The sequence below is a fragment of the Mercenaria mercenaria genome, chromosome 3 (genome assembly GCF_021730395.1).
Source record: "Mercenaria mercenaria strain notata chromosome 3, MADL_Memer_1, whole genome shotgun sequence".
Lineage (NCBI taxonomy): Eukaryota > Metazoa > Mollusca > Bivalvia > Venerida > Veneridae > Mercenaria > Mercenaria mercenaria.
Window position 1 is genome coordinate 95,994,875 of NC_069363.1, and position 72,089 is coordinate 96,066,963.

The following is a 72,089-nucleotide window of genomic DNA, read 5'->3' on the forward strand; positions in this document are numbered from 1 at the left end:
AGTGTGGGCATCTGATTTTGATGACACTGTTAGATATGCTATTGTATCGTCAGCAAACAAACGGACTTTAGATGTTATGCCCTGGGGATGTCGTTTATATAGTATAAAAATAAGCTTGGTACCAGGACCGAGCCCTGAGGGATGCCAGATTCAACACTGATACTTTCGGATGTTACCCCTTCTACGACCACGGATTGTGACCTGCCACTAAGGAAACTTTGTATCCAACGATTAATCTTGCCATCAATACCATAATGTTCTAGTTTTTTAATCAGTAGGCTGTGGCTAACTTTGTCGAATGCCTTCGAAAAGTCCATAACTAGGACGTCAGTTTGTTTTTTGTTACGTCGTCAATAAATTCGATGAGTTGCATTTCACAAGAGCTCCCCCACCTAAAACCATGTTGCAAAGGATACAAGATGTTATTTATATCAGCATGCCCCATGATGTGACTTGTAACGCAGTGTTCTAAAAGTTTACAATACACGCACGTTAATGAGACAGGTCTATAGTTCTCGGCTTTATATTTTTGCCCTTTCTTAAAAATTGGTGTCTACATCTACATCTACATCTACATCTTTCACCCAACCGTCGATTTCCGACTATCACTGGGCGGCGCTGTCAGAGAAACAGTTGTTAAAGAACTGATATGTTACAATGTTAAAAGAATAAAAGCTAAAAAAGACAGTATGCTACAGTTAAAATGGGACAGAGGCAACAGAATTACATACTGACCACCGCCAGCCTCTCTCTAAAGATACTGAGACTGGGGCTAGATTTAACATGAGTTGGTAGGGAGTTCCAGAGTCGGATGGTCCTAGGGAAGTAGGAGTTAGAAAAGTACTGAGTGTGAGACATGGGGATTAAGTAATTTAGGTTTCTAGTTGGAATAAGATGAGATTGGTCGACTGCAACTGTCTGGGTCCTTATTTTATAAAACATTACTAATGAATTGTGTAACCTTCTATATTGGAGTGTCACATGGGCTTTCTTCCAGTCGGTAGGAATGTCTCCAGTTTCAAGGGAGAGATTGAAAATTAACACTAGGATAGGTGCAATTACACTAGAAAGTTCTTTTAGCAACCTTGGTTTAATATTGTCTGGGCCTGGTGCCTTAAATTCATTCAAGTCTTTGAGGAGTTTTTCAATTCCCTTCGTTGTTATTACAAGTTCATTAATTTTTGGGTGTGATCCAGTCATGTTACATCTTGCTTTAAATTCACTGTCTGTTAAGTGTTCGCTATTAGAAAAAGCCGATTTGAATTGGTTGTTCAGAATTGTAGCCTTATCCAGTGGATCTGGGTGTAAGATTCCATTACTTTTCAAAGGACTCACTCCACCGCTGTCTGAATTCTTATGTTTTATATAAGTCCAAAAACGTTTTTTCCCCGAATAATCATTGTCATTTTCTTGCGGAGTTACTACATCCTCAATGTATTCCCAGTATGCTCTCCTGAGCTGCCTCTGAACCGATCTCTTAAGATCTTTATACTTATTTTTGAATGATTGATCTGCACTTTTTTTCATTTTTTTTGAAATACCTGTCACGTTTTCTGATTAATTTTTTTAGCTCATAACTAATCCAAGGAAGATTTTCTTTCTGCTTTGCATTTTTATGGGGTATATGTTTGTCGGCACAACTTTCAAGTTTTCCAAAGATCCTCCACAGATAAAGGAAAGAAGCCAATTTGAGACAGCATTTAGATGCACTGGTCAACAAGGATTTGGAGAGCTATATGTATTGTCAATAAGGGGAAGAGTAGTTTTTTGTTTTTTTCCCCTTCCCCCAACCTTGAGATCGCTCCTACGCAAATGATAAAGAATAATGGCTCCGCGTTTCTGCTATCAACTCCGTGGTTCGAACATGCGCACAGCCTTTTGTTATGATAACAACTTCCGGTCTAGAAAAAACTTTTCAGCGCGCGATTCACAGAAAATTGTTTATAAAAATCAATATGCCACTTAAAGTGAAATAACATTGTTGTGGTAGGTGTAATAAAAAAGAGCATTTGAATAAGAACCTTAATAGATTCTGATTGACGGTTATTATGGAATGTTGTAATGGGGAAACGTAGCATGTTTACCAAGTTAGCATGTGAATATTTCTAAGCCCCTTTCGGGTAAACTAGCAGGTGCATATCAAGTGCAAGAATAAAACTAGTTTAAAAGCATTGAAAGAAAACATCAAAGATAAAAAAGTGAGAATGAAATAAAAGCATGATAGTGTTATTGTTACGCGCATATAGCCAATCTGCGCATTTGGTAAATCGCGCAGCGCAAATAACCAATTTGTTACCTGCGCAACGATTTGTAAATCGGGCAACCTTATATATTTCTTATATGCGCAGGGTAACTGTCTTGCGCGTTTGGTAAATGAGTCTGCGCTTTTAACATATGGATGATATCTCCCGATAAAAATGAATATCATTAGAGGGTTAGACTTGTAGGCCTACATAAAACTGTTTAATCTTAAAACTGACGATGATCAGGCACGCGTAAAGGTGTGAACTGACTGTGCTTAATTTGTAAAGAACAAGAAAAACATTTTTTTTTAAAGTAAATGAGCGTATTTATGCGGTAATTTCAATGAGATGCTCACGTCCCTGGTAGTTTATGGACTAAAAATTTCTGTTGACGACGGTATTAAGAGTCATTTGTCATAGGTGTTAAAAAACTTTAAAATGATACAAAATATCCAAAGTATATTTAATAACACAAGTTTTTTTTTTTTTGTAATTTATTTTTTTAACTTTTAAACGTCGTAGCCTGTGCGGGATGTCGATCCAGCGCTAATATCAAATCCTGAAATGACACCGATATTTCAAATATCCGGTATAAAATGACTGCGTGTGATCGAATGAAGTAAAAATACTTTAGTTATAAAAAGAATAGAGAGGACGATGTGGCTATTCGAAGGAAATCACACCTTCACGCATGTTTGAGTTTTATTGCATATTGTATCATACTACAGATATTGAAACCTGGTGACTGACTCCCATTAATTTACTGATGTTGAAATAAATCTATGACACATTTTTAAAACCGAGATTTGCAATATGAGTCTGTAATTGTTAAACAATGTAAAAGTTAGCATGGTTTATGGCAGTCATTCATATTATCAGAGTAATTTCCAGATTTTCTATTAGCGCAGGACACATCTTGCGCAGCAACTAAAATTTGTTCACGTTCTGGCGAAAATTACTCTATTGTAGTACATAACATTAAAAAATATCAATACGATCTGTAAGAAATGATCAATATATATTTGAAGTAAAAGTAAATATGATTTATAAAAGATATTCAAGTTATCCGAGTAATTTCCAGATTTATTATAAGCGCAGACACACATCTTGCGCAGATAAAAAATGTAATATTTCGTTCTCGATATGACAGAAATCACTGCTTTTCTAATCATTCTTTTACAGTATTCATTTGAAAGTTACATAAATAGTTTGTTTTATGAATGAAATATATTTGAAATACAGTGTAATTTCAAACTTTGCTATTAGCGCAGGACCGACCTCCCAAGCAAGTTACAGGTGTAACATTACAGATCAATTTAGATTTGTAAAAAAAACTATAGTTTTAGTCTGTAATCGAAAATCAAAGTAAAAGTTAACATGATTTATAAAAGATATTATTAGCGCAGACACACATCTTGCGCAGATAAAAAATGTAATATTTCGTTCTCGTTATGACAGAAATCACTCTTTTTTTTTTCTATTCATTTTTTACAGTATTCATTCGAAAGTTACATAAATAGCATGTTTTATGAATGAAATATATTTGAAATACAGTGTAATTTCAAACTTTGCTATTAGCGCAGGACCGACCTCCCATGCAAGTTACAGGTGTAACATTATAGATCCATTTATATTTGTAAAAAATCTATGGATTTAGTCTGTAATCGTAAATCAAAGTAAAAATTACTATGATTTATAAAAGATATTCAAGTTATCAGAGTAATTTCCAGATTTATTATTAGCGCAGATGCACATCTTGCGCAGATAAAAAATGTAACCGTTCATTCTCGTTATGACAGAAATCACTCTTTTTCTAATCATTTTTTTACAGTATTCATTGTAAAGTTACATAAATAGTATGATTTATGAATGAAATATATTTGAAATACAGTGTGATTTCAAACTTTGCTATTAGCGCAGGAACGACCTCCCACGCAAGTTACAGGTGTAACATTATAGATCCATTTAGATTTGTAAAAAACACCATAGTTTTAGTCTGTAATCGTAAATCTATTTAAAAGTTAATACGATTTATAAAAGATATTCAAGTTATCAGAGTAATTTCCAGATTTTCATTTAGCGCAGGGCACCGAACACATATCATGTGCAGCTACAAAATATAGTTTTGATGAAAATTAGGCCTACTCTTTATTCAATCGATTTTGTACTATAAAATAATAATAACAATAATATAGATAAGATATGTAAGAATTTGCTTTTAATTCTGTGACTTTTTTATTTCATCTTTTATCTTAGACATGTTGAGAGATATGCTCCCGTTGGTAAAAAGAATATTATTGTGAAATTTCAAGATATTTCAATATAATAAAAACGATATTTTGCTAAGTGTGTGCTCGGGTGAAGTAGAAAATTATAAAAATAGCCTAAAACAAACCAGAGGACGACGTGTGCAAGCTGGAGGAAATCACACCTTCACGCATGTTTGGGTTTTATTGCATCTTGTATAAAATCGGAGGTATTAAAACCTGGTGACCGACTGCCGTGAATTTACTGATGTAGAAACAAATTTATGACACATAATTTAAGTACCAAGATATTCAGCATTTGACATCTATATTTATTAATAAATTGACCAACTGCATGATTTATCAAACACGAAATGCAAATTTCTGATATATAAAGTTACATTTGTTATTTGCGCTGCGCATTTGGTAAATCGCGCAGGTTAAATTTATTCTGCGCAACGATTGGTAAATCGTTGCGCATATAACCAACGTACAAAAATTTGTTATATGCGCTGCGCGTTTGGTAAATAGCGCAGATTGGTTATTTGCGCTCAACATTATTACTTTTAATACGTGGTGGTACTGGTAGCTGGTGGTACTGGTACCTGCCAAAAAAAGCTGGTTAAAACAACTGTCTCCATAGCTAAAAATTTTTAACTCCGAGATGTTTAGATGCTGTTACGGATCTCTGAGATGAAACGAATCGCGTACTGAAACCTAACCAGGAATCGTCTGTTGCGCTATAATTTCATTAAAAGAATTGCAATGGACTCATCTTTTACTTTAAAATATTTCTAGGCAGTGGCACAACCGGAATCGGTTCCCTAGATAGCGAACTTATTCGTCCGGAACCGGTTCTCTAGCCAAAGTACCATTCATAAGCTAGGGAACTGGAATTTTATTTCTATGCATTAAACTGCCGAAATTCACTTTGTTTCTTTTGGTATGTTTCATGCATGTTCTTATCTTATTTAATTTTACCATATCACGAAGCCATGCTCTTTCATTTCTCTGTGTTTACTCTGTCTCCAAAAGTGTACTCGCCGCATACATGTCTGTCATATTGGAATGATAAAATAAACTAAAGTACGAATGAATGCGGAAATCGTCGGCATTGGAGCAAGCCGAAATAAACTTGAAAATTAAACAAAAAAGGTACAATAAAATAAAAGAAACAGTTATAACAAATTAAGTAATTTCTGTTAATTAGTATTGATCACATATCTTTTCAATTTGCTATAAATTACTTGCAGACTTTAATCCAAAAATTGTTGCACATGAAATGCCGAGGTGTTACAAATCAGGATTTTTAAGTGATCAAAGAATCCACATGAAGCTTTAACGGGAATTAAATTATTTTGTTTATTCATAAAGTTTACATGTAATGACGCAGATACAAATCAATATTAATTTATATTTAAATAATTTAAACATAGTACATGTTTAAAGCAAATAACATTTAAAAACGGCAAAGTAGTTTTCACGCCTTCATTTGTACTAGTTATATCATTCCAATATGGTGGACACAGTATGCGGCGTGTACACTTTTGGAGACAGTAAACGCAGATAAATGCAAGGGCATGGTAAAATAAATTAAGATAATAACATTCATGATACTAACCGAGTTCTAAACAAAACGGATTTCGGCAGCATTATGCATAGAAATAAAATTCCGGTTCCCTAGCCTATGCATGGTATTTTGGTTAAGAGAACCGGTTCCAGACGAATAAGTTCGCTGTCTAGGGAACCGATTCTGGTTCTCTAGCCACTGCCATATTTCTAATCCATTTTTCTTTTAATCTGGCATAAAATAATCCATGCAACATAATTTGAACACAAGTTATACACACAAGTTTCAAATTGGTACCCTGTCTTCAACATTTTGTCGACCATTGCAGTTGTCACCTGATAAGGGTGGTCTTTATTTTGAAAACCAATAGGCGGTATAGAATCGTTATTTATTGACCTTTTCTGAGAATTTAAACCTTTTAAGGTATATTTTTTATGAATTTTATCAAAACTAGTTGTGTTTATGATTAAATTTAATTCACAAATAGGTAAAACTTTGATCTTGATTTTCAAAAATAACCACATGCTCTGAACTGTTGCATGATGTATTAACCACTCTATAATATGTAATATGACAACGTAAGATCTTTGTCTTGTGATTTCATTATCACTTTTATACCATCATGTGACACAGTTTTGTTAAGAATCACTTAAGATCTAAATGTGACAGTATGGACCCCGTTGGAAATAAGTTTTTGCATGTAAATGCCGAAGCTTTACGGGCAAGCCAGTGCACTATATCATTATGCAGTTTGAAATTATATATACTGGAAAAAGTATTGAGGCCGCCCGCTTAGCTCAGTAGGTAAGAGCGTTGGTCTACGGGTCTCGGGGTCGCGAGTTCGATCCCCGGGTGGGGCGTATGTTCTCCGTGACTATTTGATATATGACATTGTGTCTGAAATCATTAGTCCTCCACCTCTGATTCACAGGGTTCGCACAGGCCTTGAAAAGTCCTTGAATTCGATGGTAGTCCTTGAAAACTCCTTGAAAATGACAAAACCCCTAAAAAACCTGGAAAAGTACTTGAATTTTGAAAAAAACTCCTTGAATTTGACCTTTCACTCCTTGAAAATATTCTTTCCGTAACTTTGCTTTGCAAAAAGAATTTAAGGCTTAAAATAAATCGGAGAAAATGAAAATAAATTCGTGAAATTGCAGGATCGGGTCACTCGTATGCTATTATAGTGGTCTACGGCCACACTTTATCGATATTTACAGAGTGCTATTTCTACTATATCACCGTTTGCATGTTTCCGTTTCCGTTTAAGATACAAGATACAAGATACAAGAAACTTTATTTAACGTCGGATACTATATATAACAAAAACATTAGCTTAAAGCTATTTCCCGACAAACATATGTAAAAATAATATAACTATTAAAAAAGGCTGTAAAAAAAAGTACATGGTTAAAGCATAGCATAAAAAAAAGATAAGCATATTATATTGGTACATGCAAGTAAAAATACAAGTCTATGGGCATAAAATAAGAAATTAGTAGTTGACAGTCGGGTGTGTGACAAGTGTGAGACAGAAAACCTAATTCCCCAAGTAAAGTACTTATCCCAACCTACCGAAAGAAAGATGTAGAGAGGGAAAAGGGGCCTGAGAGGGTCATACACAGTGCCACACCCGCCTCTGTCATCTACAAAGTTATCACAATAAAAACAGATTGGCATCATGCATGAAAGAGAGAGAAAAAAGATATATATAAAAAAATATATTAAGAATATACTAAATTATGACTTATATTACTATTTAAATGTAAGTACTTAGTTAAAATGAAAAACTATTGTTAAGATAATGAGTAAATGGATAGATGAAGTAGTGATAAAAAGTTTAAGATATGTTTCGCCTGGTTTTGCCAGCTGTATGGCCAGCTTAAAAAAGTACGGGGAATAATAACTCGCAATTTTTAGCTATTTGCGAGTGTTTCCAATGAATTAAAATGAGTAAGAAAAATAAACATGTTTACTCAAGTAAGCGGGAGACAAAAGACGAATATAAACAGTGGCTGAAGCCCTATAAAGCAGACAGAACGAAGTAGTTTGTACGTCGTGTGACAAAATTTTGAGGTATCATTAGTAGGAGTGCGCTAAAAAATCACAAGAATAGTGATAAACCTCAGCAAAATAGTGAATTACATCAATCAAATAATCGAATTACGTCATTTTCAAACGTGTGACAAGTGATTGTTGTTTTATTTTTGCATTACATAATAAAAGTTTTTCAGATTAGGTCGTGGTTTTGAAAAAAAAATAGTGCTTGAAAAATTGTAAAAAGTCCTTGAAAAGTCCTTGAAAAGTACTTGAATTTTGTCTCTGATATTCTGTATGAACCATGGATTCATGTGGGGAAGTTGGCAGTTACTTGCGGAGAACAGGTTTGTACTGGTACAGAATCCAGGAATACTGGTTAGGTTAACTGCCCGCCGTTACATGACTGATGTTGAAAAATGGCGTTAAACCCGAAACAAACAAACAAAAGGAACAAGTATTTAATACAACTATCTAGAGGTGGTATCGATATCATTTACATTTTGTTTCAGTCACTAGATTATCAAAACAAGATAAGTTCAATAACATCCTGTGGTAAATTATAATCATTATTATATGGTAGATCACATTAGTATTACAACTGTGATATCTGAGAAATACTGTGATTATTTATTATGCTATGTAATAAGTAGGGCTGTAACAAATACACTAAGGGGCGAATATGATACGTATCACAAATTCAGGCCAGGGTGACGAATACGAATATTTATTCATGAATATGAATTCTATACTAAAAGGTCATTGAACATTATGTGGCTTTTGCCAACAATATATTATAGTACTTACTGTGTACTCAAAACACTGTGATTGTGAAATAATACTGTTAAAAAGTAAAAAAAAAACCACACACACAGAGTCAACATATAAGTTTAAAGAGCTCTGGATTCAAATTACTTAAAAGTGTCAACTGCTTTGCAAAAAAAATGACTTGAGGCAACCAAAAACGGACGATGCATATTTGGCAGGAGCAGTGTACAAAATTCAGATTTGAATCCACTTGCCCGTTCTGGCTACCAGATAGGAAATTTTCGAAGCGCGACACCAATTTCACTAGCCTGAACTTTAACTCCATAAAATACTTAATTTTTGCACCATATAACATTTTGTTTTACAGATATCTATGCATGTTTGAAGTAATAAAAAAAGACATGTTTGCCATGTTTTCGAACAATTTTAACTCTGAATACTCCAGTCCAGATCAGCTTCGCCAGAGTCCCAAATCATCGGACATGTCACTCCTTGCCAAACAAAATCTAACCTCAAACGCACGATTTTTTAGGATCCGCACTCGCCAATTACTGCTACTCGGACTGTCGACAATTTGCAAGATGTCAAAACGAGTGCGGAATAAACGCACACACATACACACGCTGATTGCATAATTTAAGCTCCGCCTATTTCATGTACTTGCGAGATTTCTGTGAGAAGTGTGAAAGCTAATCAAATTATCCATTACACTAGAGGTAATTGTATTCAGCCAATTAGCGCTGCGGTTACGTCTTTGACACTTTGCGTTTCATTGTCAGCACATGTGAGTGCAAAGAAACAACAATAATTCAATAAGCGTTCCTCAGTCTGGATGGTGCATGATGCATTCTTGAACAATAAACCTTTATTAATGGAGATCATATGAAATCACGATGCTATACTTGTTTAATTAGCATGTTTTTTTAATCAAATCCAGTTGCCTGGTCGGGCTTGTACCTGCGAAAAATCGGTAGCCCGAGCTGAAATTCAGTAGCCACAATCACATTTCAAGCCCAGAAAATTACAAAAAGCATTTTATTAATGGTAAACCAACATCATATATCGGCCCTATAACTTATCAAATCAATGTTGTGAAAATATTTGTCTACTGCAACAGTTGTGGGTGGGATAATACGAAGAAAAAGAATGATTAATCCAAAATGCGCTATGAAACAGGAGCTTCTTCAGTAGATTTCTTGTGTTTTAGGTAAATTCAAGTAATTTTAGTTTGGTTCATGCAGTTTTTATTATATATTCATAAATATTTGGTTCGGAACATGGCGAATAACGAATACAATTCGGACAAAACTGTATATTTGACTAAATCGGATATTTAAATGTATCGTTACAGCCCTAGTAATTAGTAAAGTAGTGCCTACAAGAAACACATTGGTTTTATTTTTTTATTTCTTTAGGTTATCTGATGAGTATGCATACAAAAAAGGTATAAATTACTGGTTGTAGGTATGGACTGCAGTGTCCGGCACTCAGGTAATTGTTTGCATTAACTCTACAGAGCATCGTAACTATCTAAACAGTTACCCCCAAGCCGAATATTTCCATCTGCACCTACGATCAGTGAAATAGTCTTATAATCTGACACAGACTTCCGGAAAGTCATCGGTCAGTCGGACATGACTGGAAAATTTTGATGCAGTCCGCGGTTTCTTAATCCGGATGCGATCCGACTGACCGGCATTTATCGTACCCCGAGAACCGCAACATCTCGGACAACATACCAAAATGGCGTCACTAACATAATTATGGTCACAATAAGGTAAATAGTTTTCCCTAATATATATTCTGTATAAAACTGACCTTTTTTAAAGAGCTACCAAACATAGCTAGACCCATTTCAGAGAACAAATCCTTACCTCATTTTAAAGAGTTATGATAAAACTGATATAAAATGAAGAGAAAAGTAGGGGTCATGTATCTTCTAAGAGATATTTTTCTGGTCACATTTGCTAACTGTAAACTGACATCAAAATCACACTGCTGTGACCTGGAGATACTACTCATACTAAAATTGAGCTTGACTTCACCAAATACAACCTGCTCTCCCATTTTTCCTACCAAAATGTCAAAAATACATCCACAATGAAATTTAAACAGAAACTAGCTTCAATTTAGACCTCTGTTGCCATGCCAAGTGAAAAATTAGTGTTCAAATACCTGGCAGCCATTACGCGACTAGACCAGATGGCTCCCGTGCTGGTTCCTTTAGTTTAGTTACCCTTACAGAAGAAAAAGGCCTGCTGCGTACTCTTGCTGTGTACATACAGCGTATATGATGCGTACATGATGTGTACTGAAATTAAGGGCTTTAAATAGTATGCAGGATATACACCGCACATACACCGATAGTACGTTTGTAGTACACTTTTGACATGCAAATGAGCTCTGCCGCGTACTACTTGCTGCGTACATGCTGTGGACTACACAGTACATAGGATGTACGCTGGAGGAATTTAGTATGCGGGAAATAGTACGCAGCATGTACGCGGCACATACACTTTTCACATGCAAATAAGCCTGCTGTGTACTACCCCTGCGGCGTACATGCTGTGTACTCCTATGCTGTGTACTCCTGGCCCGAGTCCTGCGGCGTACATGCTGTGTACTCCTGCTGCATACATGCTGTGTACTCTTGTGGCGAAACTGCTGTGATAATGTAAATTCCTTACCCCACCAACTTTCGTATGCAAATGCTGATCATTTGGACAGAAAAAAACAGAAAAAAGATAAGTGACATGCATCAATAAGTATTTACCCTTACCAAAATAATGTAGATTGATGTTATCAAATAAATTAGTATGCTTTTCTTCATCCACTTTTCAATGAAATAAATCAATTTTTGTAGCATGTAATTTGGTAAACATTTGAAGAAAATGGCGTAACTGCATCAAGGGGAAACAACTTTAATGCAACTAAATATAAGTGTTATGATTTATTATAGACGATGTGTGCGTAATATGTATTTATTAGGGCTGTCATCGATAGAAATGGTATCGATGTATCAACGATTTTTTTTTGTCGATCGATTATCGATTCCCAAAAAGTTTTCAAAAATCGATATTTTACAGGGAGAAAAAACTACCCAAATAAACACTCAGACCCTAAAAAACAACTGAAGTTCACAAAGTTGTAAATTTGGATGAATGCAAAAAAGGAGTGAAGGCAAAATAAAAACAAGAGCTGTCCGTAAGACAGCCAAGCTCGACTATTCGAAATATTGTCCCAGAAGCAGGAAAATATTACCCAAAAAGGTTAAATATCAAAAGAGTTTTAAGTTCAAAAGGGGGCATAATTTGACCAAAATGCATATCAGTTATGGGACTTGCTGCTATCAACTAGTTTTATAACCCCGAAGGCACATGTGAAGCTTCAATTCAATATCTGCATTAGTTTTGGAGATAGAAACTCGCATGTAAAACTTTAACCAGGATTTTCAAAGTCCAAAAGGGGGCATAATTTGCCCAAAATACATGCCAGAGTTATGGGACTTGCCCAGTGAGGTTGGTAATTGATCTATAAAAAGAAAAAATAAGTTTCAAATCTATATGCCTTTTAGTAATTGCTGTATGTACTTTCACGCAAAACTTAACCAGGATTTTCTAAGTCCAAAAAGGGGAATAATTTGCTCAAAATACATGTAAGAGTTATGGGACTTGATCCAGTGAGGTTAGTAATTGATCTAGAAAAAGAAAAAATAAGTTTCAAATCTATATGCCTTTTAGTAATAGCTATATGTACTTGCACGCAAAACTTTAACCAGAATTTGCTAAGTCCAAAAGGGGGCATAATTTGGCAAAAATGAAAGTCAGAGTTATGGGACTTGATGCTATCAACTAGTTTTATAACCCTGAAGACACATGTGAAGTTTCAAATCAATATCTGCATTAGTTTTGGAGATAGTAACTTGCATGTAAAACTTTAACCAAAATTTTCTAAGTCTAAAAGGGGGCATAATTTGCTCAAATTACATGTAAGAGTTATGGGACTTGACCCAGTGAGGCTGGTAATTGATTTAGAAAAAGAAAAAATAAGTTTCAAATCTATATGCCTTTTAGAAATAGTTGTATGTACTTGCACGCAAAACTTTAACCAGAATTTTCTAAGTCCAAAAGGGGGCATAATTTGGTCAAAATGAAGGTCAGAGTTATAGGACTTGCTGCTATCAACTAGTTTTATAACCCCGAAGACACATGAAGTTTCAAATCAATATCTGCATTAGTTTTGGAGATAGTAACTTGCATGTAAAACTTTAACCAAAATTTTCTAAGTCCAAAAGGGGGCATAATTTGCTCAAAATATATGTCAGAGTTATGGGACTTGACCCAGAGAGGTTGGTAATTGACCTAGAAAAAGAAAAAATAAGTTTCAAAGCTATATGCCTTTAATTGATGGCTGTATGTACTTGCATGCAAAAACTTAACCAAGGTGTGACGCCGACGCCGACGCCAGGGTGAGTAGAATAGCTAGACTATTCTTCGAATAGTCGAGCTAATGAAAGATGTTATTAATTTTTATATATTTCTTTTATTTCATAAATACAAATACAACACAATCAAACAGAAATATGGAAAGTAGGCAATAAAACTTAAAATAGCATTTACAGGAAGGTATATAGTATTATATGAACAAATAGATCGTTAATCTAACTTAATAATCAATATATCGATGTATCGTCAATATTTGTCTTCTGATATATCGGTATTGTCGATATGCCTAAGACCCAATCAGTGACAGCCCTAGTATTTATTTTGATTAAAATCCATCTGAGAACAATCTAGGACTGGAATTATATAAGCATTTATACACTTTTACATCCGTAAAAAGTAGCGCACCAAAAAATTTTGGATTGATTTTTTCCAATGGGGCGAGCGCAATTAGCCAAAAACGTTCTGAAAATATACGAGCGGCAAATCCAATGAACAATGTTTTAATATGGTGAGGCCTTAATGAGTTAACATAATGAGCATTAAAGCCTTTATAAAACATGATAGAATGGTGTTTTGCTTAAGAGTATTCAAATAACAGTGAGAGCTATTAATTCTTCTGATTCCGGCGCTGTTGAGGCATTATCTTGGTAATTATTTCATGTCTTACAAAATGTAATGCAACGAAGTTCAAATAAGGCTTTTCAATTATCCAAGTTAGAAAGCTCCAGGATTAATTCAAAATGAAAAAGAATATATTTTTACACTGCATGCAAGGTGCAGCTCAGAAATCACTAAGATGTAAGCTTCAGAAATGAACATTGCAAATAGTTTGGCAAATTTTCATTGTTCAGAATACTGGTAATCTGAACTATTCTATGCTATTAAGATAAAAGTTACTCGGAAATCAAGTTTTTGCTTCCAAAAAAAAAAAAAAAATGTACAAATCCTTCCTGCATGAAGTGTACTTCAGACTTTTACCTAAAAACACCAAAAAGAAAATGAACAAGTCCCTCCCGCGTATATGAAGTTTACTTCAGACTTTAACTTATAAAAAATAAACTAAGTATAAATGCCAAAAGAAACTGTACAAGTCTTTCCCGCGTATATGAAGTGTACTGCACAAATTTCAAAGTATCTGCGGTGTACATGCAGTGTACTATTTTCTTGTACAAGTCCCTCCTGCGTACATGCAGTGTACTCCTTAAATTTTCAGAGTCTGTGCTGCGTACTTGAAGTGTACTAGTGACCTCCTGCGTACATGCTGTGTACTCATCGAAATAGTACGCGGCATGCGATGTATGTAAAATGTACTACTGTGTTGCGGCATATACACAGCAAATACGCAGCATGTACGCCACAGAGGCTTGCTTCTGTAAGGGTAGGCTTTATGCCAGGGCAGAACTGGGAAAGAAACGTAAATTAACGCCTTACAATCGTAGTGAAAGGAAACAAATGTACGAAAATAAGAGGGTTGACCGAACATTTAATGAGAAATGGACTAAAAATCACCCCTGGCTTGTATATGATGGAGAAAAGCAACGTATGCGGTACACTGACATTTTCTTCGGTCCGGCATATTTTTTTTCGGTCCGGCAGATTTTTAGGCATTGCTGGGCCAAATGTCCTGCCATTTTTTCCAACTTTCCTGAAGTCTGCTGACATCAAGGAGATGAATCATACCAAGGAAAATGAAAATGCGTTCGTTCATTTATAGCACTGGTTTTTTCTTTACTATCTTAAATCAACAATTATTGTGGGCACACGGAATATTAAAATGTTCCAGATAATGCCATACTAAATGCTAGTTGAAGGGAAGGCTTGATTTTAGAAGGAAAAACAACAGTACTAAGTACATTCATATGAAATAAAGCGTGCATTAATGGTAAATATGATGTTAACGTAGATCATGGACAGCATTTTATGAGAGATAAGGCCAAGCAAGTAAGACACAGAACGGTATCCATTTGATTGCATTGCATAGCGATCCACTTGAAACTGTGGTGTGTTAGGTTTAATAACAAACTAGAATAATTCTAGCATCCATTTTATTTAGTCACAACTAAACAATTTCTGCCAACTGGTTTCATTTTGAATTATACCAAAATTGATTACATGCAATATCAAAGTTTGTTTGATATATATACAAATATTTGAAACTGATATATTTCTGCTCAAAATAAAATGTGGTTTGCAAAAAAAAATGTCTTGCACGGAAATGAAAGTTTAATTTGACAGTTGGCGGTAAAATAAGCAGATTGTTTGAAACACTCTCCGTGACGACGTTCCGCGCCTATAATATCGATTTTGCCTCCGGGCATGATCAAAACAGGCAATTTTTACAGGTGATAAAATGTATGTACATGAAAATTTATATATTGAAATTTCATAGCCGGGCGCTTAGATGTTTAAGCAAGACGCTGCACCCGGCTGAAAGGGCCTGGTCAGGACTCTGACTTACAAGACTGGAAATTTATACAATCGGCCATAATTATGTCTCCCACCGTGACGCCTAACCTATACACTGGTTTTTCTAGCTGTTCGCTTATCAATTTGTTCACAAATAGTGTATCTATCATGTTTTGTTTGCCCAAGATTTAGCAATATTTTAATACCTGTTCATGCTAGGCTTAATTCAGACCAAGAACTTCGTATACATTTTTAACCCCCGCCGAAGTGGCGGGATATAGTTTTGGTGCCGTCCGTCTGGAGCCATATCTAGGAAGTGATTTGGAATATTTAAATAAAACTTCATGTACAAGTTCACCACTATAGGGAACAGTGGCCTGTCAAGTTTCAGTCACACAAATAACACCGGAATGATGGCCAGTAGTAGTTTCTAGTTTTAACTGTATAGGATCTTTGCCGGTGGTTACTTCATCATCCGATCCAATGAATACTTTTTCCGTACATTTCCGCTATCTTTGCTTTGTTACTATTGCTTATATCTTACTGTAACTTTACATAAACATTGTCCAGCATACAAACAAAGTATGTACAGGGGCTGGGCCCATTATACCCAAGGTCAAGGTCACCAAGGTGTTACACTTAGGTTATTTTTAATGTTAAACTTTTTCGGCAAGCTTTGTTTTTAGCTCACCTGAGCACAAACAATTTGACTGTTAACACTCTAGAGGTCACAATTTTGGTCCAATCTTAATGAAACTTGGTCAGAATGTTACTCTCAAAAAAATCTTAGACAAGTTCTATATTGGGTCATCTGGGGTTAAAAACTAGGTCAACGGGTCAGATCTAAGGAAAAGCTCGTTAACACTCTGGAGGCCACATTTATGACTGTATCTTCATGAAACTTGGTCAAAATGTTAATCTTGATGATCTTTAAGTCAAGTTCGAATCTGGGTCATGTGGGGTCTGTAAGTTGGTCACCAGGTCAAAATCAAAGGAAAAACCAGTTAACATTCTAGTCTTCTAGAGGCCACATTTATGACCTTATCTTGATGAAACTTAGTCAGAATGTTAATCTTGATGGTCTTAAGGTCAAGTTTTAATCTGGGTCAGGTGGGGTAAAAAACTAGGTCATTGGGTCAAATCAAAGAAAAAGCTACTTAACACTCTAGAGGCTACATTCATGGCCATAGCTTAATTAAACTTGGTCAGTATATTAATCTTGATGATCTTTAGGTCAAGTTTAAATCTGGGTCAGGTGGGGTTAAAAACTAGGTCACCAGGTCAAATCAAATATAAAGCTTGTTAACACTCCAGAGGCCACATTTATAACCATATCTTAATGAAACTTGGTCAGAATGTTAATCTTGATGATCTTTAGGTCAATAGGTCAGATGAGCAATACAGGGCCTTCATGGCGGTCTTGTTCTGTCATATCTTTGTTACTATCGCTTATATCTTACTGTAAGGAATTATTTTCATGTTAAATTTGTTCGAAAACTTCGTTTATAGATATATATTTGGTACTTTAAAAGATAATGACTTGAAATTAAAAGTATTTCTTTATAATCATCATCTGCATGTGTGGGTACAAACTCCATAACTCTAATTGTATTTTTGACAGAATTATGCCCCATTTGTACTTAAAAGTTTTTTTTGCAATCTTCGCTTTTGGATATAACTTTAATGCAATATAAGATAAAGACTTGAAATTTGTATCTTTATCATAACTTTGGTACTATATAAGATAATGACTTGAAACTCAAAATATACTCAGCGTCACTGAAAAGTTACCACCCTAATGGCCCTTATATTTTAAAAATCGCATTTGACTGTGTTAAAAGCATAACACGACTACATTTTTGACGCAACTGAGACGTCACTGGTGTAAAAATTTGTTAAATTCGATGAACTCCATTTGAGGCCTGGGCTGCACGTGCAAAATGACTTTTTCAAGAAATGTCGACATGTACGAACATTCTATCACAAATCATTCATCGCACTTGAAAGTTAGTCGGCAGACTAAAGGAAATACGTTAAAAAACATAATATCTTTGCTAAGAATGCCACGTTTAAGGCACGATCAACGCCATCGGGCCATTTGCATGGTTGACACCAAACTTTCATGTCATGAAATTGCACGTCGTATGTGCTGTTCTCACCTGACAGTCACGAATGGGTTAGGAGACATGATCAGACAGGGTCTATAAGTAATAGACCATGTACAGGCCATGAAAAAGTGACGTCGATATTGTATAAAAAATAAAGAGGTATATATTTATATTAAGTGGTAACTTTTCAATGACGCCCAGTATATATCTTTACCATCATCCCCTGCATGTGTGGTAACAATCCCAATAACTCTAATTTGTGTTCTTGGCGGAATTATGCCCCTTGGTGTATCTTCCTTTTAAAGTCTCTTATTGAGACATATTCATTTTACTGTCAAATCGCCGAATAGTGGAGCGTGCTGTCTTACGGACAGTTCTTGTTGACTTAGCAGTTTTTAGCTCGACTGTTCATAGAATAGTAGAGCTATTGGACTCATCCGTGCGTCAGCGTCCGCGTCCCGATTTGGTTAAGGTTTTGTATGTAAGCTGGTATCTCAGTAACCACTTGTGGGAATGGATTGAAACTTCAACACTTATTCACTGTGATAAACTGACTTACGGGGCCTCCGTGGCCGAGTGGTTAGAGTCGTTGACTTCAAACCATTTGCCCCTCATCGATGTGGGTTCGAAACCTCATTTGGGGCGTAGAATTCTTCACGTGAGGAAGCCATCCAGCTGGCTTACGGAAGGTCGGTGGTTCTACCCAGGTGCCCGCTCGTGATGAAATAGTGCACGGAGGGGCACCTGGGGTCTTCCTCCACCATTAAAGCTGGAAAGTCGCCATATGACCTAAAATTGTGTCGGTGCGACGTTAAACCCAACAAAATAAATAAATAAAATAAACTGACTTACATTGCACAGGTTCCATAACTCTGTTTTGCTTTTTTTACAAAATTATGCACCTTTTTTGACTGAACAGTTTTTGGTTAAGGTTTTGTATGTAAGCTGGTATCTCAGTAACCACTTGTGGGAATGAATTGAAACTTCAAACACTTATTAGCCCACCATCATCAGATGGTGGGCTATTAAAATCACTCTGCGTCCGTGGTCCGTCCGTCCGTCATTCCGTCCGTCCGTCCGTTAACAATTTCTCGTTATCGCATCTCCTCAGAAACTACTGGGGGGATTTTGACCAAACTTTGTCAGAATGATGTATTGGTACCCTAGTTGTGTCCCCCTGAAAATCAGACTGGTTCAACAATTTATGAGTGAGTTATGGCCCTTTGTTTATTTTTGTAATTTATATAGATTTATATAGGGAAAAACTTTGAAAACCTTCTTGTCCAAAACCACAGAGCCTAGGGCTTTGATATTTGGTATGAAGCATCATCTAGTGGTCCTCTACCAAAATGATTCAAATTATTTCTCTGGGGTCAAATATGGCCTCGCCCTGGGGGTCACATGGTTTATATAGACTTATATAGGGAAAAACTTTGAATAACCTCTTGTCCAAAACCACAGGGCCTAGGGCTTTGATATTTTGTATGTGACATCATCTAGTGGTCTTCAACTAAGATTGTTCAAATTATACCCCTAGGGTCAAATATGGCCCCGCCCTGGGGGTCATATGGTTTACATAGACTTATATAGGGAAAAACTTTGAAAATCTTCTTGTCCAAACCACAAAGCCTAGGGCTTTGATACTTGTAATGCAGCATCATCTAGTGGTTCTCTACCAAGTTTGTTCAAATTATCCTCCTAGGGTTAAATATGGCCCCGCCCCGGGGTCACATGGTTCATATAGACTTATATAGGGAAAAGCTTTTAAAATGTTCTTGTCAGTAACTACAACATTCAAACTTGGACCACATGTATATTTTTGAGTGGCAAGATGAACCTTGACATGAGTTGACCTTGATTTTGACCTAGTGACCTACTTTCACATTTCTGTAGCTACAGCCTTCAAATTTGGACCACATGCATAATTTTATGCACTGGAAAAAACTTTGACCTTTATTTTGACCTAGTGACCTACTTTCACATTTTTGAAGGTACAGGCATCAAATTTGGACCATATGCATAGTTTCGTGTTTCAAAATGAAATTTGACATTGATTTTGACCTAGTGACCTACTTTCACATTTCTCAAGCTACAGCCTTCAAATTTGGACTACATGCATAGTTTTGTGTACCGAAAAAAACTTTGACCTTGACATTGATCTAGTGACCTACTTTCACATTTTTGAAGGTACAGGCTTCAAATTTGGACCACTTGCATAGTTTTGTATTCTGAAATAAAATTTGACCTTGATTTTGACCTAGTGACCTACTTTTACATTTCTCAAGCTACAGCCTTCAAATTTGGACCACTTGCATAGTTTTGTGTACTGAAATGACCTTTGACCTTTACATTGACCTAGTGACCTACTTTCACATTTTTAAGGTACAGGCTTCAAATTTGGACCACATGCATAGTTTTGTATTCCGAAATAAAATTTGACCTTGATTTTGACCTAGTGACCTACTTTTACATTTCTCAAGCTACAGCCTTCAAATTTGGACCACATGCATAGTTTTGTGTACTGAACAAACTTTGACCTTTACATTGACCTAGTGACCTACTTTCACATTTTTGAAGGTACAGGCTTCAAATTTTGACCACATGCATAGTTTTGTATTCTGAAGTAAAATTTGACCTGGATTTTGACCTAGTGACCTACTTTTACATTTCTCAAACTACAGCCTTCAAATTTGGACCACTTGCATAGTTTTATGTACTGAAATGAACTTTGACCTTAAGATTGACCTAGTGACCTACTTTCACATTTCTGTAGCTACAGGCTTCAAATTTAGGACCACATGCATAGTTTTGTATACCGAAACAAACTTTGACCTTGACATTGACCTAGTGACCTACTTCCACATTTTTGAAGGTACAGGCTTCAAATTTGGACCACATGCATAGATTTGTGTTGTGTACGGAAATGAAATTTGACCTTGAGCTAGTCAATAAGTCTTGAAATTTGGAACACTCAAAAATGGCACATTGGTGGGCGCCAAGATCACTCTGTGATCTCTTGTTCACTGTGATAAACTGACTTACATTGCACAGGTTCCATAACTCTATTTTGCTTTTTTACAAAATAATGCCCCTTTTTCAACTTAGAAATTTTTGGTTAAGGTTTTGTATGTAAGCTGGTATCTCAGTACTCACTAATGGGAATGGATTGAAACCTCACACTTACTCATTGTCATGATCTGAAATGCACTAAACAGGTTCCATAACTCTACTTTGTTTTTTGTTGTTTTTTTTTTCAAAATTATTCCCCCTTTTTTTGATGTAGCAGTTTTTGGTTAAGTTTATGTATGTAAGCTGATACCTCAGAACCCACTTATGGGAATGGATTGAAACTTCACGCACTTGTTCACTGTAATGATACGACATGCATTGCAAAGGTTCAATTACTCTACTTTGCATTTTACAAAATTATGCACCTTTTTGCAACTTTTGTATTCATTCACTTGACAAGGTTGTTGAATAGTTGAGCGTTGCTGTCCTCCAACAGCTCTTGTTGGTTAAGTTTTCGACGTAAGCTGGTATCTCAGTAGTCAGTACACACTATTGTGAATGGATTTTAACTTCACGCAATTGTCCATTGTCATGAGCTGATATGTATGTACAGGTTCCATAACGCTATTTTGCAATTTTACAAAATTATGCCCCTTTTTAGCTCGACCTTTCAAAGAAAAAGTAGAGCTATTGCACTCGCCCTGGCGCCGGCGTCGCTGTTGGTTAAAGTTTTTAGCTCGACTATTCATAGAATAGTAGAGCTATTGGACTCGCCCATGCGTCGGCGTCTGCGTCCGCGTCCGCGTCCCGATTTGGTTAAGTTTTTGTATGTAAGCTGGTATCTCAGCAACCACTTGTGGGAATGGATTGAAACTTCACACACTTATTCACTGTGATAAACTGACTTACATTGCACAGGTTCCATAACTCTATTTTGCTTTTTTACAAAATTATGCCCCTTTTTTGACTGAACAGTTTTTGGTTAAGGTTTTGTATGTAAGCTGGTATCTCAGCAACCACTTGTGGGAATGGATTGAAACTTCACACACTTATTCACTGTGATAAACTGACTTACATTGCACAGGTTCCATAACTCTATTTTGCCTTTTTACAAAATTATGCCCCTTTTTCGACTTAGAATTTTTTGGTTAAGGTTTTGTATGTAAGCTGGTATCTCAGTACTCACTAATTGGAATGGATTGAAACTTCACATCCTTGTTCACTGTCATGATCTGACATACACAAAGCAGGTTCCATAACTCTGTTTTGCTTTTTTACAAAATTATGCCCCTTTTTCGACTTAGAATTTTTTGGTTAAGGTTTTGTATGTAAGCTGGTATCTCAGTATCCACTAATGGGAAAGGATTGAAACTTCACACGCTTGTTCACTGTCATGATATGACATGCAGTGCAAAGGGTCAATAACTCAACTTTGCATTTTACAAAATTATGCCCCTTTTTAAACTTAGGAGTTTTGGGTTAAATTCTTATATGTAAGCTGGTATCTCAGTACCCACTAATGGGAATGGATTGAAACTTCCCACACTTGTCCACTGTCATGAGCTGATAAGCACTATGCAGGTTCCATAACCTTATTTTGCTTTTTTTAAATTATGCCCCTTTTTCGACTTTCGTATTCATTCAGCCGACAAGGCTGTTGAATAGTCGAGCGTTGCTGTCCTCCGACAGCTCTTGTTGATAAAGTCAAATATCTCTGTTACTATCAAAGCTATTGACTTGAAACTTAAAATAGTTATCTATTATCAAAGTCTACACTAGGAGAAACAATCCCCATAACTCTGATTTGAATTTTGATTGAGTTATTCCCCTTTTTGGCATGGATTTTTAGCTCATCTGATTTTTTGAAAAAAAATGATGAGTTATTGTCATCACTTGAGCGGTTGTCGGCGTTGGCGTCGGTGTCGGCGTCGGCGTCGGCGTCTGCGTCGGCGTTGCCTGGTTAAGTTTTATGTTTAGGTCAGCTTTTCTCCTAAACTATCAAAGCTATTGCTTTGAAACTTGAAATACTTGTTCACCATCATAAGCTGACCCTGTATAGCAAGAAACATAACTGAGTCTCCATCTTGCTTTTTGCAAGATTTATGGCCCCTTTTGTACTTAGAAAATATCAGATTTCTTGGTTAAGTTTTATGTTTAGGTCAACTTTTCTCCTAAACTATCAAAGCTATTGCTTTGAAACTTGGAATACTTGTTCACCATCATAAGCAGACCCTGTACATCAAGAAACATAACTCCATCTTGCTTTTTGCAAGATTTATTGCCCCTTTTGGACTTAGAAAATCAGTTTTCTTGGTTAAGTTTTATGTTTAGGTCAGCTTTTATCCTAAACTATCAAAGCTATTGCTTTAAAACTTGCAACACTTGTTCACCATCATAAGTTGACCCTGTATAGCAAGAAACATAACTCCGTCCTGCTTTTTGCAAGATTTATGGCCCCTTTTGGACTTAGAAAATATCAGATTTCTTGGTTAAGTTTTATGTTTAGGTCAACTTTTTCTCTTAAACTATCAAAGCTATTGCTTTGAAACTTGCAACACTTGTTCACCATCATAAGCTGACCCTGTACAGCAAGCAACATAACTCCATCCTGCTTTTTGCAATAATCATTGCCCCTTTTGGACTTAGAAAATCATTTTCTTGGTTGAGTATTATGTTTAAGTCAACTTTTCTCATAAACTATCAAAGCTATTGCTTTAAAACTTGCAACAGTTTTTCACCATCATAAGTGGACACTGTACATCAAGAAACATAACTCTATCCTGCTTTTTGCGAGAATGATGGCCCTTTTTAGACTTAGAAAATCATGGGTAGGACAATATTTCTATTACACAAAAAAAATCAGATGAGCGTCAGCACCCGCAAGGCGGTGCTCTTGTTTTTTTTGAGTTTCTGATAAAGTCAAATATCTCTAATAATATCAAACCTATTGACTTGAAACTTAAAATAGTTATTAACTATCAAAGTGTACACTTGAAGAAACAATCCCCATAACTTTGTTTGAATGTTGTCAGAGTTATGCCCCTTTTTAACTTAGAATGTTTGTTTAAAGTTTTATAAAGTTCTTACTGGTCATGGGCTGGAATACCTTATCATTGATAGATCTTATGTTGGTCACTTGATTGGATGAAGGATATTATATTTTCATTATACCACATTTATATAGCGCTCTTTTCATGCACTTGTACATGTTCAAAAGTGCTTAAATATTTAGAGCATGCTTAATTTTTTAAAAATACAGACCCAGTTTTTGTCGAGCCTGCTTGCGGTGAGCTCGATGTAGTGGCCACTTTTGGCGGTTCGGTTGTATGTCATATTGTGCGTGTGTTCGTCCGTGTGTGCATCCATCCATCCGATTTTGTCCGACCATATCTTTGACATGCACAGACCAAGCTTAATTATATTTGGCATGAATATTTACCTTGATGAGAAGGCGTGTCATGCGCAAACCCATGTTCCTCAAAGGCCAAGGTCACAGTTGGATTAAAGGTCAAATTGAAGTTTGTCCGGAGCATTTTATTTTTCATGCATGGTGAGATTTTGATGTAACTTGGTATGAGTGTTCACCATTATGAGATGGAGTGTCATGCGCAGGAACCAGGTCCCTAGGTCTAAGGTCAAGGTCACACTTGACAGCTGGCGGGCTCGACATTCTGCCCGTGGACATACATGATTTCTGTGTATATTGTTTCTGGTACACAGTAGTCCCAATTTTCAATGTGTTTGTTTGCAAATTTCAAAACATATTTATGCAAATATGCAGCATACATGGAGCACAGATCAAAGGTCAAGAAGGCTGTATTTCATGTGGGCTCTGTATCTTTTTGTCCCTTGGAAGGATAATAAAATTATTTCAGTTACTGACATGTGTTTACATGTTTTTGAATTAAACGTCTGAATGTAAAAAAATAGTTATTTATTGTTTCATTTTTACACACTAGTGTATCATAATGTCCAGATTTTACTATAAGGCATTCCAGAACTGCGTTTGTTTTTAGGTTGAAGACTTAGAGTAATTTCAGTAAACTGTCAACAGTGGCATACATCGTAAAGGTTGAGAGATTGCAGCTGATAGACAGACTCGATAGCTTTCCCCTTAAAGAATGTTTTTAATCAGTTTTTAAGTTATCAACAGTTGTATCAGGATAAATTATGCATAATGATTATTGCAAAGTTTTCCGTCAGCCTCATTTTGAAGTTGATTATTGATTTTGACCTTGTATGGCAGCTGTTTATGGTGGTACTGCTGTATATACCAGGCTATAGAGCAGCGCAGAATGATGGAGTGGCAGTTTCATATTGATTTTAGATAAATGAAAATTAGGCAGCAAGAAGGCATTTTAATTATTATTTTATTGTGATATTGTTGTTATTTTTTGGTAAGGGTGTTTGATTCTGAAAAAAAATTGATGTGAAAGGCTCTGTAAGGTTAAAAACGGTGTTTACTGTCTATACTGGTAAGAGGAGAGTTATTTTAAGGTGGTTATTGTTGATTCAGTGAGCATCAATTTATGAAAACTTGCTGCAAACATTTACAAGTTTCTTTAAGAAAGTTTTAGGTGTGGTTTTGGAATAACTTTTTATTAAAGTGCAGCTGAGAATTACTTGAGAGAGTTTGGTAACATATTTGTTGTTTTACAGTATTACAGGGACAAGTTTTAAAGGAAATGAATGTAATCTATGCAACTTACATATTGATTTTTCTCCTTGTTTGTCTTTGAAAGTAGGAAAGTTCTGAACTTGACAGTTTTTCTTTGTTTCCTTTTTGTAGAGAATTTAAAAGTGGGATTTTAGCAAATATACTTTAATTTAGGCTTGCTAAAGTAGGAATAGAGCTTTAAAAAACATGGTGATTATTTTTTGTGAAAGAAAATTTCACATTTTCAAAAATATTGAATTGCTGGTATTTTTTAGCTCGACTATTCGAAGAATAGTCTAGCTATTCTACTCACCCTGGCGTCGGCGTCGGCGTCGGCGTCACACCTTGGTTAAGTTTTTGCATGCAAGTACATACAGTCATCAATGAAAGGCATATAGCTTTGAAACTTATTTCTTCTTTTTCTAGGTCAATTACCAACCTCTCTGGGTCAAGTCCCATAACTCTGACATGTATTTTGAGCAAATTATGCCCCCTTTTGGACTTAGAAAATTTTGGTTAAAGTTTTACATGCAAGTTACTATCTCCAAAACTAATGCAGATATTGATTTGAAACTTCACATGTGTCTTCGGGGTTATAAAACTAGTTGATAGCAGCAAGTCCCATAACTCTGACTTTCATTTTGGCCAAATTATGCCCCCTTTTGGACTTAGAAAATTCTGGTTAAAGTTTTGCGTGCAAGTACATACAACTATTTCTAAAAGGCATATAGATTTGAAACTTATTTTTTCTTTTTCTACATCAATTACCAACCTCACTGGGTCAAGTCCCATAACTCTGACATGTTTTTTGAGCAAATTATGCCCTCTTTTAGACTTAGAAAATTTTGGTTAAAGTTTTACATGCAAGTTATTATCTCCAAAACTAATACAGATATTGATTTGAAACTTCACATGTGTCTTCGGGGTTATAAAACTAGTTGATAGGATCAAGTCCCATAACTCTGACCTTCATTTTGGCCAAATTATGCCCCCTTTTGGACTTAGCAAATTCTGGTTAAAGTTTTGCGTGCAAGTACATACAGCTATTACTAAAATGCATATAGATTTGAAACTTATTTTTTCTTTTTCTAGATCAATTACTAACCTCACTGGATCAAGTCCCATAACTCTGGCATGTATTTTGGGCAAATTATGCCCCCTTTTGGACTTTGAAAATTCTGGTTAAAGTTTTACATGCAAGTTTCTATCTCCAAAACTAATGCAGATATTGAATTGAAACTTCTCATGTGCCTTCGGGGTTAAAAAACTAGTTGATAGCAGCAAGTCCCATAACTGATATGCATTTTGGTCAAATTATTCCCACTTTTGAACTTAAAACTCTTTTGATATTTAACTTTTTTGGGTAATATTTTCCTGCTTCTGGGTCAATATTTCGAATAGTCGAGCTTGGCTGTCTTACGGACAGCTCTTGTTATATTTTATATTCAATACAAGTAAGAATGGATTGTCCAGTAAATTTTGCATTTTGTTTTAATTTCCGCATGGGACATAAATAAAATATTTTTGTTTGGATTTGATTTACACAGTAAATAGATTCTTTAAGAACTTTTCAGTGAATTAATCTAAATTTTGTTATTGGGCAATAATGTAGTTATGCATTAAACATTTACTATTAATATTTACAGTAGAAAAAATGTTTGCTTCGAATAGAAAAGTTGTGCATAACTTTTCCAACTGTTGTCAGTGAATGTACCGCCATGTATTGATTTTCACCCTCAGCTAAGAGAAGCAATGGAGTCTCATATTGATTTTCACAACAAATCACAAAGTTTTGTATAGGAATTGTGTGTCGTTTTTGTTGCCATAGAAACAGTTGACATTGGCAAGTTTTAAACTTTTCCAATTATAGTAATTGTTGTTACATTGCTTTGTTTGTTTTTGTTTTTTTTCATAGGAATTGCTGTCAATACTGAACATTTATAAAAATGCTAAAAGACCTTTTTGATAAAATACGTAAGTCGATCATTTCCAGGGCGAAGTAATTAAAATGATACACACGGTAAAACTGATGTTAATAAAAAGAAAGTGTAATTTTATTGTACATCATTTTTATTGCTGTTGCAAAACTCCCATCATTACTGGTAATAAATGTTATATATTCTTAAATTACTATAAATTTATCAAAGTTCTATAATTGATACTGTAAAATCATTTAATTTCATGGGCATGAAATTTCGTGGTTTTGGTCAAAATGGCAATTTCATGGGGTTAATAATTAATGGGTTTTAACCCTTAGCCTGCTGGCGGCTAGTGATTATGCCTTTGCGACCAGTGCAGACCAAGATCAGCCTGCACATCCGTGCAGTCTGATCATGGTCTGCACTGTCCGCTATTCAGTCAGTAAATTTTCAGTGAACACCCCTTCAAATAATAAATGGTATTTCCCAAATAGAACGATGGACCAGTCCATTTTAGAAATTCAGCAGGCTAAGGGTTAAATTTTGAACATTAAATTAATGGGAATTTTACTTGTTCGTTGGGATTAAATTCCATGGATTTTCTCAACCACGAAATCCACGAAAATTAGTCCCCCAGGAATATTAATGATTTCACTGTCAATTTCGTGTGGATATGAATTCATGGATTTCAAATTTTGAACATTAAATTAATGGGAATTTTACTTGTTCATTCGGATTAAATTTCGACTCAACCACAAAATCCACGAAAATTAGTGCCCGATGAATATTAATGATTTCACTGTGTTTCGTGGGATTTAAGTAAATAACTACTGTTGATTTGACAGGTTTTACTGTCAGAGATACCAGTTTGCAAGCTTTGCTTAATTCAGACATTAACAATGACTATTTCTTACCTAGACTGGGACTTGTTGATATTTTTCTTAAACAGTTTGGCAGTTAGACCACAACAAATTGGAATTTCGTTTACTGTCCTTACTGTCTTTAGTATTAAAAATGCCAGTTTTGACATATGAGCCGCACCATAAGAAAAGCAACAAAAGCCTTTCAAAGCCTATTGGAATTAGAGAAACTGTTAGCGAACAGCATGGATCCTGACCAGACTGCGCAGATGAGCAGGCTGGTCTGGATCCATGCTGGTCGCAAACACACTATGTTGGTTTTCTCATGGCACGGCTCATAAAATTTAATCATAATGGCAATTTCTATTCATTATAGAATTACAACTTCAGTTTTAAGAGTAATATCAGCTTACTAACAATTGCTTAAGATACAAATGAATGTATTGCTATTAAAACTAGTGTAATATCTGTCAGGAAGTAACAATAGTTTTTGGGGTGTTTTTTTTTTTTTATCTTTTTTTTTTCTTCTAAAAATTAAAAAATAATGCAGAATGATGCTAAACATACATCCAATTTGGTGTGGCCTTTGTGAAACCCTTTGTATTCTGATTGAGTCAACCTTAAATTTATTTCAAATGGTAATTCCAGACTTGGAGAAAATGAAAGTTTAACCTGATTGAAAATTGATGTATGAACTATATGAATATCTTGGTGTAGTGGTAACACACATGACTCAAGTTGACTGTCATTTCAGAGGTCCAGGGTTCGAATCGCCGTCCAGGCACTGGGAATTTCTGTGATGCTCTTGAGTGACTCCCACCCATCTAGAAGGCTTGTACTGGTCTTCCCAGGAAAGATGGCTTCATGTGTATATGTGCGATACACCGGGCACGTTAAAAGAACAAAGCTGTCTGTTTGAAAAAGCAAGGCTAAGTTAGCCAGACATGTTACTGTCCTAAGAAATTTGCTGTCTGTGGTTTTGGGGGCGTTCTCTTGCTCTGTCCCTCTGGTCAGATTGTTCTTTGTTTATACGCGTTTATACCAGTTTTGGATGAATTTGGCACCCAGATTGGCTGCCTTTGTATGTAAAGCATCTTTGAATTTGTTTATCATGAAAAATGGTTCTATTTAGGTCTGGTATAATATAATAATATATCACAGTCATCATCTGCTGACTAATGTTATTGCACGGAATCGTGTGATGTAGTGAGATCACATGACAACATAGTGGAGGTAACTGGAGTGTACACTGCTTTTGTCACATGACCTTACATTGTCTCCAAACTTCCAACAATAATAAATTCAAATGTTGTCTCAGAGTGTTACAAAAAATAAATGTTCCTCAGATGCACTCTAGGAACTCATTTACTGGAGGCATAGCCATTGTCTTAGAAAAATACTTGAAATATATATTATACAAATTTTATATAATTGTTTCTCTCTCTTTTCAGGTGATTTATCTACTCTGAAGTGTAAGGGTTTGAAAGATGAGCACTAGGGTAAGTCCAGGGGCAAAAATTGTCCCAATTTTTTTTTCAGGGGAAAATACTGTCCCCAAAATTTTTTTTCAGGGGCAAATACTGTCCCAAAAATTTTTTTTAAGGGGCAAATACTGTCACAAAAAGTTTTTAAGTGAGAAAAGGTGGGGCAAACAGTGAACTTAATGTATAGTTATTTATTACTGCAAGTTATATAACTGGTGACTAGGCCTGTAACATGACGTACTGTATCATTGCTAAATGTTATACCAAACTTGGTTAGCTTTAGCCCACGTGAACTAAAGGTTAAAAGTGAGCTGTTAGTAAAGGCAGAATGGTCTGGCATCAAAATCTTAATATAGAGCATTCTTTTCTGAAACTACTGGTCCGAATTACACTAAAACTTGGTATCCTTGCAAGATCCGTTCTCAAGTTTATTCAGATGATTTTACTTTATCCCTTTTAGAAATAAAAATAGAAAAAAACGTTTAAACAGCTTCTTCTCATAAATCACTTGGTTGATCTTCACCAAACTTTGTCTGAAGCGTCCTTATATATTTCTCGGTTCTACTTGGTCCTTTAAGTATATCAGAAAGGGAGAGGTAAATTTTATTTACTGTGGATTTGTGAAACAATGAACATTAGCTCTGTAGAGATTTTGAGTGACTGTGTCTTAAGAACATTTAAAACCAATTATGCCTTACCCCCAGCAATTTGCTAGTACCCATTTACAGCTGGGTCAACTGAGGCAGTCATGATAAATTGCCTTGCCCAAGGACACACCGCAATGAGGGTAGCCAGGAATCAAACCCGTGGCCTTCACCTCCGTTGGAAAACGTCTTAGACCTCTCGACCAGTGCGTCCACTAAAGGCAGGAAAAGTTTTGAACAACTTTTTGCACGAACCTCTTGATGTTGGGTCTGTAGGGTCCTTGTGTGGTCTTCTCTTAAAACTTTTTAAATGACTCGAGTTAGCCCTTTTAGGGGCCACTGGAGTGAAAAATCTTTTTTAACTACTTCATATGAAACCCTTGATGGATCTTCATCTGTTTGGTCTGTAGCATCCTTATGATGTAGGCATGGGAAATAGAGATCAATATAATTGCATCTTTACTAATCTTACAGATTGTTTTTAAAGTGCTTCTGTTGTGACATTTTGATACAAGCACTGTATTATCTTCACTGTAAAATACTTATTGGTATTCCATTATGTCTCTCACCACACAGTGTTGTGGGAGACATATTGATTTACTCCAGTCTGTGTGTGTGTCTGTCTGTCATAAAGCTTGTCCGCACTCTTGTCGAACATTTCTTATCCGATCTTCACTAAACTTGAACAAAATGTGTTTGACCATAAGACCTCGGCCAAGTTTGGTAACTAGCAAAATCCCCTCAGGCACTTTTGAATTATGGCCCTTGAATTATTGAGTCCACTCGTCCAAGCCATCTAATTGGGTCCACTCATCTAATCCATCAAGAGAAACTAGACATTTTTCATAGGGGCAGTTGTGGGAGACATGCGCTTTTCTCAAAAGCATCTCTAGTTTTATTTTTGGCTTGTTAATTTTTTACCATAAGTAAGCTGACAAAATCATATGAAGCAGGTTTAAAAGAGTAAAACAAACACATGAATAAATCCTAAATGTTTTTATCATGCAAAAGTGTATGATATTGTGTCTTAAACCGTTTTCATTTTCCACTTAATTGTGTAATTGCAAGGGAAGTAAACTATTAGATATCTCTGCTTGTTATAAGTTATTAGTACTGGTCTAAGGCAAGAAATTAACAAAACTATCATAAATTTCACATTTGTAAAATCATTTCTGTTTATTTCAAGGACTAAGAAATCAATTTCTAGACTTTATTTAATGTATTTCTGTCATTGAAAATTTTAGCGTCTATCCCTATTATGTAGGACCTCTCAAATTTTTGCAAACTGTTTACTTGGCATTTTTCATAGGCTGCCAGAATTAGAGTTAAAATAGAAAACCTTTAAATGACTTTGAACACCGTCTTACGAAACTCTTGATGGATCTTCCCCAAACGTTCTTGTTTGGTTCTCAAATGGTCCCACTTAGCACAGTGCCTTTTAAGGGTGTATAGGATCTAAAAATAGGAAAAAAGCCTTTAACAACTTCCTAAATCATTGTTAGGGTTTTCACCAAATTTGTTCTGTGGCATCCTTGAATGGACCTCTCTCAAATGTGTTTATTTGGGTTAGCTTTTGAAAAGATGGAGCTGAAGATAGGAAAATCTGTGTATGACTTGTAACCATAAACAACCTGATGATACATTTCTTGATACATTATCTCATGACATATTCACGGTAAAGCAGTTGAGGTTGGGTCTGGCTTAGGGCCTGTATGGCCCATTTGTTTTAAAAATGGCATTGTGTCAATTAGTTATGCTCATATTTGTGTACCATTAAAGGTAAACCTACCAAAAAAATTAGTAGGTGACATGTTTGCAGACTACTAAAAAAGCATGACCCATAAAAATCCTAGATCTGCCTCTGGGTACCCATAGATCTTCGAAACATATATCTAAGTTATTAATTTTTTATTTGTTATATTTACTTGTATTGACTTACACTCAATTTGTTTTTCATAAACAGAAACGCAAAGAGAGCCGCAAGGTGCTAGAAGAGAGGGAAAGACTTAGAGAAATGCAAGGTTAGACTTTGTTTTTTAGCAGTCCTTCCATTTCCAGTATTTTTATGCCCCCCTTCGAAGAAGGAGGGGTATATTGTTTTGCAGATGTCGGTCGATCGGTATGTAGACCAATCCATTTCCGGATGATATCTCAAGAATGCTTGGGCCTAGGATCATGAAAGTTAATAAGATGGTTGTTCATAACCAGCAGATGACCCCTATTGATTTTGAGATCAGTAGGTCAAAGATCAAGGTCACAGTGACCGAGAACATTTAAACGGTTTCCAGATGATAACTCAAGAATGCTTGGGCCTAGGATCATAAAAGTTGATAGGTAGGTCGGTCATGACCAGCAGATGACCCCTATTGATTTTGAGGTCAGTAGGTCAAAGGTCAAGGTCACAGTGACCTGAAACAGTTAAAATGTGTCCGGAAGAAAACTTGAGAATGCTTGGGCCTAGGATCACGAAACTTACTAGGGAGGTTTATCGTGACCTGCAGATGACCCCTTTTGATTTTGAGGTTAATAGGTCAAAGCTCAAGGTTGCTTTGACCAAGAACAGTAGAACTTTTGTACATGGTGACCAAATAATTTCTGTTCCTTATGCAATTACTGAATGCATTAAGGGGGGCATTTCGTGTTCGACGAGCTCTTGTTTATATCCCTGTTTTAAAGTTATTGGTTACAATTCAGAAGCTACAGATTCTATGACATTGTGCATAGAGATGGATATAAAACATATTGCTGATATGTCCAGCTGATAGTAGACTGCTAGAGTCCATTTTTATTGAAATCCATAGAATTATCGTTAATTTATGATTATTAAAGGTATACAATGCCCAAACTTCATATTTATAAAAAAAAATATATAAATTTTCGAATTCTAACAGGAAAGCTTAATACAGTATGAATATAAGTTAAACATATATGATGTATACTTTTATGATTTTAGAGAGTCCGTCTGGGTATGGCTGCCCTGTAGAAGGCTGTGACAGTAAGGGACACGTCAACGGCAGGTCTCAGAGACATAGAAGGTTTGTACAGTATTGTAGTCTTACCTTTATGTGAACCAATGTTAACTTACAAGATATCTGAGTATACACATAAGATGGGAGGAATAGACCCCCAGCTTTTATTGCAGTTTAAATCTTAATGAGAGCAGATTTGAACTACATTGCTATGCTTACTGAGGAATGACGTCTGGTTTGTAAATTTCCCAAATTGTAACACCTGCTGCCTATTAACATTATGTCAATAGGCAGCAGGTGTTACAATTTGGAAACAATCCAGGTACCCCTCCAAGCATAACTTAGGTACTTAGGGAACAACTACTGACCTTATCCCACCAGCTTCGCTCTATAGGGGGAATGCAGATCAGTGCTTCGCAGGGTCATCAGTTTGATCCTCAGGTGAGGCGTAATGTTTTCCGTGACAATTTGATAAAAGACATTGCTTCTGAAATATTTGTCCTCCACCTCCTATTCGTGCAGGTAATTTGGCAGTTATTTGCTGAGAACAGGTTTGTACTGGTACAAAATGCTGGAACACTGGTTAGGTTAACTGCTGTTGCATAACTGAAACACTGATGAAAAATGGCATTAAGAGCAAAACAACTTTTAACTGCAATCCATCTGGAGGGTTTTCTCACATCATCCAAGCATTGGTCGATCCCACAGCAGTGAGGGAAGTAATTCAGTCAGATTGACAACTCGTGTTCCCGTCTTAGGAACCATTGAAAAAAAATGTTTTAATCTCTTCCATAATTCTGGGTTAGGAAAAAAGTCACTTGAATAATTCCTGTCTATGCCTCACTATCTTGGATTTAAGCATATTTTCCTTTATAAGAAATTAATGGGAATCCACTAATTACAGCTTCCAGTAAGATTTTTTGGACATAATTATTATGAACTGTGAAATTTGGGTTTGCCTTTGGTAAAATAAAACTTACCTGTAGGTATTCAAATTATGTTATAGTCACTATTATAGTGTTCACAGTCATTCAAAACTGATGCCCGAGTTAAGATTGGCTGAATGCTAAAAATTTGACTGTTATTATATTAACATGAAAAATAAACTTTCACATTTTTTAGCCCACCATCATCAGATGGTGGGCTATTCAAATCACTCGCGTCCGTGGTCCGTCGTCATTCCGTCCGTCCGTCAGTCCGTTCGTCCTTCCATCCGTTAACAATTTCTCGTTATCGCATCTCCTCAGAAACTACTAGGGGGATTTTGACCAAACTTTGTCAGAATGATGTATTGGTACCCTAGTTGTGTCCCCCTGAAATTCAGACTGGTTCAACAATTTTTTAGTAAGTTATGGCCCTTTGTTTATTTCTATAATTTACATAGATTTATATAGGGAAAAACTTTGAAAATCTTCTTGTCCAAAACCACAGAGCCTAGGGCTTTGATATTTGGTATGAAGCATCATCTACTGGTTCTCTACCAAGATGATTCAAATTATTTCCTTGGGGTCTAATATGGCCCCGCCCCGGGGGTCACATGGTTTATATAGACTTATATAGGGAAAAACTTTGAAAAACCTCTTGTCCAAAACCACAGGGCCTAGGGCTTTGATATTTTGTATGTGACATCATCTAGTGGTCTTCTACTAAGATTATTCAAATTATCCCCCTAGGGTCAAATATGGCCCCGCCCGGGGGTCACATGGTTTACATAGACTTATATAGGGAAAAACTTTGAGAATCTTCTTGTCCAAACCACAAAGCCTAGGGCTTTAATATTTGTAATGTAGCATCATCTAGTGGTTCTCTACCAGGTTTGTTAAAATTATCCCCCTAGGGTCAAATATGGCCTTGATTTTGACCTAGTAACCTACTTTCACATTTCTGTAGCTACAACCTTCCAAATTTGGACCACATGCTTAGTTTTGTGCACTGAAAAAAAACTTTGACCTTGACATTGACCTATTTTCACATTTTTGAAGGTACAGGCTTCAAATTTGGACCACATGCATAGTTTCGTGTTCCGAAATGAAATTTGACCTTGATTTTGACCCAGTGACCTACTTTCACATTTCTCAAGCTACAGCCTTCAAATTTGGACCACATGCATGATTTTATGTACCGAAACAAACTTTGACCTTTACATTGACCTAGTGACCTACTTTCACATTTTTGAAGGTACAGGCTTCAAATTTGGACCACATGCATAGTTCTGTATTCCGAAATAAAATTTGACCTTGATTTTGACCTAGTGACCTACTTTCACATTTCTCAAGCTACAGCCTTCAAATTTGGACCACTTGCATAGTTTTGTGTACCGAAATGAACTTTGACTTTAAGATTGACCTAGTGACCTACTTTCACATTTCTGTAGCTACAGGTTTCAAATTTAGACCACATGCAAAGGATTGTGTACCGAAACAAACTTTGACATTGACATTGACCTAGTGACCTACTTCCACATTTTTGAAGGTACAGGCTTCAAATTTGGACCACATGCATAGATTTGTGTTCTGAAATGAAATTTGACCTTGATTTTGACCTAGTGACCTACTTTCACATTTCTCAAGCTACAGCCTTCAAATTTGGACCACTTGCATAGTTTTGTATACCGAAATAAACTTTGACTTTAAGATTGACCTAGTGACCTACTTTCAAATTTCTCAAACTACAGCCTTCAAACTTGATGCACATGCATAGTTTTGTGTACAAAGAACTTTGTCCTTGAAATTTATCTAGTGACCTACTTTCACATTTCTCAAGCTACAGCTTTCGAATTTGGACCACATGCAGTGTTGTGTACGGAAATGAAATTTGACCTTGAGCTAGTCAATAAGTCTTGAAATTTGGAACACTCAAAATGGCACATTGGTGGGCGCCAAGATCACTCTGTGATCTCTTGTTTCTTCAAGCTTCGACTTCAGCCCAGAAAAATTTAGTGTTGAACTAGAAATCTATAGACTGTTAAATAAGACAAACTATAAACTAGGAAATTTATATAAGGATTCATTTAATAATAATTTTTACGGTTAGTTTCCAGCTTGTTTACGTATTGTGAAAACTTGTTCACCAAACAACATGCTACACATTTCATGAAATCATGAGAACAATGCAGTATTATCCTATATTGAACAGTATAATACTTTTAAGTATGTGAGGGCTATGGAGTAACATATTATGTTTGTCCATTAGTCCAGTGGTTTGGCTTCTTAAATCAGAGCTCCAGATAAGGTTTACCCAATTAGTAACGGTACTACCTGATGTATTGTTTAATTAGTAACGGTACTCCCTGATATTTTGTCGACACTTCCTTTAGTTCAGCAGTGAGGGCATTCGTCATGTTCTCAAATACTCCGGAGCTATTTTCCATGTGAATCGTTAGAATTCTGAAGTAAGAATGATGATTTTCGCTAGTGAAAAGCGTTCTTATATACTACTCACTGCTGAAAAATGGACTATAAAACTTCTGCACGTAATCTAGGTTTAGGACTGTACACTCCTAGAATATAAATTATTAACTGAAAACACTTGTCCTCTCCGTACACGAAGACACCAATCACAGCAACACTCAGTATAGATGCTAGGAAACAAACGCTTACGAGATACTTTATCAGATCCACGTTCATTGAAGTCCCACACTTCTACTTCTTGTCCTTCACTATCAAAATATTTGACTGTCTTAGGAATATTATAAGGTTTCAACTCATATACTACCGAGCTATTTTCCATGTTAATCGTTAGAATTCTGAAGTAAGAATGATGATTTTCGCTAGTGAAAAACGTTCTTATATACTACTCACTGCTGAAAAATGGACTATAAGTTTCTAATAGAGGTCCCCATATCGCCCCCCCTGGGAGGTCCCCATATCGCCCCCCCCCCTGGGAGGTCCCCATATCGCCCCCCCTGGGAGGTCCCCATATCGCCCCCCTTTACTACTGACATTATATACCATTTTCAAACTAAAGTACTTTTTGTATTCATATTAATGGTTAAAATATGTTCATTGTGCTTTACAGCTCATATATCCTGGCTTTATATTAGTTATAACAGTTCTACTGATGAAAGGTGGTGACGTAAGCCATTGGATCACTAATTTAAAAAGTGAGTGCTGAGATTCAATAAAAAGAAATCATCACATTTATGTGTATGCTCTTTGATTTGTTTGTATTTTTGATATGAAAATCATATGCACATTTTCGTTAATAGCAATAGCAATATTACTGTCACGTCGGTATAGTATCAATGAGATAGATTAAAGACGTTTTAGGATCGAAATGAGATTACAGAACGGTCTTATAATTAAATTTGAATCACTGTATTTAGTTTTTGGAGCTTTGATTAACTCACTAGACAACTACGCTCTCCTAAGTGAAAAACAAATGTAATATAATATCATGGTATTATTTCTGCCCCCTCCCCGCCCCCACCCCCACCCACCCCCCACACACCCCACAACTCCCTTCGAAGAATATGGGGTATATTGTTTTGATCACTGACTGTCTGTCGGTCGGTCTGTAGACCATTTGGTTTTCCTTCTATATTTTCTTATTTTAACAATGGTTTAATTTGCATAGCGTGATTGCATGTCATCCGTGAGTATCCCCTATTGTTTAGAAGGACATTAGTTATGTTGATCTCAAAACTGAAAAATAAACGTTTCCATTTAATAACTAATCAGAGTGATGATATAGTCGTCAAACCTTATTTAGTTGACAGCCTGTGGACAGTAGATGGCACGTAATGAGTTCAGAAAGCAGAAGGTCAATGTGACAGAGACCTTGGGACTGAAAACGGGTTTTCCTTAATAAATGAAAAACGCAACGAACTTCACATGATTATTGCCTGTTGCGATAGGAATCAGTAAGTAAATGGTATAGGTCAAAGTGATCTCGGGACTTAAATGGGACATATCATCATAAGAAGGAGGCAGCTTGGGTGTTTAACCAACAGAATTTGTTTTCACTATATCACCACTTATGTTAAACTGTTTCATAACTGCTGGAACTATTTCTCTATCATTGGGCAATGATTTTTATAAAAAAAAACAAAAAAAACAAGCAAAGCGTATATGAAAAAATATATTTCTATATCAGTCACACGAATGGCACTCCAGAAAGCAAAATATCTAAGGATCTGCAGCATCATTTAGTTGGCATTGTATAATCATCTATAAAATTGTTATGATCGCTTGTTGAATGAGATTTTATCTTTTTTTGTACCAGGATTTTACACATGTTATGAAGACGAAGTATTTTGTTTTATTCTAGTCGTCCAAGATATATTCCGTTTCTTCGGAATTAGTGCAAAAAAGCCCAAAAGCAACACCTCTGGTAATTCAGCAAAACGGACGAGATCACAGCCGTATGAGAATCTGCGTGGAAAAATGCTAAATACATGCATTATTAATAGGAAAGAATACGATAAGAATTTTGATTTAGCAAAACAGCTCGCTAACGAGGGTGCAATACTTACGTATGATGATATACCCTGGCCAAATAAGAATGGCAGAGACGGCGACTGTGATATACTGTTTGAGGGCATGGATATAACAAGTACAGAATATAAGGAAAGGGTGCGCAAAGAAAGGTTTCGGTGGCACCCAGATAAATTTGCTCACAAGTTTGGGAATAGTTTAAAACCTGAGGATGAATATGCTATTATGACACGTGTGAAAGATATATCACAGAATATTAATGAATTAATAGAAATGGACAAAGATATGTCATATGATTAGTTTAAACACTGTTTATTCATTTTATAGTTGTAAATTACACAATTTGTATACATATAAGTTACAAACAATATTGAGTAGAAGGCTTTTAGCTTGTTAAAAAAACTAATTCCTGAAATATTTCATATTACTGATAAAACTTTTTATCATGTCATGATCATTATATTCATTTCTATTTTGTCACAAATTGCGGGGAGTTTATGTCTAAAATACAACATAAAATAAACATTTACTCTTCAAAAAAATAATCCATACAAACGTTGAAACCAACAAAATTACGTCTTATTATATTTACGCTGCTTCGCAGAAGGACGAAGGAATATGAAAGGAACTTTGTTTAGTCCATAGAATACACAATCTTAAACGTAATTTTCGTGATACACCGTGACTAGACAAGGATAGTGCAGAATGTGAATGGAATGCCATATTCTGTCTTATGGGGTATATTAATTGCTCACACTGTAAGACATACGTACGCAGGCGAAAGCTCTGTCGGAATCTGTACATGCTCAAAAGTATATGGTAATACAGACTACGAATGGATTGGTTGAATATGCATATACAGACATATGGCCTCCAACACATTTTCTGAAATCACATGTAGATGAACTTCTCTCTAGTATCACTAAATTGGTGAATCTCTCAATACAACAAGGTGTTTTTCCTGTGAAATACAAACAAGTAGTTGTAAGACCTCTTCTTAAAATAGCCGATCTTGAACTAGAGCTCTCTAATTATCGTCCTGTCAGTAATTTATCATTTTTATCAAAACTTATTGAGAAAGCTGTTCTTTACAGATTAAACAAATATGTAAATCAAAACAGTCTTTTGCCTAAGAACCAGTCTGCATACAGGAAATACCATTTCTGTGAATCTGCGCTACTTCGGTTAGTCAATGATCTTCTAAGTGGCATGGAGAAAAAGGATGTCACAACCCTTATTGCAATTGACTTAAGTGCGGCATTTGACACTGTCGACCACGACATTCTTCTAGATGTCCTAAAAGCACAAAATGGCGTCGAAGATACAGCTTTTCAATGGGTGGACTCCTACTTAAGGCCTCGTACTTGTAAGATTGAAATCAACAATTTATATTCATCAGACCGCCATTTTGAATGCAGTGTGCCCAAGGACAGTTGCCTTGGTCCTTGGCTGTATCTCACCTATGCTGGAACTCTTTTTGATGTCATTCCAAAATCCATGTAAGTCTACGGTTTTGCTGATGATCATATAGGAAATAAAAGCTTTCGTCTTACATCTGTTTCCGTAGAATCACAAGCGATCGGACACCTTGAAAGGTGCGCCATTCAATGTCTGAATGAATAGAAACAAACTGAAAATGATCACTTCCAAAACTGAAATTATTATGTTTGGTAGCAGACCTCAATTGAACAAATGTTTTACAAATTCCATTTACATTGCTGGTGATGATGTCAAACGTGAAAGCACAATTAGATAGTTCGGTGCATTTCTTGACAAAACCTTGAACTTTTAATAAAAGATCATGTAAATCGAAAATGTCGTACAACCATGTTGAATTACCTACGAATTAAGAACATCCGAAAATACTTAACAAAAGCAGCCACTGAAATTTTAGTTTTGTCTCTACTTTTTTCACATCTGGATTATTGCAATGTCATACTGTATGGTGTAGGTAACTGTGAGGTGCGTAAGATGCAACGTATTCAAAACATGTGCGCGAAACTTGTCCTTAACAGGAGGAAATTTGAAAGTTTTAAAAAAGCATTGTATCATTAACATTGGTTGCCGGTGAAAGCAAGAATTGAGTTCAAGATTCTTTCTTTCATGTATAGCTGTCACACTGGCAGAGCACCTCTGTACTTAACAGAATTGCTTACAGAGTATATTCCTAGTAGACAAGGTTTGAGATCGTCTGAAAATTCTGAATGTCGTTATGTTGTTTCATACAACAAATGCAAAACATTCAATGATAGAAGTTTCTGTACTATTGGTCCAAACTTTTGGAATGAACTGCCGTTTGAACTACGCAAAAGTAAATCACTTGACACATTCAAACAAAACTCTTAAGACGCTGTATTTTAGAGATTTTGTGGCATTGTTTTAATTTTTGATAACTGTTTATCATGCGAAAACAGCACGTGATAGTTCTTAAATTTTTGTAAAAGGTTTTACATTTCAACATTTATATCTCCATGGTTTGTTTAATAAACACACTTTTTGGTAGGTCTCTATGTGAAGAGTAGTATGTAGTTTTTCTTTCTTAAATTTTAGTATATGATGGCACAATTAACCGAGGTTTTTGAACCTCTATATGCAGCTCGTCTGGGCGTACCAGTTGCTTTAAGCACTTGTATTGGCAATAGCGGTAAAAGGGCCTCAAGGGGAGGGGTGCGGTCATGACTGTTTACAATAAGACTGCTATTATTATTATTATTATTATTATTGTCATTATTAATGTTGTTATGATAACTATTATTATTATGTACAACGCCATTGAATATATTCTTGTATAAACATAGGCGTTTAATCAAATTATTCAGTTTCAATTTCAGTTTCAGACAGAACTTTGTCAAAGTTTGTAAATGTATCCGATTTTCACGACCGATGTCAGTAATTCCTTATTCCTTCATTTTAATTTCCAGATGTTAAATTCCAATTCCATATTGTGTATCAACCTTCATGAAGTAAATCTGCTGAGTAATTCTATGAATTTTGATGTAAAACACTGTATTTTAATGTATTATCCAGTACACCTGTTGCCTAGAATCTTATCCGCCATGTTTGTTTACATGGACCGTGAATAGTTGCAAAGGGAGTGAATATTTTCATACCAAAATTTACGGCTGTTTACACTAAATCTTTTCCAGACAACATTAGCTGAGGTTTACTTTGTAGTTTTCTCTATGTCTAATAAATACTTTGTGTCTTTGTGTATTTTTCAGTCCGCTAGAGCCATTTAAACTTTCCCCACAGTTTTTCTGGACCGCAACTTTTCTGTGGACGCCACAAATTTTCTGTGGTCACCACAATATTTCTATAGGGCGTTCGTGAATTCCACCATTTTTTGTGGGATGTTCGGTGACAGTATATATAGGGGCTGCTCACCGTCATTCTGGAGCTCCAACACAAAAATTTCGGCTGCACACCGTATTTGGCCGTTCTTCGAAATTTGCAATATTTTGGCTTGAAATCGAAATTATAAAGGTGTGCACCATTTTTATTAGTTTTATTTATGGAATTCTAGTTTCTTTTTGGAAAAGGAAGAATTATTTGCTGTATTTAAATTATTTTGCAGAAATCAAACATTGGCTCGAAAAACTGATAGATCAAGCTGCTTTGCCACTATTCCTTTTTAGATTTTATTCATTGTTTGATGATTTATTTATGAGAAACAATAGATTCTATTAAGCCGGATTTGTTAATTAAATGATAGAAACTTTTAATAGTCGTTTGTGGTATTTTTAATAGCTTAGGTCTTAGATTTTTTTTTGTTAAGTCTTAATTAGATATATTTTCCCAAAACTTAAATGTTGGAGTTCAACCATAGAACATCTGCGAAGGCTGACCAGAAGTAATCTTAGTACCAGACACGTTGAACAGTCGACAAAGATCCATTAACTTAGCAGTCAACAGAGATCCGGTCAGGTGTTAAAGCCTACAAAGCAAGTCACGTTGACCTGTCAATTGAAGTCCTGTCACACCTAGCAGCCTACAGAAGCATGGGCACGTTGAGCAGTCTACTGAAGTCCTGTCACATTTAGTAGCCTACAAAAGTACGGTCACATTGAGAAATCAACTGAAGTGCTGTCACACTTAGCAGTAAACAGAAGTCCAGTCACATCTAGCAGCCTATTAAAGTCCAGTTACGTCAAGCAATCTACAGAGTCCGGTCACGTCAAGCAGCCTACAGGAATCTGGTCTCAGCAGTCGACAGAGGTGCAGACAAGTTAAGCAGCAGTGGTCAAACCAAGTTGGGCGGTTGAACGGTCACAGTCACGTCTACCAATTATATACATATATACTCAATACCCGACCTTAAGGTTCAATCAGACCCAGTCCAGTGTAGTACTGAACCACACCCCCAAGGTCTGCAGTCCGGTAACCCTATCAAGCGCATGTGCTAGACAGCGACTAACCACTGTCATAGCATATAGGCTTTATATAGACACAGAAATAACTCCGAAGGCTCCTCCAAGGGGCAGGGGCGCAACAATATAATAACATTTAAGCCGCAGCAGTTAACCATACTTAACACTGTATACAATTTCTGGAACGTTACTGAATATTCCTCAAACTTAGCCTGGAAAAGTTTCCTTCATATTTGTATCTCTGTAATTGATAATATTCACCGCAGCTAATACGTAGTTTAATTGGGCTAAATGCCATTGTATTACGTATATTGCAATATTTTATTAAGTTTTTGATTTCATTGAGTCTGTTCGTGGATACAGTGCAACACCCCTCATACCCCTCCCCAACACCGGCTTGAGCAGAACTATATTACACATGAATTGAGTGGAATCTATGTTCCAATATGACTAGAAATGAGAACATCAGTGAATTCAAGAAAGGGGAGGGTTTCTTTTCAACCGCCAAACGGCAACTAATACAAGGAAATATAACAAAACTGAATCCAGGCTCGCTAAAGGCAAATATCATATTAGTCACACTACCTAATTGATACTATAATTTTGCTGTAGAAAATCTTTCTCTATATATTTCGTTAAATAGACGGGTAGCGAAGATTTACGAAATGTTACTGAAACGTTTATGTAAAAACACTGACTACTGGACATTTCATTCAGTTTCTGTTCACGATTAAATTTAAGCACATTGGCAGAATATAAATACACTAACTAATTATATCATCATGGTAAAATCGGAATTTGACAGTGATAATGTTCATATATATTCATTAAAAGATGTTTCAAGTCTTCAGCCATTATGTGATTTCCAGATAAATCCAGAAAGTTCAGCCTATCAAATTGTCCCAGCTCATACGTACTGATGGAAACTGTCCTGTTAAATCTAAGTTTTAAATGGCTGGCTTATGTTGCGGAATGTCTGTTGTGCACCATTTGGTAGATTTTTGCCTTCAAATGTAAGATAAGAAAAATAGCGTCTTTCAGCTTTGGAACATATGTTCAGTTTTGGTGACTGGAATCAGCAACAGTTCCGACAATAATGCAGGGGCCTCCGTTGCAAAGTGGTTAAGGTCGCTGACTTCAAATCACTTGCCCCTCACCTGTATAGGTTCGAGCCTCACTCGGGGAGTTGAATTCTTCATCATGTGAGGAAGCCATCCAGTTTGTTTACGGAAGGTCGTTGGTTCTATCCAGGTGCCCGCTCGTGATGCAATAATGCATGTAGGGGCACCTGGTGTCTTCCTCTACCATCAAAGCTGGAAAGTCGTCATATGACCCATACTTGTGTCGATGCGATGTTAAACCCAACAAAACAAAACAAGCAAAGACAATAATATATGAATAGTTTCAGTGACGGCGGCAGAAATCACACAGTCGTGGAAAATATCGTTAACATCAACATCAAATTAAATTTAATAGACATAGAAAAGCTACCATGCTTTAAACTTGCAGTAAATTTGATTGCAGGCATATATCAAAACAAACTAATGATCTCCTAAAAGTTTCAATTTATTCTCTGAGAGGACATACATCGTTGAAGTTTTCATCTTTCGGTGCTGGCATTTATTTACACGATGCAAAATAAATTTTCTTCGTTGCATTTGTTCACAAAATGCCTAATTAACATCCTTAGTTTCTTCTGTATACACTGTGCCAATTGATTTCCCTTAGTTACATTTCTCTCTGCCAACTAAATTTTATAAACAGCATGTGTTTACATTGTGCCATCTCAATTTCGTTGCTTGCATTTGTGAGTGGTAATATTTATCGTACACAAGCATATTTTCAACTATATGCTTTACAAGTCATGAACATGTTTAAACATGCGAGTCACTAAGATAAAACAGATTTGGTGTTATTCCATCACGCCCGGTAATCTCCAGAATCATAACCTCTCGGTTTTGTATGGAAATGTTTTTATTGTGATTCCCGGTTATGATGGTGTTCACGTAAAAACAGTGACACAGGTAACGAATTCTTACCTTTTCTTTCTGATATTACTATAAATGAAAAATCAGAGAATGCTATTCGATGTACGATTGAACAATGATTACATATATGCAAGATTTCCCGTGCAGCAACCGCCTGTTTGATTCCTGTCAACTTTAGAAGTTGTACATATGATGATATTTCAGCGTTTCTGTGCCACCCATACCGGTTTTTTGCTATTGTTTACTAACACATACGTTTTCTTGCGACAAATAGTCGGGCTCAGTCGATCAATGATACTCAAACGTTTCAATTTATCCCCACAAAAACACGTGAAAGCGTTGTTTACGACGGAAATATTGCAGTTTATTAGGTGTTATGATTCTGTTGATGATGTTATGATTCTTCGAAGGGGCTAATGATTCTTCGTATAAACATATCTGCCGTAGGAAATTCAAAACTGTTATGTCAGGAAAAACAAAATCAAACTATGGATGTGCAGATTACCATGTCTGAATTGAATGTCTTATTTGTTGTTGCTAATATTATTTCCATTATCTCAGTTGTTTTACGATAAAGTCTTTGAATATTCATATTAGAAACTATATCGTAGGAAATTTCATTACTTTCAATCCTCATTAATTTTTTTTATAGTAACACAGATACAAAAAGAAAAGAATGCCATTTAAAGTAAATATTAAACTTGTGAATATTAAGGTACGTTTAATTGCTTATTTTTTAGTTTAGTTTAAACATATTTATTCCCAAAATAGAGTACATATATTTATACGTATGACATACTGTAGTGAAGACAAAACAGGAAAGGATAAGAATGAAAGACAAGTCTTATAAGATTCTTCTCCTTTAAATTTTAATTGCTTAGAGTGGGAAATGCAAATAAGAGTAATAAAAAAGACTCTAAGCTGCAATGTGTTTCCAGCATGTCTGTCACTGCTGTTTAAAATCTTTAGAGTAGTGCATTCATTAATGTTGTAAGACCTTGTAGCCCAACCGTTTTTTCTTTACTTCTTTTAGCTGTGTATATGTGCTGCTATTGTAAAATATGTAAAATAAAATGTCATTAAATTAAACTACGTCTTTCATTTCCATTTATATATAAGAAAAAGAAATGAAGACACAAACTTACAGTCCACAAAACTTGATCTGAGGTACATTTTCATACACTTGGAAATGTCTACATGCAGTAGACTTAGGTCACCTCGCACTGTCAAACAGCTTAACTTCATCCTAGATCAAAGACATGAAAGAGTAAAGCCAAAAATTCAATAAATAAATAAAAATTCCCAACAATTTTACTTTGAAGTTTAACTGCCACATGCCTGTGTTTATTTTAGGCTATCAAATTGTGTCTAAATAGGGGGCATCTTTTAAAAACACTGTTAAAGTAGGATTTACGAACATCCAAAGTAAGTAGGTTTATAACTGATATTGGATATTTTATTCTTCTGCAAGAATGAGAGTTATATGTTTAAGTTGCATGATATTGTTTCCTATTACTCTTTTAGGTCGTCATCACGCCCAGATTTTGTGTCATTGGTCAATCACAATATATGATACCATAACGTCATGTCTCAAAAAGAAAGCACTGCATCGGGTTATTTTCCGAAATAAGGGTTTTTTTTTCAAAAGCAATCATTTTAAAATAATGCTTACATGAGCAAATTATGTTGAATTTTAGATTAACAACCACTGATTTTTTTTACGAACCTCTAAATTTTGTGGTCCGACGGACCTGCTAGCATTCAGGATTCACTGCTCCCACCGAAAATATACTGTCCCGGCTCATCGGACCACCGTTTGTGTGTCGATCCATGCATTTGTGGTTAAATTCCGTTTCGACAGATATTGTTTTACGAAGAATCATAACCCCCTTTGAAGATTCATAAAACAATATCTGCCGTAGGAAATTCAAAACTATTCTGTCAGGAAAAGCAAAATTAAACCATGGATGTGCAGATTACCATGTCAAAAACATCTGCTATGTCCAAAAGCCATGAATTTCTTTTAAAGCGACTAACCTAAACATTCTGAATTGTAATTTAAAAAAAGTACCACCGAAAGTCAAAATGACGCCACTATATCACATATATATATGAAACTAAATGGTTGATAAGTGTCTAGGTTGCAGATTATCGGGAACATTCGAGTTTTCGCAGTTTTTCTCACGCATTTTTATAAACCGTTACAACGCTTTATTCTGTAAACATGGGCTTTATTTTGTAAACATTGATATAAATATAGAATGAGACGCGACAGTATTTTATGACACTTACATCATGTGGGCAGCAAACCATACACTGCGCACGCGTTTATTTTGCTTCTAATAATAGAGCGGATAGTTTCTATAGGTATCACACAGTATTGTGTCGTTTTTGGTTAAAAAACAAACAAACAAACAAAAACAATAAATAGCACTCTCGTTTAAAGTGAAGATATACGCTTGAAATCAATAGATGACTTGACGGCGTTGTAGATGTATACAACACCTACATATAGACAACACCTACATGTACCTAATGAAGAAGATAACACCTACATATAGACATCTCCTACATGTAGACAACTCCAAATGTAGACAACACGTAAATATACTACCGCCTCTGTAGCCTAGTAATAGAGCACCCACTTCGAGTGTGGGAGGTCATGGGTTCGATCCCTGGCCGTGTCATACCAAAGACGTAAAAATGGTACTAGTAGCTTCTTCCTTGCTTGGCGCTTAGCATTAAGAGGACAGTGATAGGACTGGTCAGCCCGGTGTCAGTATAGTGTGAATGAGTGTGGTATCATGTGACGTGTCTACTACGCGATATTCCAGTGAGGCAAAACTATAAAGTTGAGTTTTGTGCTCACTGCTACAAGTAGGCACCGTCGCTTACATGACTGAAAATGTGTTGAAAAAGACGCTTAACCCGAACACACATAACACATACGTACATATAGAACAACACACACATATAGACAACTCCTACATATACACAACACCTACATGTAGACAATTCATGAATATATACAACTCCTTCATATATACATCTTCTTTATATATCCGACAACACCAACATATAGACAATTCCTAGATGTGGACATCTCTTACATGTAGACAACTCCTACATACAGACAATTCCTACATGTGAAAAACTCGTACACGTGGACAACTCCTACATGTAAACAACTCTTACATGTGGAAAACACCTACATGTAAACAACTCTTACTTGAGGACAACTCCTACATGTAAACAGCTGTTACATGTGGACAATTCCAACATGTAAACGACACTTACATGTGAATAACTCCATGTAAACAACTCTTACATGCGGACAACTCCTACATGTAACAAGTCCTACATTTAGTTAACTCCAACATGTAAACAAACCCTACATGTAGATAACTCGTATACGTTTCTAACAGTTGTGTGTTAAAATATGTCCGAAAATGTAATAAAGTTGCTCGCTGTTCTATACCTTTTCTTGTTGTTTTATTTTATAAGGGGAGGGGATGTTTTTTATGTTGTTTTTTTTTTTTGTTTTTGTTTTTTTTTTTTTTTTCGTTTAAAGTCACATAGACTGGATTTTATGCCCTTGGTGTGCTCTGTGCTTTCAGAAAATCTACACTAATCTATTATTATGTAAAGTGCTTTTTCAAGCTTTTCATGGTACAGGAAAATCCCAAGTGCCCCTATGGGCATTATTGCATCACGTGTGGACACTTGGATAGAACCTAACATGAAGAGTTCTACCTACAGAGCGTGATTTCAAATTTACTTCAGGGGTCAGCAACCGTAACCATTCAGCCACAGAGCCTCTTTAAAATATGTTTTAAATGAAAAGATAACAAATACTTAACAGTTATTATGTAAATTCATTTACAACGGATAGAAGTACTTGTTTGCACTTGAGATACCAATGGCCTTCCATTTTATCAAAGCAATTTAGAGGTTTTAGAACGAAAACATAATTTATAACCCCACAAATATACATATATGAAATAAATAGATAAAAATGGATATTAATGGATTAAGTAGATGACATTATCGGTTATATTGGATTTAGTTTTGGAAAACTAGGTTATCTTTTATTTATTCAGCTGACAAAACAGCTGAAGATCGATTGGAATAGCTACGTTCTTACTTTGATTTACTCATCAAGAACTGCATAATGTTTGGAATGATTTTGTGTTTGCTGTTGAATCACGTAATATCAGTGTCAGGTAACACTGTTTATGGACCAGAGTGTCACATCTCCGGAAACGTTACAGACTGCAGCAGTCAAAATCTTACTTACATTCCGAAACTGAGCAACCAAACAAAGCAACTGATATTTGATTACAACCTTTTGCCAAATGTTACTCAAGGAACGTTTAGTAATATAAGCAGGCTTGATCTTATGTTAGATTTATCTTTTTGTTATGACCATATAACATTCTTATCGCCAAATTCCTTTCACATATTCACTTATTTGAAGTACTTGGATTTGTCTGGAAATAAGATAAATGTTGATGACTTGGCTGCATTTCTGACAGAAACAGAAAGAAACAATCATCTCAAATTTCTGAAGTTGAACAATGTTAGCTTAGAGATGGATCCAGATAAAACATTTTCTTGATACAAGAAACAAAGCTAGATACTCTGTATCTGATGTCAAATGGTATAAGAAGCCTTTCTAAGATGGTTCTGCAGCTTTAGAATACATTGCTCCTTCTCACCCTCGATAGCAACCTTCTTGTTGAGTTAGAACTTCCGGTGTTTGAAAAGACTAAAAGAACTACGAGTAAACCACAATCGTCTTCGTGGTATGCCAGATTTCTGTCTGAATAAAAGTAGTTCTGAAACAGCAGTTGGAAGCTTAACTCGATTGCACCTTAGTTATAACTAAATCAGTGTTCTAAGCAGCAAAAGTTTTAAGTGTTTACCAAAGTTAACACAACTTAAAGTAAAAGGAAATATAATCTCCTTGTTACCTAACGAACTGTTTTCTTCAGTAAAATATATTGAACTTTTTGATGTAAGTTTGAATACCGGGCATCACGCTCGCATTGAACCACGTGCGTTATGGTCAAAAACTCTTCGATCCTTGACTATGGGGTTCGATGGATCAGCTAAGTCTATATTTGATTCAATAGAAGACACCTTCAGGAATTTACCTAGGCTAGAGGGACTGAGTATCAGCCACATTAATATGCTAAACCTGACAGACAAAGCAATTTCAACTCTCTTTTTGCCTTTACCTGGCTTGAAACATTTTGAGTGTTATAGTTGTCGGATATCGCAGGATCCTAGTATATTTCTAAAAAATAAATCCCTTTTGGAACACATCAGTTTACAGGCGAATTTTATTGAAACAATCAGTGATTCTACATTCAGGAACAAACCATACTTAAAATACTTAAATTTAGGCATGAATAAACTAAATCATTTGAAAAAGTCGTCTTTGTCAGACGAATTTCTAAATAGTTTGGACACGTTAGATCTATCCGGGAATCCATACACGTGTGACTGTGACTTAGTATGGTTCATAACATGGCTAAAAAATAAACATCACACAAACATTAAACATTTTCCGAACATGTATTTATGCACTTACCCAGGAGCTATGTCGGGAAAGAAATTGACGAAAATACACTTTTCGTACCGGCAATGCCACCCATTTAGTACACTAGAATGGACGGGCATGATTGGTGGGCCTTGTCTGGTACTATTAGCGTTTGTTTCATTCCTTTTATATCGAAATAGGTGGAATATCAAACACTACATATATCTCATCAGAAAACGAAGGAAATATATGCGTGTGGATGGAAATAATTTCGTATACGATGCTTTTGTTTCATACAACGAAGAAGACTCACGATGGGTTCGAGAATACCTAATTCCATTCTTAGAGGAGCAGCACAACTTGAAGCTGTGTATACATGAGAGAGACTTTCAAGCAGGAGTCTTCATCAATGATAACATTGTAAACTGCATAGATGAAAGTAAAAAGATCTTAGTGATCCTTTCGAATTCATTCTCGACAAGCGGCTGGTGCATGTTTGAACTGAAAGTTGCGCACTCAAAACATATTGAGGACGAGACAGAGTTAGTTGTTATCATGCTTGAAAAGATACATGGTCGAAATATGAATGAATCTATGCGGGTTCTGCTGGGGACAACCACATACCTAGAATGGACAGAAGATCATGTTGGCCAGGCTTTGTTTTTTAATAAACTGAAAGATTCAATGGGGGTTTAGTGAAAACATTGATAAAATGACACTTCTTTGAAACTAAAGTTGTATGCACTTTATTATACTTGAATTGTAACAAGATTAGATAGCAGCAGAACGGTCTTAATTTGTTTCTGTATTTCTGTAATCTAAATATAATAAAAAATAGTAGTACCTATAACAGTGCAAGTGGACACTAAATAAGATAGTTATGCTGATTGACGTAGAAGTATGTACCAGTTCGACTGTTATATGTAGTAGAATTAACGAGTTTGGCTGATTAATGTACACGTGTTTACGAGTTACGCTGGTTACTGTAAAAGTAAAGTTACCAGATAAAGTGTTTTACGAATTCTGCTGATTAATGTAGACGTGTGCATGTAAATTTTGTCATTAATTCTCGTGTGCTTAAATTATCAAACAGATGAAAATAATTTTCACGTCAGTCCTTTTACTCATCCTTCCTGCATTCTTGGGGTCTTGCTATTCGTGATCTACATGTCAGCTTAATATGCTGTTTAGATTAAGTAAAATTGCAGAATCAATGGCACTTTTTGTGGCAAAGTATTTCCTTGCGAGCACATGTTTTAGCAAGGGAAATAGATAAACAGCATACGGACTTAGGTCAAGGGAATACGGTGAGTAATCAACCTGTATAACATGTTTTTGTTCTACTGTATAAGGCACCTGTCATGGATGATCTGTATGCCCTTCAAACCTTTACATAGGCATTTCTTTGGATAGGTTTTTGAAATCTGTAAGTATTTTATTTTTCACCAAACAAAAAACTGCTCTTAACGTCACTACAGAACTACTATGGATACGACACAGATATCAGACTGTAATGAAATGGAAGTGCTAATCACCTTGGGTGCAAGTGGAAACACCCGAAGGCTTACATTTATCGCCTCGAGGATCGATATGAAAATTTCAAAGTAACAACAAATTCTTGTGCTCTTTGTATAAAGATTTTGCGCTTCCTTACCCCTGCAAATACTAGTACACAAAATTAAATGTTTCGCAAAATTAGGTACTAAACAGTATTAAGTTAAAACGGTTCCATTTTGAATATACAGACTATGTCCTCTGATACTTTTGTAATCAAAGAAAGAATATTTAAATGGACTGGACTATAGAACAAAAATGATATTTGTTTACAATTGAAGTTTGGTTATATTGCGAGTATGAGTCGGGAATCGAAGCCAGGTTGCCTTGCATTTGGAATTGACAAACGCTTTACAATTCTGAAAAAAGTCTTCTTAAGAAATATAGCATATGTTCTTTGTTGTTATACGGTCTGGAGGTAAGTCCATTCAATGGATTAATGAATTATTTCTTTGTAAGCTCAATATATATATGAGCCGCGCCATGAGAAAACCAACATAGTGCGTTTGCGACCAGCATGGATCCAGACCAGCCTGCACATCCGCGCAGGCTGGTCTGGATCCATGCTGGTCGCTTTCAAAGCCTATTGCAACTAGAGAAACCGTTAGCGGCCAGCATGGATCCTGACCAGACTGCGCGGACGCAAACGCACTATGTTGGTTTTCTCATGGCACGGCTCAATTATATTGAAAATAAAGTAGTTATTGTCATTTTGTTCATGAGTGGGGGAGGGGAGTATTTATATCAAATAAGCCTAAAATATTTTACGTAATGTCAGGCAGCGTGTTTATTTGAAACTCGTTATATTAAGAATGATTTTCCCACTTACTTAATGTACTACACCAAATGTCAAGCATGCCTTGAGAAAGAGAAAAATAACGGACTTAGCACTTGTCTAACTTATAAGTGTTTGAAACAAAAAAAAAAAGATAAAAGATTTATAATTTGTGTATAACATAGAATGTTCAAGTAGTTAATATCCGGCCACGATTACTCCTATTCATTTGATAAAAAACTGAAATCCCTTTAGCTATATCTATTGTTCCATGTCGAGTTATTCTACAAGTAAATTTTCGTACATTTTAGTGAGTGGTTATGATAATTTTAGACGTTTAAGCTTTGCTAGTTGAGTAAGACCAAACAGCTCTTTCTGGACATTTTCTCTAGCGGACACCCGGGTAAAATGATACTCCATCCTAAGAAAAGAAGAACTTCTGGAAATAACGAACACAATCCAGTCAAGTATTGGCAGCCCCTGTGTAATTAATTTAGTTCATGAGAGGTTATGAAATGTGTAACAGCTCTTGCACGTCCCCTAGCACCGGCTTTAGAGGAACACTATTGTATGAATACATAGAATGGGATCGAATTATCCATAATCAAGCCAAAAGGGTACAATTCATTACGGAGCGTTGGATAGCAAGTAATTTGAAAATAAGCGCACTTAAGTACTCGATCACTGAGACCAATCTTACATTTGCGCTCCTTTTGAGACTACCCAAGATACCAAAATTGGGTAAGGATATATTCGTACATTTGATGTACTAACATAATATTTCGTTTACATTTTGATAGGCATTTGCTAGTAAATAATGTTTTGTTGATTAGTTTCAATTACTTACCAAAAGCGCCTTTACAGATTCGATACCTATCTATCACGAGCTCTTGAATACAAGTATCACACTTTAAATATTCAATACCCAAAACCTCCATAACCTTTAAGATCTGAGTATAACATTAAATAGTTTCTTCTGCGAAACTATACATCTTTACATCCACACAGTTTTCATTAACTTTCTTATTTATACGTAGATTCACACAAAATTCATTTTCATCGGCGCAATACTTGCGTGTATCAGTGCTAAACACTGGGCACGTTAAAGAACCAAGCTGTCTATTCGCAACGAGCTAGGCTAAGTTAGCCGGACAAGCCTGTATCTGATTTCTGATCTCTCTGTCGTGGGGGCTTTGTCTCACTCTGTGCCTCTGGTCAGATCGCTCTGTGTCTGTACTAGTAGAGGATGAATTATGCGCCCTCTGTGACTGCATTTAAACTATGTAAAGCGCATTTGAACGTGAAATTGATCGTGAAAAGGGCGCTATATAAATCTGGTATAATAATAATAATATTGCATCTTTAAGGATACGGCATATTCTGTGAACATGAATAGAAGATACACGAAATTAAAACGTTATTACCAGTATTGATAACCCATTTAGAGAAGATATTACTTACAAAAGACGGTGTTTCTCTTTCACTTTGTTAATGATTGTAAAGACAAAGGTGCTGTCACAATTTTCGGTGTTTCTCTTGAAAAAGAAATGTATGTTTTACTTGTACAATATCGTGAAGAAACACATCAATGTTTACTCTTCAAATGTTAGTGCAGAATGTTGTCACTTAATAGCTAATATCTGATATATTAAATGTTTTCAAAACAGTCGGCATGAAATAAATTATAAGAAAACAATACAACTGGGACATGATTACATTGTCTCATCTCACAATATTTTATCAACAGCAAGCATACGAAGTCGCATCATTGTAACTTAATCAGTCCAAGTTTTTTACGAACCTATCACCACCACATTGCACAAGAACAATTACGGCAAGGTATATTGCACCAGTGTTCACTTGTGAAAGATATTTCCATTTTATACTGAAACGATTATACTCTATGTAAGAATGTAATTACAACAAATGAGCCGTGTCATGAGGAAACCAACATAGTGGCTTTGCGACCAGCATGGATCAAGACCAGCCTGCGCATCCGCGCAGTCTGGTCAGGATCCATGCTGTTCGCTTTCAAAGCCTATTGGAATTAGAGAAACTGTTAGCGAACAGCATGGATCCTGACCAGACTGCACGGGTGCGCAGGCTGGTCTGGATCCATGCTGGTCGCAAACTCACTATGTTGGTTTTCAAATGGCACGGCTCATATAAAGTGTTTCAGGAAAGCTCATGTCTTGGACAATGGGATATTGCCATGTTTTGCTGTCTCTCCATGTTAACATTTGACCTCTAAGTGTGACCTTGACCTTGGAGCTAGGGGTCTGGGTCTTGCGCATGACACATCGTCTCATTATTGGGAACGATAATGCCAAGTAATTTCAAAACCCCTTCATGGATGGCAGTCATAGACTGGACACGATGTATGACGGACGGACGAAAGGACGCAGTTTATTTCTATGTCCCCCTTTTTTCTTCGAAAAGGCGGGGGACAATAACCTATATCTCTGCAACTTCTAAACAAATTATATGGCGACGAGTTGTAAAAAAATAACCTTGAAGTCACATATATGTTTGTTTGTTTGTTTGTTTTGGATTTAGCGCCGTTTTTCAACACTATTTCAGTTACGTAACGGCGGGAAGTTAACCTAACCAGTGTTCCTGGATTCCCTACCAGTACAAACCTGTTCTCCGAAAGTAACTGCCAAGTTCCCCATATGAATCAAAGATGGCAAAGGAATGATTTCAGACACAATGTTTTTTATCAAATCGTCACGGAGAACATACGCCTCGCACGAGGATCGAGCTCACGTAGATCTGCGCACTCCCTGTTGAGCTAAGCGGGCGGGTTCACATATATGTGGTGCCCAGTTCAAACTTCTGTACATTCTGTACATTTTATAATCATTTGTTGACAATATGTCATGAGAACTTATTTTTAATCGATTTGCTTATCATCTATTCACAAATGTAATATATGGAACCGTTATGTCTTTATATGGTACCAACTTTTCATTTCATGCATTCAAAATGTAATTATATGGAATTCCAAAAAGGGTCCCAAAAAAGCAGAATCGCTTTCATATAATACATTTAAAGGGAAACGGTTCCATAAATTACATTTTGAATGCATATAAAGGGAAATCGAATCTATATAATAATGTGTTGCTATCATATAATGATAAGTTGGTTCCATATAAAGACAGAACGGTTCCATTTATCACATTTTGAATGCATAAAGGGAAATCAAATCTATATAATAATGTTTTGCTTTAAAATAATGAAAAGTTGGTTCAATATAAAGACGAAACGGTTCCATATATTGCATTTTCCAATTTATATAATGTACAAATGAACCTATATCTTCTTAAAACGAATGAATAACTTGAAAAATGCCCATATGAGACAGCGACGACGTTCCATAGTATGAATTATCAGTCATCGATATTTGATATATCGAAGGCAAACAAATCATTTAGATGTGGTATTGTCAATTCAAAAGATTTAATAATAGCATATTCAGCATTTGAATATGCACAGATTCCTATATAACACCTGACTACTCATATGTTATCAAGTTTAAGAATAGTTTTCACCGTTTTTACTGTATAGTAATATATTCAAGACGTTTGAAATGGACAGTCGTTTGTATAAATGGACAATGGTTTTCCTCCGTTGCAAAATGAATAGTTTTTGACAAGGCCAACATTTATGGGACTCATTTACAAAGCAAATCTATAGCATTTCAACATAAGTACTTTTTTTTAAGTTAAATACTTTTTTAAGTTTTGACGACATTACTGATGTACGTCACCTGTAAACTACGTCATAATGGCTCACGTTTCTCTATTATGTTCAAAACTGTGTCATCAAAAACAATATTTTAGCATGTAAGTAACTTGAGTGGTGTTTTTGCCACTGACCGTTCCAAGGCGGTGCCCCACTGTGTTCCTTTGTTTGTTCGTTTTGTCCTTGTGTGTTTACTTTGTGTGCGCGCATGTGTGTATGCTTATTGTTCGTCTTGTCCTTATGTGTTGGCTTTGAGTGTGTGTGTGTGTGTGTGTGTGTGTGTGTGTGTGTGTGTGTGTTGTTCGTTTTGTCCTGATGTGTAAGCTTTGAGTGTGAGTGTGGTGCACGCGTTTGCGTGCTGGGGGGTTCGTTTTGAGGAGGCTGCGCTTTTGGTGCGTGGCACTCCCTGTTTGATATTTTTCTTTGTTTTGATATAAGCTTCCCTTGTTTATTTTGTAGATGTCAGGAAATTGTTGCTATATTTCTTAACTTAAAGACGGCTTTCAGACTTAATCAATGGCATATGACATAGGGAGAGCTTCATTTCATTGTTTTATTCCACGATTGTTCCAAATTTTATTATCGCCATTCTTAGATATACAAGTACAAAATTATTCTGAAAATTGTAATTACATTATAAATAAGGCGACATATAGGTCCATTGGGCCGGGTGTAAATTTCATGTTTCTTGTTTGTAAGTATCATATCATTATTGTTACACATGTCACTATCATAAATAGATTTCTCATCTCATCTCATCTCATCTCATCTCATCTTATTATCTTATCTTATCTTATCTTATTATCTGTTATGGAAACAAGTTTTTTCCATTTCAAATTGAAAAGCGTGTGTAGCTATATTTAACGACCGTTAAGTACGTATTCCTCCTTGGTGTATTGGTCAAGAAAGCAGGAACATTTCATTTCCGCGGCGGTCCATGTTCGATTCCCAACTTGTGCATGCTTTATTCTCGATTTTTCATTTTTAGATAGTTTAGAAACAAAAAGCTTCTGTTCTAATGTTCATAACATGAAGAATCGTTTAGCCAAAACCTGAAGGCCATTGCCTTTAAAGTTATGACTATTCTATCTGAGAGTTACAGTGTTTATCACTTTATATTTTGAATATATTCCAATATCTATAAAATACAAATGTAAAATTAGAAGTTATATTGAAATTAAGACTATACACATTTGAAACACTTTTAGTCAAAGTGCAGTTGATTACAAAGTTTTATAAAATACAGCAAAATCTCTACGTAATAGAATACTTGTTCTAAAATAAACCTCAACCAGAATGTACCGAAATTATCACAAAATGTTGCTTAAATGAAATTTAACAACCGTTTTGCAACCTTTTGTGCGGATTTAATACCTATTTGGAATATAAACTGTTAAAAATAAGTAATCGGAAACACAACAACATACAAGTCACAAATAAAGCATTTTTATATAAAACGATCTATTTATGAGCTTGTCATACCAGGGTTCAATATTTAGGTAACTAAATGTTATTAGATATGTCACGCAATGGTTAACGTTTATCTTTTCAAAATTTGTATGAGACCCTCAATATATTATGTGTCACTGAGACATAGATTTGAATGTTACTTGATGCATAGCTACCACGCGTAATAATTTTTAGGGTTGAAAACAAGACCAATAGTTCTATCTGAGAGAAGTTTTATACTAATAATGGAGCGAATTTCTCTTAATATTTTGATTTTTTTTCTTTTTTCTTCAATCGTCTTTTCATATTCCACGGACCCTAGTATTTTAACTACTTTAGGAGAAATCATTGGGACAACGACAACCTTGCCATTGGAAGTATAACCATGTAAGGATGTACACCAATACTTTGGTATTCCATTTCCTCAACCACCAGTGGGTGAGAGGCGATTTCTTAAACCGGAAGCAACAAATAACTTAACCGCAGTGTTTTATGCCCAAACCCCAGGCGCCGTGTGCCCACAAATTCCTACATCGTTTGATGGGACGACAGTTAATATCAGCGAAGACTGTTTGTATCTAAACATTACTGCCGACAAAACATCTGGACATGCTGTAATGGTATAGATTCATGGAGGTGGATTCTTTGAGGGAGCTGGGAGTCGTTATGATGGTAGTTTTATTGCCGCAGCCGGAAACGTTATTGTTGTAACTATCAACTACAGACTTGGTGTGTTTGGGTTTCTTAGCACTGGTGATCACAATGCTCCTGGAAACGCCGGTCTTTGGGATCAACATATGGCTTTGCAGTGGGTTCATGACCATATAAGTAGATTTGGTGGAGATAAAGAAAGAGTAAGTATTGGTGGGGATTCCGCTGGTGCAATGAGTGCTATTCAACATGGTCTGGACACCCAGAATAATGGACTGTTCCAGAGGATCATTGCGCAAAGTGGCAGCATGTCCATGCCGGTTCAAAAGTTAGAAAGGGACGTGCTGAAGGACGCAAAAGCTATGGCAAAAAGTTTAGGGTGTGAAACTGATGCGATGAAAGAACTGATGCTCTGCCTAAGGGACAAACCTGTAAATGACTATTTATCAGCAGTAAAACGGCTTGGTTATACAGTGAATTTTGGTCCTGCTATAGACGATGATTTAATCAAAATCAATCCAAAACACATTGCAAAGATGTCAGAAAGTCAAAGCTTGAAAGTAGTAGATTTCTTTCGACCGATGGATATTCTAAGTGGCTTTAACGCTTATGAAGGTGTATTGTTTTTGCCTTTTGTGATACCACTGGATAAAATAGAAGACTTGAAGCCAACAGGTGAGAATATGACATCACATTACGTTCATTCTGCGTTAAATTATAAATACAAAAAGCATTTCAAATCTGAAATTTCATCAAGTCCGGGTGAGTCGTTTATTATTTCAACAAGGTATTCGAACTCGTGTAACAAAAATACCGCAATGAATTTTACGTTTTAACACTATAAAGTAGCTTTAAAATTTTGTTTTACTTGAAGTCATGTATCAATACTTGTCACAAAAGCTGACAAATATACGAGACAGAAAAGTCCACAGTATTTCTTTGTCAGTTCTTGAAGCAAGTGGAAGCACCGTTTCCAACCGGTAATGCCGATTTACGATAATTAAGCCTAATGTGAGTTAACAGTAGCGCTAAATGGCAATAAGTTAAATGGTGAAATCAGCAGCGGAGCGAGAGTCAGGTAAGATAAGCTTTTTGGACAACCAAGCTTTCTAAATATTACTCTCAATCACATGCCATTTTCTATTTTCAAGAGTAAACTGGGCGTAGATTGCTTTCCGCACACAGGTATATGAAGCGACAGAAAATACACGTTATATTTAAAATGTATATACATTTGAACTCGGAAGTTTAGCTGACGGGCGACCGCACAGTCATTTTTACCATTTGTCAGTGTTTCTCTACAAAAAATATCGACTGAGATATTTCTGTTATGCTTTATAATTTAAAAACACACAGAGTAAACAGTAAAAAGCAATGGAAACACTCGTCAACGTCTGTTCTCGCGAATGTTTGCAGAAACAGCCCTGGTAGTGTTACTCTTTCTCAACATTATGTATTTAGGTTTTTCTTTTAATTCTTTATGTTTACTCCAAAACTGGATGGATTTCTTACCTGAGAGTCGTTCCATGCGGATGTCACCATTTAATTTACCGCGTTTTAGAGTTATAGGCGTTATTACCGTTAACCGGCGTTACCGGTTGAACACGGTGGATATTGTACATTTGCGCTGCAATTTAGACACGGTTTGAACAATGTTAAGCAACATCGGGTTAAAACTTGCCAGTTAAATATGTTTAGATGAGATCAAAAGTATCATTACAACGAGCCTCACAGTTGATGACTTAACTATTTTCATGCAGCAGAAGGTCTTATAGTTTTACTCCTCTTCTTGTACGTATTTCCTCGTTGTGTGTCAACAATTCGTCACCAACTAAGAACTTTTTTCATGCATGATGGGATTTCAAGAATAATTTTGCAGAAAGACAACCAAAACCAGATGATGGGTATCGTCGAAAACCAAGACACTTGCTCAAATGTCAAGGTCTTAACTTAGAAGTCAAATATTTAATGTTGTTTCTGGTATATTCTACAAATGTTTGTACATACATGAATATCCAAATAATCTGACTTAAGGTAATATGCGCCACCTAACGAAAGTCAACGGACCGTTATGAAATTTTGCCGAATCAAAATTGATTATATTTCCGATTGACTGGTATTTTTTTCATTTTTCTGTTATTCTCCATTTTGCTGCTGTAAATCTTCAAACATGACCACTAACGTCATTTTTTCAGTAGAGCGCAAAATGACGTACTTGACTGGTTTTTCGAGTATCGTTTTTATATACAACTAAAAAACGGCAGAAATTCTTTATTTTCAAGTTTATATTAAAATTATCTCTCCAGTGATATATAATTTGTCATGATTATTTCAACGTCACATCAGAGGCAAGCGATTTATGAACGCAAAATACGTAAAACTGACGTTGAGTTTCGCCCAAAATTTCGCGCAAAAACGCCTATATCTTAAAAACTGTGAGATAGTTTTTTGAATAAATTTCAACAGAAGTACAAAATTTCAATTGCTATCGATTCCTTAAAAGAAAAATGGGGGTCACCGATTTAGATTTCGCTCTATTTACCGTTGCGCTTCCCCTACCCCCAGTAAAAATAACAACGTTTTCATACTTATTTCGTAAATTTCCATTAATACAAATTCAGTTTCTTCTTCTGTTGGTGGATATAATGAAATAATATTAGTTTCTGCTGTTGGATGTTATGAAATGATATCATAAAAATGATAAAATGAAGACGTTTTTTTTTTTTTTTTTGTTTATTAAATTTTTCAAACAGATGAATGTTTTCTAGAAAATGTTCTATACATGATAAACAGACATGTTTTATTACAGACAATTTTGCCTAAGTGCCTGTGCACTCTATATAGTATTTCAAAGAGTGCGCAGTTAATGATTCCATCTTTACATAGAAACAGTTTACAGAAATTTAGATTTCGCATACAGTACTCTAATGAGGAGAGAAAGGGATTTATCCCATAAGTTTATTTAAGGTGTTAAGAATCACATGTACCTCCAAGACGTTCACACTGCAAAGTTTCGCTCGTGGTACTTCTGATTAATGTTGAGTACTTTAACAAAATACTTGTTTTGTTTATATATCCCGGTAAACAAATGTTACAAACAACACCGAGGATAGTTTCCGCCTGATATCAGAAGACGCAGGTTCGTACATGTGCTATATATCCCGACAAAAATTATAAACGTCTACTGGAAATTAAGCAGTAAATTGAATAAAATGCTCACAAAACGTGAGCACGGCTTTAAATATTACCCTATGTTATAATTTAATTTTATACTACAGTCATGTTTTACAAAGTCTCCATTTTATTTTCTGGCCACATTTGCTTAATTAAACTATCTACCGTGCGCATGCTTTCAATGCCTTTAAAATGAGACATTTAAAATTGTGGTATTTGTATGGTTTAAACCTACGTCTCCTGATATCAGACGCAAACTTTCATCGGTGTAGTCAATCTAGATGACGATCTTAACATTTGAGCCAAGCCATGAGAAAACCAACCAAGTGCGTTTGCGACCAGCATGGACACAGACTAGCCTGCGCATCCACGCATTCTGGTCATGGTTCATGCTGTTCGCTAACAGTTTCTCTAATTGCAACAGGCTTTGAAAGCGAACAGCATGGATCCTGACCAGACTGCGCGGATGCGTATGCTGGTCGCAAAGCCACTATGTTGGTTTTCTCATGGCGCGGCTCATTTGTGTTTTGACGTTTAAGTGACAGATATTGAACAGTCACTGTAGTAGCATCAATGACAAAGCAACTAAAATATAAAAAGAATGTGTAAGAACAAAGGATCAGTCTTTATATTTCCAAACTGCACTATTAGTCCCGATAATCTATTGTTTTACTAGAATATATGTAAAAACTGCACTAATTTATCGAAATAACTGCATTTTTATTAAGACCGCACCGTCTTCTGCGTTTTCTTATAAACCATTTTATCTTGTTTACCTCACACGAACCGGCCAATTGAACTTCCGGCGGGAAAGTTCGAACTTTTACCTGTTTCCTCTCCAGATAACGGTTTGTGCACACAAGTCACGTGCAGTATTATTTTCTAGAACGGTTCCTTTTGTCCCTGTCATGCGTTCGACAGAATACCAAGGTAAGATAAAAATACACTGACATGGAAATATCCAGTACTGGCATGAAGCATACCTGCGTGAACATAAATTTAAAACGAAGTCTTAGATGAACACCAAAATATCCGGTAATAGAATCTCTTTAAGATTGACTACAAACATTTTGCTTAGAACTTTAACATTTGATGTGCTTCACTTTTCTGCTAAGGTTTTAGCGTTTTGACAAATATTTTTAATTATATTGAACAAAGTTTGCTTAAGAATTGAAGCTGCAACTACAACTAAAATTAAGCGTATTCTAGGTGAATACAACTTTCGGCTAAAATTCACTTTAATAAAAAGGACTCTTTGTGTTTCTGTGTCATGTATAGGAGAGCAATTTCCTGAAATCATTCATTTATTTCAATAATTTCATTTAATCATATCTTCGTTTTATCATTACTGGAATTTAATAGCATTATATCCACCAACAGAAACAGAAACGGAATTAAAATTTATTAAAATTTACGAAATAAGTATAAAAACGTTGTTATTTTTTACTGGGGGTAGGGGTAGAGCCACGGTAAATAGAGCAAAATCTAAAACGGTGACCCCCATTTTTCTTTTATGGAATCGATAGCGACTGAAATTTTGCACGCTTGCTCAAATTTATTCAAAAACCTATCTGGCAGTTTCTGAAATACAGGCGTCTTCACGCAAAATTTTGGGTGAAGCTCGACGTCAGTTTTGCGTATTTTGCGTTCATAAGTCGTTTGCCTCTGATGTGACGTTGAAATAAACATGACAAATTATATATCATTAGAGAGATAATTTTGATATAAACTTGAAAATAAAGAATTTTTGCCGTATTTTAGTTGTATATAAAAAAGATAATCGAAAAACTAGTCATGTACGTCATTTTGCGCTCTGCTGAAAAAATGACGTTAGTGGTCATGTTTGAAGATTTACAGTAGCAAAATGGAGAATAACAGAAAAATGAAAAAAATACCAGTCAATCGGAAATATTGACAATTTTGATTCGGCAAAATTTCATAACGGTCCGTTGACTTTCGTTAGGTGGCGCATATTACCTTAAATGATTGCCACAAAGAGACAATGTGTCGCGAGCAAGACCCTAAATCCTAGATTAAAGGTCAAGGTTATACTTAAAGGTCCACGAATTAGCGTGAACTTTCTTCTTCGTTTTTAACCTTTTAATGTATAAATAGAAAATTATCCTAACATTGAACAGCGGCGGGGTATTCAAGTCATAAGGACACTCGACCAGTTTGTTTACATAAATTTACAAAGCATATAACTTTTTATAAAAGATGTGACAAGATCCTTTGGAAGCACAGAACGCAACATAATAGCTGAATCTGTTTACGAGATGTAATGAAATGTACAAAATCCCTCACGTTCCCTAGCTTCGGCTTAATCTAAATTCTAATAAAAATGTTTATACTCCACGATCCCAAAAGAAACACTGAGTCCAAGTATAGGGAGGCTTTTTCCAGCCGCAGAACAGTACTTAAGGATTGTAACAGTTAATAAAATATGTGAAAAGACCCTTTGGAAGCATAGAACGCAACCAAGCATCATCCCGATTCCAACTTAAAGTTAGAGAGACCGTGGCATTCTTTATATAGTCCTCTGAATACAAAAAAAATGTATATTTTGTATAATGTATACTTGTATAACAGAACCATTTTCAGCATTGCATTCTTTTTAATTTATACAGCGACCTAGTCATAGCTTCCACTCCGTCTAAACAGCTGATCGCATGTACTGACATGCTGCCGTTTGACGTCATAGGTCACTCCTGTCAAAAAATGTCAATATAAGAAGGAGAATTTATAATGTGCAATGCAACTCCATGCAAGGATTTCGGGAAATTTTGTATAGAAATAAATAAACATAAATTGTCCTTTTTTAATTTTATTTGAAATTCGAGAAATTCATGTCAATCTAATCTGCTGGTCGGTTTTTCTACTCTGAAGAGGCTAACTTCTGGCTAGATGTGTTTCCGGATGTTGTAGAAGCTGTACGTAAAGAAGACGGTGATTGTGTTGATCCTGTTAGTTCCAGCGCCGCTGAATATCCAGTTTAACTGGTAATAGCAATGTTTCTGCTTCAGATATTTTGCCCTAAAGTGTATTATTTGCCAAAAACAAACGTTTATACTATACATGTATGGATTTTTTTTAATAACAAACGGATGCTCAATCCCCTTTCCGTGACTGCTTCTCTATGTTGACGGCCTTCCAAATGTTTTGGTAAATGGCGTATTGTTTTAAATGGATTAGCTTAGTGTATTAGCTTAATCTTCTTTGCATTAAAATGATTCAAGTATCTCAAGTATATTCAAGTATTCATTACTTGGTAGAATTTAAAAGTTTTCGTGAAGAGCGGCTAAGATATATGAAACCGCATTACTACAGTCGACCTAACACCTAAAAACTATATCAATTAATACAGAAATTAGCAAAATAGAGTATACCAAGTTATGTAATTTTGTGAAGTGTATACTTTCTAGATAGTAACATTCGCATTATTATACTAACTGTTCTTTTTGCTCGTCTCTATAACGTAGTACTAGTATATAACATTTTATTTTATGCTAACTAATGAAATACTGTATTCTATCAGTTAAATATTTTCATATCTCATCACTCACACTGTGAAAATATGAAATCTATATTTTCACACTGTGAGAGATATAGCTCCGCCCCCTCATACATTGTGTATGAATTTTTAAATATTTGCTTAAAACAGGATGAAAACTGTAGTCGCGATTTGTTCTTTTTAGTATATTTCTCGATTCAAATTATTTTACTTATGAGAATTTCATAACGTTATGCAGCAAACAATGAAATAAAATGGAACTTAATTTTGTGTGCGTCTTTATAACGTCACAACACGTCTGACGTCATGTCTGTTTACGCGCGTTTGTTTCCCGCGCTGAGATTAAAATTTGTTGCAAAATGCACATCTCAACGTAACTGAGCATAAAATAAAAAGAAAATTTGTTTGTTTTGAATGAATATAGAATATATCTCACCTCGAAGTGAGAAAATGTTCACATTTTCACTCGCGCTACGGCTCGTGAAAATATTTGAAATTTTCTCACTTCTCAGTGAGATATATTCCATATTCACTCAAAACAAACAAATATCCTCTATGTATTATATAAAAAGATTTGAATTAAGTTATTGACATTTTTCGACTATACAATTTTCAGAATATGTGTGCTGTACTTTCTTCTCTGATATAGTTTGATTTTTGTTTTTGTTTGCAGATTTAAAAGGACTCTTAATAAAGTATAGTGACTCTCCGCCATAAGATTAACTGTGGTTTGCATTTAATTATTGGGTATTTTAAAATTTGATTGTCTTTCGTCTTAGAGATATTGTCAAGAGCCTCATACAAATGTTTGTATTATATGTTACTCATATATTCATGTACACCTTGAAGTGAGTAAATGAAACAAGAAATATCTTTAAAAATGATGGTCGGCGAATTGTAATAAGGAAAGAAATTTATGAATTTTTCATCTAACATTCATCTTTCATCTAACATTTTTCAAATTGCAAAACTAAACACCGCACTTTAACAATTTGAATGGTTCTCTTTTAATTTTTCGCAAAGGTTTCGTAGGGTTGCAATTTTGTTTCGTTTATCCTTAGACGAATAATTACAGCAGTAGTCTGATGAAGATTCATGAAGCGGTTCATGAGAAGAGGTCATTAAACGTGTTTATATTTTTAGCTAAATTAGTCCCTACCCCCATTTGTAACAAAATAGCAGGAGACCTTACGATATTGTTACACATTGAGTTTGATAAAAATCCATTACATTTTAGTGGTTAATGCGAAGAAAGGCATATCTACTTTTAGCTATAGTGGTCCCTAATAGGGCCCAAGTTCCTATATAAATAAATTTGGAAGAGGACCTTATAATGATGCTCCAGACCAAGTATGACAAAGATCCACCAAGCTGTTCATGAGACGCTGTATAAAGGCATTTCTAGTTTTAGCTCTAGCAGCCCCTAAAAGGGGTTAAATGTCCAAGCTGAACAAAGTTGGCTGCGGGCCTAATAAAGATGCTACAAATCAAGTTTGATTAGAATACATGAGAAAAAAATCAATTAAAGGATTTTTTTTATTTATTATCTTTATTTATTTCTAAAATAGGCCAACTGATCCCGCTTTAACAAATGCATATTCGCTATTCATGAATCTTTGGACAATGACGTCACACTTATAAAAAGTGAAGGTCAAGCAAAACATACAATTGTAACTATGTCATTATTTCTGTTTCATAAGCAAAGTTTGACCGTAGTCATATCACATAGATAAATTGTATGCAGCGTACCTTCATTTCAGTGTAATGAGATTCAGTCATTATATAGCATATATATAATAAAACAGATTTCAACTGAGTTCAATATTTGCATGCCATACTAAAGAAAAATATTCATATATAATAAATCAGTTAAATAATTTATAACAAATATATCAAAGCAAACAAGTATTCATTTTAAAATGCAATCTGAATAAGTCACAAAAGCAAGAAACCTTTACATATACAGACGACAATTGTAACAAGAAAAATCTTTTAAAAAGCACTTCTCTACATAAAAGACTCTTATTACACCCTTATTCATGTGATACGCAGACCGTATTCAGCTCTTTCTTTAATTTGATATATGTTGGTATTTGAACAGGTTTTTATCATATTTATAAACTTACTTATCATTTTGAGATATATCTGTCTGATGAACACGACAGGATTAAATTTTTGTATAAATGGGACGCGAGTAAAGTTAATGATTACAAACTCAAATTGAATTGCGATGATGTAAAAATATCAATTGATGCTTTGACAGAAACCTTGGATGGTACCGTTAGCTCTTCAGATATAAATCAAAATTTGTTTCAATTTAGTAAAATAATGGACAATATTTGTTCACCGTTGTTTAAGAGAACTTTAAACGATAAATCTCACATTTATACCGAAGTAAATAGGCCAAGAGAAGAAAATCCTTGGTTCGACGATGAATGCGATTCAAAAAGAAAGCAGTTTTATGCCGATCTAAATAAATTTAGATGCAACCGGAATGAAAATACCAGAATAAATTTATGTAAATCCAGAGTGGAATTTAAAAGAATAATTAGAAATAAAAAATACATGTATAGGAATAAAAACACGAATAAATTGACTGAGGCTAGATTTAAAAATGCTAAACTGTACTGGAAATTGTTGAAAGATGTAAGCTGTAACAATAAAACAAGTATAAATGTCAGAAAATTTGCGGAATATTTTAAATCTATTAACAATCCCGAGGATCGCTTTTAGCAAGCGGATGAGGATATACTATATTTTAACACGTTTTCTAGAAGGAGAAATGCAGGTTATGTTTTCTGAATTAGATGAAGAAATAACCCTTAGCGAAATAAGTAAGGCTATAAAGCAACTTAGATCGAACACTAGTGGTGGACCCGATTCATATCTAAACACATTTTTTATACATGGAACAGACACATTAACTTTGTATTTTCATCGATTGTTTAAAAAATGGTTACGGACAGGTTATTTTACCGAAACTTGGTCAGAAGGTTTCATCGTTCCTTTACATAAAGGGGGTGATATCAATGACCCTGCGAATTATAGAGGCATAACGTTACTTAGTACTTTGGGGAAACTTTTTACACGAATTTTAAACGAAAGGTTAAATAGCTGGGCTGAAAAATATTTCATATATATTGAAGCTCAGGCGGGTTTTCGAAAAGGAATGAGTACTGTGGATAATATATTTATTCTTAATTCACTAATAAGTCATTGTTTTGACAAGGGAGATACACTTTTTTTGCGCATTTGTGGACTTCAAAAAGGCCTTTGATTTTGTTGTTAGGGATATTCTTTGGTTCAAACTTATTAAATATGGTGTACGCGGTAATATACTTAATGTTATTAAATCTATGTATAATAATGTCAAGTCAAAAATTAAAAGCATGGAGTCGTTAAGTGAAAGTTTCTCCTGTTCGCTAGGAGTTAGACAAGGGGAGAGTTTATCTCCCTTTCAATTTAGCATATATTTAAATGATATTGAAGAGACCTTTTTATTGAAAGGCATTGAAGGGATAGACATTGGTAGCATAAAAATTTGCTTATTGTTATATGCAGATGATATCATTTTATTTGCGAAAACAGCACATGATCTGCAAGTATCTTTAAACGTTTTAGCCGAATATTGTGATAGATGGAAACTAACTGTTAATTCAGAAAAGACAAAAGTTATGATTTTTAGAAAAGGGGGAAGGCTAAGCCATAATATCAATTTCAGATATAAGAATATCCAGTTAGAAATAATGAGTAAATTTAAATATCTTGGTATCTTATTTACCTCAGGTGGCTCTTTTAATGAGACCGACAAAATGCTTTCAGGACAGGCACTTAAGGCAATTTTTTAAAAATGAATAAATATCTTTACAAGTTTACAGATAGAGGGCCAAAACATACATTAGATCTTTTTGATAAACTCATTATTCCAATTTTGAATTATTCAAGTGAAGTTTGGGGTTTTAATAAAGGTTTACAAGTAGAACGAACACATCTAAGCTTCTGTAAAAGGTTACTCGGGGTGAAAATTACCACACAGAACAGTTTTATTTATGCGGAAACAGGTAGATACAACTTAGTAACAGATAGACATTATAATATTATAAAGTACTGGTTGAAAATTATATAAATATACTAAACAAGTATATATTTCTTTGAAAAATTGTATAGATCTAAATCCTCGCAAAATAAACTGGGTCTCCAAGGTGAAATTTTTGTTGTCAAAATTAGGATTCTATTAGCTTGCTCAGAGTGTAGGAGACACAAAGGTCTTTCTTAATATTTTAAAACAGCGTCTAAGGGACATTTACATACAGGATTTGAACACAGCTATAGATGAATCCAGCCGAGCACTATTTTACAAGAATATATTTGATTTCAGTTTCAGTAATTACTTAACAGTAATAAATATAAGGAAGTTCAGAATAGCATTAACAAGACTGAGGTTGTCATCGCATAGATTGGCTGTTGAGACTGGTAGATGGAGCCGTCCAAATAATATACCTTATGAAAATATAATTTGTACTAACTGTCACATATTAGAAGACGAGTATCATTTTGTCATTGAATGTCAGGATTTTGTAGATCTAAGAAAACAGTATATCAGGAAGTATTTCTGGCACCATCCAAGTTATTTTAAATTTTTGCAATTATTTATTAATGAAAATAGTAAAGATACTCGTAATCTCGCAACGTATATCTTTAAAGCTTTTGAAAAAAGGAGGTACCTAAATAGATAAACTCTAATGTTTAAATAGCTAATACACATGCTTGGGTTATCAAAATTGTCTCTCCCAAAGCTGTGTTATTACTGATACCTATGAATTACTGAAACAATTGTTAAACTTGTATTTACATATCTGCTATCTTGCCATACATGTTATATTTATTACTTTGTATGTATATTGAAGATATGCTGATGGATCTTGTTTGATTTATTGCATAATAAAGATTCTTCTTCTTCTTCTTATCAATATTCTTGCTAAATATACTTAGCCAAATTTAGCTTTAAAACTGTGAACAGCGTGGTTTAGGATAAACGCTTTGTCTACATTTCACTCAGCGTAGCACAATCAACAGAGTGAAAGAAATTGACACTCTCGTCCAATCAGGCAGAGCGTTGCATAAATCTTCCATTTTGATAAATTATCTATAATGCGTTATCAAGTAGTTTGATTTGCAAACTGAAGTCACGTGGCATAGGTAACGAAAACGAATTTAGACGGCGTCGCCGAAAAATGACTTCACCGGACTTTTCAAACATATTGTCACCAATTAGTCCAACATAACGCTACTGCACGTGTCAAACGAAAATTTAACAGAAATATGACTCGAAGGGAAAAATTGTCAAATCCGAACCCATTGCACATTCTAAAACCACCTCTATATGCCCGGCCCTGATGGGCCGTGCAATAAAACAATTCATCATTTGCAAAAGCTTGCGCGCATTTATGTTCATTCCATGAAAATCTCTCCAGCTTTATTCGGGAACAAACGTAATTTTCCCGTAATTTCATTTGTATATAAAGTAGTCCGTCAGGTATCGGTGTGTCTCGTAGGTGAAATAATATGTTGTCATTTTCAAAAATGCTAAAATTGATCTAACTCACTTTATTTTCCATCATTATAATCAACATGTGAAGTTTGTTCCCTCACACGGTGGCTTCCCCCGCCACCCAACCCAAACAGCAACACTTGGCGCCAAACTACTCAGAACATTATTTCGTTTTATTTATACTTCAAGCTCACATTTCAAATAACTCCTTTTAATTCTAAAAGCTAAGCTTTTTACAATCAACATATTTCATTCAAAATAATTTCATTATTCAGGATCAACGTAACATACATTTATTATGTACACTTCACTTGAAACATTCGTTTTCTGTTAAATTGTTATTTTTTGTTACGATGCCACGATGGTCTAGTGGTAACATGCTTGTGACTGTCAATCCAGAAGTCCGGGGTTCGAATCCTAGTCGGGGCACTAGAAATTTCTGAGATACTCTTTAGTGTCTCCAACCTAACTTAGAGGTCAGTGCTGATAATTCCTAGGGAAGACGGCTTCGCATGTATAAGTTAAAGAACCAGACAGTCATTTCGCAAAGAACTAGGCGAAGTTAGCTAGTCAAGCCTATAATATGTAAGTAAACGTTTCTTTCTCTGCTTTGAACATACATATCATGAAAAGGGCGATATATAAATCTGGTAATAGAATGATTATAATTCTTACAGAAGGATGATTTGAAGAGCTTATTCAAAGTACACCTGCATTTAGCTGCTTTAGGCGATGAGGCCTGGGGGAGTGTTCTTGACGTTCTAAATGCATACGGACAGGTAGTGTTTCTTCTTTAAATTAATGTGCATTACCTTTCAGTTATTGAAATAAATTGGATTTTCTCAGAATCAATGTAGATATCAAAATTATAAATATGTATTTTATGTAATACAAATGCATCTGCCAGTGTTGCAAACTGACATTGACTTTATTCCAAGCGCTGATAATGATGCATACACATGTCGTGTGACCTAAAGTCG

At 35.4% G+C, this 72,089-nt stretch overlaps 3 protein-coding genes and 2 long non-coding RNA genes across 7 annotated transcripts in view; all 5 read left to right on the plus strand.

Moving 5' to 3' along the window:
* The first annotated feature begins 1,889 nt into the window (after positions 1–1,889).
* Positions 1,890–33,431, plus strand: LOC128555796 (uncharacterized). Its single transcript, XR_008370362.1, has 4 exons — positions 1,890–1,986; positions 29,720–29,767; positions 32,360–32,417; positions 33,350–33,431. It is a non-coding gene; the product is annotated as an uncharacterized LOC128555796 (long non-coding RNA).
* A 3,875-nt stretch (positions 33,432–37,306) lies between these two features.
* LOC128555797 (NF-kappa-B inhibitor-like protein 1) lies at positions 37,307–42,522 on the plus strand. 3 transcript variants are annotated; one of them, XR_008370363.1, is made up of 2 exons: positions 37,307–38,226; positions 38,634–42,522. XR_008370363.1 is itself a non-coding variant. In XM_053539367.1 (2 exons), the coding sequence occupies exons 1-2, from the start codon at positions 37,425–37,427 to the stop codon at positions 39,098–39,100; spliced, it is 510 nt and encodes a 169-aa protein (XP_053395342.1). In that variant the 5' UTR covers positions 37,307–37,424; the 3' UTR covers positions 39,101–42,522. The 3 variants fall into 3 exon arrangements, 1 of the variants encoding a protein (XP_053395342.1); XR_008370364.1 differs by having other exon boundaries at positions 37,307–37,467; positions 38,076–42,522; XM_053539367.1 differs by having other exon boundaries at positions 37,307–37,467.
* Positions 42,523–49,839: 7,317 nt separating this feature from the next.
* On the plus strand, positions 49,840–51,803 carry LOC128555798 (toll-like receptor 2 type-2). Its single transcript, XM_053539368.1, has one exon. The coding sequence runs from the start codon at positions 50,248–50,250 to the stop codon at positions 51,394–51,396; it is 1,149 nt and encodes a 382-aa protein (XP_053395343.1). The 5' UTR covers positions 49,840–50,247; the 3' UTR covers positions 51,397–51,803.
* Positions 51,804–58,615: 6,812 nt separating this feature from the next.
* Positions 58,616–65,043, plus strand: LOC128555986 (neuroligin-2-like). The gene is made up of 3 exons (XM_053539860.1): positions 58,616–58,660; positions 58,849–59,548; positions 64,934–65,043. Exons 1-3 carry the CDS (start codon positions 58,616–58,618, stop codon positions 65,041–65,043), a joined length of 855 nt encoding a protein of 284 aa, XP_053395835.1.
* Positions 65,044–70,971: 5,928 nt separating this feature from the next.
* Positions 70,972–72,089, plus strand: part of LOC123562100 (uncharacterized) — a 4,980-nt gene continuing 3,862 nt past the window's right edge. Inside the window, exon 1 of the long non-coding RNA XR_008370365.1 lies at positions 70,972–71,888. This is a non-coding gene — a long non-coding RNA (uncharacterized LOC123562100). The remainder of the gene's footprint in view (positions 71,889–72,089) is intronic.

Coding starts and splice junctions, on each gene's coding strand:
- LOC128555797 (XM_053539367.1), top strand. CDS start 37,425: ATGAAAGGTGGTGACGTAAGCCATTGGATCACTAATTTAAAAA. Junction 37,468..38,633: donor TTGGATCACTAATTTAAAAA/GTGAGTGCTGAG, acceptor GTTTTATTCTAG/TCGTCCAAGATATATTCCGT.
- LOC128555798 (XM_053539368.1), top strand. CDS start 50,248: ATGGGGTTCGATGGATCAGCTAAGTCTATATTTGATTCAATAGAAGAC.
- LOC128555986 (XM_053539860.1), top strand. CDS start 58,616: ATGTACACCAATACTTTGGTATTCCATTTCCTCAACCACCAGTGG. Junction 58,661..58,848: donor ATTTCCTCAACCACCAGTGG/GTGAGAGGCGAT, acceptor GTAATGGTATAG/ATTCATGGAGGTGGATTCTT. Junction 59,549..64,933: donor AGAAGACTTGAAGCCAACAG/GTGAGAATATGA, acceptor TCTACTCTGAAG/AGGCTAACTTCTGGCTAGAT.